Consider the following 72,089-nt stretch of genomic DNA (forward strand, 5'->3'; position numbering starts at 1 on the left):
GGCAAAATGGCATAATTTTTGCCACATCTGATGCGGATGCTCTAAAGGGTTGTTTGGCAAACCCGAAAGCTTGAGTCTTTTGATGTACTTCGCAATTGTTAATGATTGCTTGATGAGGCACTTCCAAAAGTTGAACATCTCATACTATAAAGTTGCACTACTAAAACGTGGAAATCTGTATAGAGCACACATTATTCCCAAATCATCCTTTGACAAAAACATTAACAATCTATGATATAAATTCAATCTATTTTAAGAAAAAATTAAGAATTCTCTCAACTAACAAGCAAAATGCAGATTGGTATCTCAATGCATACTAGAAGTTATCACAACTAGAGTCTAGGCTGGGTAATCTAAAAAACAGATTATTGCGTACCAGTTGGTTCTAGCAAAAATGGCCAAAACTTTAGGTGGTTGGTTTGTTTTTGTTTTTTTGTTTTCTGTTTTACTTCGTATTTGTCTTTTTTTTTTTTTTTAATAATTAAAAAAAAAAATCAAAATGGCCAAAAATGCACCAGATCCACTATCAAGGATCCATAGCCAACCTTAAAAGTTTGGAACTAAAGCTTTGTTGTTATTAATTTGTTTTTCCTTGGAGATACAAAGATGTGGTAGACAGCAAGTAATGTGCATGCCTAAACTTACGGTGGTGGCTATAGGTGATGCCGTTGATGGCTTATCGGTCATATGATTATCGAGTCAAATTGAATGATTGACAATGTAGGTAGTTTAGGTTTAGTTTACTGTTTACTATAGGTAGTGTAATTGTTTTTATTTGGAAGAGGTTTAATTTACCCAAGCTAAATTTAACCGGGTTGGGTTAAGAATCACGACTTCCTAGTTTTATTTTACACGGTTGGTTGGGGGCATTTCAGTATTTTGCTATTAATTGGGATATTATAGACTTAGCAAAAAGGAATATTCCACCAATCAAAAAATACTATTAATTTAATTGATAAAGTAACATATTGAGAATATTTGCTAATTTTTCAACATAGGATAGAAAATTTATTTTTCCTCAAAAAAATGATAGAAAATTTATTAATTTCAAAGATAAGGGGAAATTGTGAATTACCCAAAACATGAAGGGAGAAAATATTTTTTCCCCTTAAAAAACTTTATGATAAAGTTATAAAATCATGAAAAGCATTTAATAAAATTATTACGATTTTCATATTTATAGGTGTGGAGTAAGTGTGAGGAAATAAAGAAAAGCTCAATTATTTGGTCCCAACGGCAACGAGTGAACTAAGAGTCAATCAGGAAACTTCCTAGAACTTGTTTGTGTTGTAGACTTGTAGAAAAAAAAAAGAAAAAAGGAAAAAGAAAAAAAAAAGAGTAATCTAAGAAAGAAGTTTATGTGTGTCACTCACATATGAATAGATAAAAAGAAAGCAATATGAATAGAGGAAATTTATGGCCTGTTTGGAAGTTTAGAGAGGGAGGAGAGTAAATGGGAGGAGAGTAGAGGGGAATAGTTGTCCTCCACCTTGTTTGAATGTTTTTAAAATTAGTAAGGTGGAAGAGAGTAATTAGTCTTTCCTTTTATTTGGATGTTTTAAAATTTAGATGAAAACGAGAATAAATGATTTAAATAGACAAATTTACATATAATTTGAAAATGAATTTGCAACATTGGTCTATGATTAATTTGTTAGATTAAATAATTATGATTATAGCATGTAATATTTTTTTTGATAATTTTTTTTTCCTGATATGAATTAAATAATCAACATTAGTCTATGGTTAAATATATATATATATATATATATATTTTTTTTGCTTTTTATTATACTAAAAAAAGCCATCCTTAATTGATAATAATTAAAATAAGAAAAAAAAATGTTTGGATGCTAAAAAACGATTCTAATGTGGCTTGTGAGTGCCAAAATTAGCATAAAAATTATAAAAAATTTGAAAAAAAATTGATAGGTCTTTTCTTTCACATATTTTCTTTCTTGGCATCCAATCAGTTGATTGCAGAAGTAAAAATGAATTGGTTGAAACTGTTTCTTTATTGACCAACATCGCATATGTTGCTTTGGGACTCGGCGCCGCCACCACCGCTCTCAGCTCATCTCTCTACACCGTTGACGGTGGCCAGCGCACTGTCATCTTCGATCGTGTCCGTGGAATTCTCAACGAGACCGTCAACGAAGGTACTCACTTCCTCGTCCCATGGCTCCAGAAGCCTTTCATTTTCGATATCTGCACAAAGCCCTACACTTTCTCTTCGGTCTCCGGTACTAAGGATCTCCAGATGGTCAACTTAACCCTACGTGTTCTCTCGCGCCCTGAGGTCAAAACCCTAGGTCTTGAGTATGACGAGAAGGTCCTCCCTTCGATCAGAAATGAGGTGTTGAAGCCCGTGGTGGCTCAATTCAACATTGGTCTATGATTCATCGTTCTATGGATTGTCTCATATTTTCCTTTCACGAAGTTTTCTCAGCTACCAAACAGTTTCAACCAATTCGTTTTTACTTCTGCAATCAACTGATTGGATGCCAAGAAAGAAAATCTGTGAAAGAATATAATGTGAATTTATTTTATATAATCGGTCTGTAATTTTGTTAATTTAGAAATGGTAATTTTGGAGCAATTATAAATGAGAGTACAGACATGAATTTTTTTTTTAAATAACAATAAATATTAAAAAATTTAGTTAGTTGTCACGTTGCAAAAGAATTTTGAAAACTAGCATCTCGAGTGTCTAAAACTCGAGTTCCAAGATAAAAATCAAGTTTTTGAGGCCTGATTTGTAAAAAAAATCCAAGTAAAAATCGAGTTTTAAAAACTCGAGTTCAAAAAACGCCGCTATAGGGCTTAAAAACGTCACTATAGGGCTTAAAAATGGAGTTATAAAAAAATTTAGCAGAAAAACGCCACTATAGGGCTTTAAAACGTCAGTATAGGGCATAAAAACGCCACTATAGGGCTCACTGAATCTAGTATTGAACATTTATGAAAAATTTTGCAGAAAAACGCCGCTATAGGGTTTTAAAACGTCACTATAAACTTAAAAACGCCACTATAGGGGCGATAAAACTAAAAATTTTTTGCATGGAACTCGAGTTTTAGAAACTCGAGATTTATGTAAATGGATCTCGATTTTCTAAAACTCGAGATGTCTACTTTCCCTTATAGTTTCAAGCTATGCCTAACTAACTATATACAAATGATTTCACCGTTATTCTGCACATTCCCCGTACAGACATAGTTGAAACCCTTTCAAACTTTCCTCTCTTTTTCTTTTTTTTTAAATTTTACTCTTCTTTCCTTTACTCTACTCCATTTCTTTTTTTAAACATTCAAACAGGACATTATCCAAACAGGACATTATAATTTGTCATAAAAAAGCAATAAAAATAAAGTACTGTGTAGTAATAATTGTCAGAAACTTACTCTTCCTTTGGACCACGTAGATTGTGTAGGAATAATTGTCATCAAATTTTCAGTAACAATGTACTTATCCCAAAAAAATAAATGTTTCCTCTAAATCTAAAGCAGTTAATAAAGTTGATGAAAAAGAAAAATAAAGTGTGAAGTGTAAACAAAACTTGATGAGTAGTAGTTTCCAGAAACTTACTCTTTCTTTTCTTTTCTTTTCTAAACGGAGAGAAGTAAATTACTTGCATATAACACTAGTTAGGTTCAATAGTTTAAGAAGTCGGTGGTATTGGGGTAGTAGTAAGGATAAAAGAAATGACTGCAATAATTTTTTCTCACACAAAGGTGATAGCATTGCTTAAGCACAATAACAAATACTACAAAATAAGAAATTCTTCTGTTAGAACTGTATCCAGGAGCTTTGTTTCAACTTTCAAGAGGTTTTTGAGCTTTACGACAACCAATTGCTGCAATTCTCCATATCCGTAAGTTCTTACTCTTCTTGCACGCATTTATGCCTTTTGTTCTCTCATTTCGCTCCCTCCTTGAAAAAGGAAAAAAAAAATGCATATCAAATTGTTTTTTCTTCTTCCTTACTCCTATTTTCCTTCAGTTTTAATTGATACCTAATCTATTGGAGATGCTTTTATATGGTTAATTCCTTACAATTTTGGTGAGAAAAAGCATAATTTATACTCCAAATTACACTTTAAACCCTAAACTTTTAGAATGCACGGTTAATACCCTAAACTATAACACATGTTACACTTTACACTTTACCGTTGTCGGGGATGTTTTTGCCACAAGGGCCAAAAATGCGAGAACGGCCTAAATCTCCTCTTGGGTTCTTTAGAAGTGTTTGTTTATGGAGAATCAAGCCCAAAATTCACAATGTATAAAAAACAAAGGCTAATGGTGCTTTGACAAGAGAGAATCAAAATGCTAACAACAAAAGTGCAGAAAAAGTATAAAAACATAACAAGTCTGAAACTTCGACCCGCAGTCACACAGAAGAGGAAATTGAGGGAGGTCGTGAGGAAGAGAGGGAAGGTTCCCCTGTACCCATATTTCCACCCCCAAGCTTCGGAATTGTGAGATTATTGACTGGTTGACTAGGGTTTTGCTCTGAAGTTTCAGGTCTGTGGGTAGAAAATTTATATCTTTTTGGATCAATCCCACTATAAAATCAAGAGGCCAATGTTCCAATCAAGTAAGAAAAAAACAGTGGGAATATGCATAGTTGCATTATGACAAAATACCAGCCAAATTTAAAAGTTTTACATTTCTTCCCGTTGACTGTACTTTCAGCTTTATACGCGGTATAAGGACGAAGATACGACAGACACAGAAATCTTCGGGTTGTCCCACTTGACATATTTGCTAGATTGGTTACTTCCTCGAAGGTGGAATGTGAACGCAAACTTTGAAAAGCTAAAGCGAAAAAGTTTTAACGATGTCTTTCATTTGGAAGTTGAAAACCACCAACTATTGGCAAATTTGTGTAATCTATATCGAAATTTACAATGCCCCCCACCGTATGATCCAAATTAATTTCGAATCAGAATGTCTGAGTACATGATTTTATAGATTATGATAAATATTACAAATACTCTTATAGTTTGGAGTAAAAAGAGATTTTTTTTTTTTTTTTTTATATATATAAAATTCACATTGGTTTGAATGGTAGATACTAATCTAAAATTGTAGTATTTATTGTACTATAAACTAGAGTATGTGTCATAAATGCTAAGGTATTTTAAAAAAAAAAATATCATAGTGTCATATATGGCTTATTTAGGAGAACTATGATTCAAAGCCCCCACCTATTTTTTTAATTATAGAATCATAAAAAATGGGGTAAATGCCCTAAATAAAAGTGTAGAATGTGATAATAAGGTAAATTATGTAATTAATACCATGCTTGAAGAGGAGAAATAAAAAATTATATGATGTATTGGGTATACTTTTTCAAGGGCAATGAGAAGCATTTTTAAGGGATATTCATATAGGAAAAAAGTTTACCATCAGTTTGCTAGGAGGAAAATTCTTGTAACTCATTACGTGGTGATTAATAAGACTATCCAAATATATTTTTAGTCTCATGACCTATTTATGAGTCATGTAACTTGTTTAAATTATACACATAAATTGTTTTATGAGGTAATAGATTAGAGGAGATTCCACCAATCCAATTTGGAGAAAAACTTTGTTCTTTCATATATCCTCTTGTGTAATTTTTTGGGGTCCAATCATGCGTATTGCATGGTAGTTTAGCATGAAGAAATTGAGTAAATACAAAAGATCGTTCTTTCTATTCTATTCTATTCTCTTAAATGCATTCTCTCTCTAAAAATAAAAAATAAAAACATTCCTATTTCCTACCTAAAAATAAAAAATAAAAATGTTAATTTCTCTAATAAATTGATATAAAATATTGATTTTATCCCTTAAAAAATGAATTAAAAGTTATTAGTATACTATATTTCATTATATACTTTTATAGTCTGCATAAGGTGAGTTTAGCATCAGCTTATAAGCTTAGGTTCTAACTTTTTAAAATTTCACTCTTTTTTTTTCTGTATTTTTTTATTTTTTTAAAATTTTCAAGATAAAAGTATATTTTAGCACACTTTCAACAAAAAATTTTCAATAAAAAACTAAATAATTTTTTTCCAAATGTACATACATTTCTCATTTCTTTTAAACTTTTGCCAAAATTTTTATAACTTAACTAGTAACTTACTTATGCTATTTTCAATGCATGTATCTGAGGGTTTAAATATTCCCTAATCATTTAATTATCCAAATCCAAATCCAAACAAAAATAAAAATCTTTTTAACCTTCTGAATTCTGATATCAGTATTAAACAAGAGTCTTGAAAAAAAAAAAAAAAAAAAGAGCTTAAAAAATGTTTGCCTTTTTAGACTAATGTTTGCCTGCACATGAATTTCATGACCATTACTTGACTTCGTTGACTCACGGTCAGCAGACTATGCCTTTCCTCCTGATCTATATTTTAGTATAAATTTGGTCCAGGCTAGCGTTCTTTCAGGACCTCAGGGGCAAAAACTTCTCTCTTCTGATTCTGTAATATTCTTCTTTCACTTAGCTTTGTCTTGCGATCCTTTTCTGACTGACCTTTGCATCTCCCAAACTTTTAGCCAAAATGAAGGTCAGAAAAATTCAGAATCTCACTTTGCTCCTAACTTTTCTCTTTCTTTTCACTCACAAGCATATAAACCACTCTTGATTACTCTATTGGGTTTCCTATAATTTTGATTTCTTTGTCTTTTTTTTTAGAGATTTGAAGTCTAATCTTTTGATGGGTCTGGTCTTAATTTTCGTTTTAATTAAGGTTTTGACATAAATTTTAATAGTTTCTTATCATGTTTTTGTGACAGAAAGTGGTTCTGAAATTGGGATTAGAAGAAAGTAACAAATCAAAGCAGAAGGCCATGAAGGCAGTCTCTAGCCTTGCAGGTACAGAAATTTACCTTCTTGTAACTCTACTATAAGTGTAACCAGTTGTTTGGCAAACAAGTTGAGAAAGTGGACAAAAAAGAAAAGAGACTTTTTACCTTTAAAAAAAAAAAAAAAAAAAAGAGCTTAAAAAATGTTTGCCTTTTTAGACTAATGTTTGCCTGCACATGAATTTCATGACCATTACTTGACTTCGTTGACTCACGGTCAGCAGACTATGCCTTTCCTCCTGATCTATATTTTAGTATAAATTTGGTCCAGGCTAGCGTTCTTTCAGGACCTCAGGGGCAAAAACTTCTCTCTTCTGATTCTGTAATATTCTTCTTTCACTTAGCTTTGTCTTGCGATCCTTTTCTGACTGACCTTTGCATCTCCCAAACTTTTAGCCAAAATGAAGGTCAGAAAAATTCAGAATCTCACTTTGCTCCTAACTTTTCTCTTTCTTTTCACTCACAAGCATATAAACCACTCTTGATTACTCTATTGGGTTTCCTATAATTTTGATTTCTTTGTCTTTTTTTTTTAGAGATTTGAAGTCTAATCTTTTGATGGGTCTGGTCTTAATTTTCGTTTTAATTAAGGTTTTGACATAAATTTTAATAGTTTCTTATCATGTTTTTGTGACAGAAAGTGGTTCTGAAATTGGGATTAGAAGAAAGTAACAAATCAAAGCAGAAGGCCATGAAGGCAGTCTCTAGCCTTGCAGGTACAGAAATTTACCTTCTTGTAACTCTACTATAAGTGTAACCAGTTGTTTGGCAAACAAGTTGAGAAAGTGGACAAAAAAGAAAAGAGACTTTTTACCTTTTATGAAAAATAGAAGTTCAAATTTCATTTGTTTCCTACTTTACCCCATCAATTCAAAGAGACTTTTACTTGATTTAATAAAGATAACCCAGATCTTAAACCATGAAAAGCTGACAAATTTGAGTGTCTTTTTGTATTGTAATTTGATAGGGGTTGATTCAATCTCCATGGACATGAAGGACAAGAAGTTGACCGTGACCGGTGACATAGATCCAGTTGATGTAGTGAACAAGTTGAGGAAGCTCTGCTTCACAGAGATTGTCTCTGTTGGACCAGCAAAAGAAGAGAAGAAGAAAGAAGAGCCTAAGAAAGAAGAGCCAAAGAAGGATGATAAAAAGAAGGAGGAACCAAAGGCCTATGTTGTGCCATATAGTCCTTACATGACATACCACTATGTTAGAAGCGCAGAGGAGGACCCAAATGCTTGTGTGATTTGCTAGATCTTAGAAGAATTAGATTGAAACATAAATAATCAAAAGAAGAAGAAATAATTGTCGATGATGATGAATTATATCTTTTTTGACTGCATGTTTGGAAGAGAGGTCCTTATGTACAGTAGCTGAAGGTGGGTTGAGTTTATCTTTTCATGTTTTGTGGGTGTTGTTTTGGAAATTGGAATGCTATGGATCAATGGAAAATGTTTTCAATACTGTTATAGACTTACAGTTAAATTTTCTGTTTGGGAGATAAAGCAAGAAATTGGTGATCCATGGAAAAAGCATTTTCCTTTTGATGAAAGAATGTGCTCTCAACTTAAGTCTCAATTGAAGTTGATATTCCAATAATTAATTCAATCAAGAGTTGAACTCTGACGAAATCAGTTTTGCATAATGCTCCATTAACATTGTGTACGCATGCATGTTTGCTTGCTGAAGATTATGGTACTTGTTGTAACTTTAATGCTTGTCAATTTTTTCCATATGGCTTCAATGTTGTTCTACGTGCTCTCGGAATTTTCGAACAAGGATTCACATTTAAATAGATGGAAGCTAGGCTATAATTACCCAAATTCCCTGCATCCCCTAGCAGCTAACAAAGTCATTAAGATTTGGACAATCTTGTGCAGAACATGACCTAATTAATTTCGGTCATACTTTGGAAATGGTCATAAATGCATGTTTCAATACATAGGGAAACTAGGATTAATTGCACTAGTTCCTTTCACTAACTCTCTACATATTGGTGTGGACTGAGAGATCATGTCAAGTTTGGCCGGCCTACAAGGGCGTTACTACATATGTTTTTCCATTTTTTATGTACAGTTTTTTAACTTTATTTTTTATTATTATTACTATTATGTTCAACTTTAATCTTGAAATTTAGTTTCGACCATTGGGAAAAATAAATTAGAATTGTATTAGTATACAACAAATTGTTATAACATTTTCACAATAGTTGAGATGTTAGTTTTTTATGAGTTAAAATAAAATATTTAAAAATATTAAACTTGGATCCAACATAAATAAAAATAAGAATATTATAAAAATGCGGTGAGATTTTGCTACGTTCATAAATTTTTTTAATACACTGTATGCATCACTTCTTTCTTTCATGCTAATATGAAATTGGAACATAGTGAAAAGATAAAGTATGATTTGGGTGTAGAAAATCACAGTGGTCTCTTTCTTAACGATTTTGAAAGTTCTTTTAAGAAAGTGACTTCAACATTGGCTGCGTAGCAACGTGGCTTGAATGGGTTGGATAGATGGGCGTATGGATCACCACGTAGGCATGTACCAGATTCGATCTAGTATAACACTATAAACCTTATCAACAATTCTTAGGACACATCGCAACTCGCAAGGCATAAAACATTGGCATTGAGTGGCAAAAAGGCAGTCCTTGCGTCACACAAAAAAATCTGTTACAAAAAGTTTTTGAGGTTGGATTTTAGCTTAAAAGTCGAAATATGCGGCATGTTTAATAAATAAAAAGCTTAAAGTAAAAATAAAAATACTAAGGCTGTGTTTGTTTCGTGTAAAACGTTTTCCGGAAAATATATATTTTCCAGAAATGTTATTTTCCGGAAAAGGAAAATATTTTTAAGTGTTTGGGTGTATTATGAAAATTGTTGTGGAAAATATTTTTATGTGTTTGGTTATATTGGAAAAATGCTATTTTCCGGCAGCAAATTCCGGCAACAACACAACGACGACGACGACAACAACAACAGCAAATTCCAAATTCCAGCAACAACAACACCAACAATAACAATCAGTTCATCCAAAAAAAACAATAACAACAATCAAATTAAAAAAAAAAACCAACAACAACAACAATCAAATCAAAAAAAAAAAAAAAAAAAACTGGTGAGAGATCGAGGAAGAGAGAGCTCCAGGTGCGATGGCGCGATGGCGATGGCGATGGCGCGATGGCGATGGCGCGGTGCGATGGCGATGGCGCGATGGCGATGGCGATGGCGCGATGGCGATGGCGCGGTGCGATGGCGATGGCGATGGCGATGGCGCGATGGCGATGGCGAGGCGCGGTGCGATGGCGAGGTGCGAGACCGGAGCTCGAGGTGCGATGGCGAGGTGCTGCGATCGGAGCTCGAGGTGCGATGGCGCGGTTCGTGGGTTCGTCGGTTCCTGGCGCCGGCGAAGTCGAAGGCTTGTGAACGGACTGCGTGGATCGGTCCGTTTGTTCTGGGTTTCTCTTTTTCTTTGGTGGATCGATCCGTTTTTCTGGGTTTCTCTTTTTTTTTTGGTGGATCGGACTGCGTTGGTTTCTCTTTTTTTTTTTGTGTTCTTGGCTCCTGTGGTGTGTGTTGTTGTTGTTGTTGTGCTCTCCGTTTCTCAATTTTCCGGAAAATGCCATTTGAAGGTAAAATAGAAGGTGAAATGCATTTCCACCAGGGAGGGCTTATTTTCGGTCAAAGGAGAAATTCTTTTCCGTTGACCCAATTTTCCTAAGCAGCCAAACACCCACATTTTACGGAAATTGATTTCCGGAAGTAGTTTGAAGTTGAAACAAACACAGCCTAAAAGAAATTGAAGCTTTTATAATTTCCCTTGAGAGTTTTAGTAAAAAGTTTCAATGGAAATATTATTAAAAGTTATTCAGAAGTTTTTAGTAATCCAATTCCATATAGAGAAACAATTTAATAATTTTTATCAATTAGAATTAATGAATTTCAAAAAGAAAATTTTAACGCCTTTAGCATTGTGATTTATGCTCTATTTAAAAATATATATATATATTATATATATATATATATATATAAGGATAAAGTTTAATTACAAAATTGTTTGTAACTTAAAGTTATAGTCTTACTCAATATTTTTTTATTTGAGATGAATTTTGACAAATTTACCATTGAATTTTATTTTTTTCTTATATCCTCTGTGCTTGTAAAATTTTTAGAAAATTAAAGACCAATAGCTATGTTATCAATAAATGATTAAAATTGCAAGTTTTTGTAATTTAAAATTATGCATAAAATATAATTTTATAGACTATATAGTAAATAATATCTAATTAGCACAAAATTTGATAAGTGTATTAAGAGCGTAAAGAACATGCAATCCAACAAATAAATTTTTGAAATATGTAGTAATGTTTATGATAGTTGTAGTTTTAGGTTACAAGCAATTTTGTAACTAAACTATGTCCAAAATACAATTTGATTAAAAAAGAAAAAGGAAAAAAGGCAACATTTATATTTATATTATAGGCTATAGCACAAATCTGTTAAATTTTACAATGATTTGGCTATATACAAGCAAATTATATCATGAAAGCCAACTATAAATGCAATGGGTGGAACTTTCAACTAAAGGAAAATAAAGTCCTTGAAAGATTTAGGGTGTGTTTGAATATCGCTTATTTTGCTAAAACTGAAAAATTATTGCTGAAAGTTCTGTAGATAAAGGTAAAAGTTAGTTAAAATAGTACAATAGAGCCCATTAATAGTGCCAAAAAGTACAGTGAGACTTATGAATATAACAAAAATAAGCTAAATAGTGAAATAATTTTCATTTTTAATCCTAATCCAAACGCACACTTGGTTATTTATAAAAATAAAAACAATGGAAAACTTTTAGCATTTATTTATAAATATTTATTCTAAGAAGTGAGGAATGGAGATTTGAATTCCAATTTTTCTTGTAAGAGAGATGTTACGTCTACAACAATTTTATAACATTTTTACAACAAATCACAGGTGGTTAGTTGTTATTGGTTCAAATTTGAAACTAACGCTAAGATTACTTTTTTGCCCTAACAATAACAATCTGCTACTTAAGATTTGTTGTAAAAATGTTGTAGATATATCATTTCTTTTTCTTGTAAAGGAGGGTAGACAATATTAATGAATTAAAAGTTTCTTGAATTTTTTTCATTCATTCATTAATGAATTAAAAGTTTCTTGAATTTAAACGTATTTAAAGTGAAATAAAAATCAATCATAGAGCTAGCTAAGCTAGGGATAACATATGTTTCAAAGGGCATCCTCGTACTCTGACAGATCTCAAGGTTTTAAGACAAACGATCCCAATAGATTCATCAATTGCATATGATTTTTGAGATTGGCATTTGAGAATTGAGAGAGAAAGACTATCACATGCTTAAAATAATAAAATATTTAAGTTTCAGTTGTACAGAACTCCTCCACCACCATTAAAAATATGCCTCTATCGGAGTTCAAGGAAATTGGAAATTTGATCTCTCTAGCCATCTCATGAATATTCCATGTCGTCATTTTAGTATTTTACACCCTGATAGTGCAAATGGATGATAAGCATACTTTTGGAAGTTTTTTCTTGGCATGATCCATATTGATCGTGTTCATTTTGATTCATAAAGACCCAAAAAAGAAGAAGAAAAAACCAACACCAAAGAAGACAGAGAGAATCCAAATTGGTTAGAAATTTAGAAAAGAGGCCAAAAATCAATAGAGATTAAAAATCAGGTTATTTATTGGAAAAATAAATAAATAATAGCAAGCCAAATCAGGTTAGGATAAGCTCAAATTGCAGATAGGATCAACCCACACTAATACAACTACTCTATTCAAATTTTTTTATCATATATTGTAGAAGGATGTATTGATTATAACTTGCTAAATTATTACACTTAAAATAACATATAATTTAGTGTCTATTGGTTAATTTTTCAGGAAAAGTCCACTCCATCGAAAATTTGGTAAAATAGTAATTCTGTTTGTTTTGACGGAAATCACATGTGAAGAGAGTTTTTTGCATTTTTCAATGACTTAAAAAAATAATTATCTTTGATCAACATAAAAGTATAACCTATTTTTTAGAGATTTTTTTCATAAAATTTTTTGAAAAAACAAGTTTGCCCCATGACAAGCTAAATAAAGAAAGTTAAGAAATCATTTTTTAATTAACTTATGATTGTTATCAAATATGAAAAAAATAAAATAGTTTTATAGAAAATATTTTTTTATATAAAAATAACTCATTTTCTAAAAAAATATTAACGTAAAAACAAACAGAGCATAAGTGAAAAGTAAAAATAACATACACATTTTTTAAAAATTATTTATAAAGGTAGTAAACTATAATTAGACTAACTTTACTTTCATATAATAAACTTTTACGGACATTGCTATTTTTAATGTCCTAATAATAATAACTTCACTTTCATATAAGGGGAAGGATTTGTTGCAAGCTAAGTTGCAATAACTCCTGCAAAGTGCATATGTGTCGATGCATGGTAAATGTAAGTGGGTTATCTGAAGTTTCCTTTAAGCAAAAGTCTTAGACGGGTGTCTCTTTAAAGCGTTAACACGTGTACATTTTGCAAGAATTATTACAACTTAGTTTACAACAAATTTTTTCCTTCGTATAATAAACTTAATATTCACATTGATATTTATGATGTACCAATTATAAAATGTCACTTTTGAGCATGGGATTAAACTAAAACAGCGTTACTTTGTTCATCACATCAGTAAGTTCACTACAAGTTGATAGCAAAGACACAGAAAAACAGCTATACCGCTAGATAAAGAATGAATATATGTTACTGTCGTGATTGTTGCTGTTGTCGCCGCCTTTCTCTGTCATCTTCCCCTTTCTTTCGAAAAAGTTGAATTTAATGAGCAACGTAAAATATATATATATATATATATTCTGCTTTCTTTCTTTTTCTTATTTTAATTTGTGGAGGGAGGAGAGTGACGTGCGAAGCAAGTAGTCATTTGGTCAACAATGGACAGCCCAAATTCTCTCATTCGTAGCTAAAAAGTCAGTGTGAAAAAGACTCGAGTATTTCCATGACACCTATAGGCTGTAGCAATAATTTGATAGAAACTAATTTTGACATTCAAAACGAAACGTGTGTGAACTACTGCGAAGGGTAGAGAAAGTTTTGTAAAAAAATTATACTTTAGAGTCTACCGTAGCTGTGTGATAAATGATAATCATTACTCTGTGAAGAAATTATGTGAGGCTCTGAATTATTGCTTGACTAAATATCACAGTGGCATGCATGTCGTCATTGTGTGACGATCGAAGAATTGCAAACCATATGGATTTATATTTATTATTATTATTATTATTTTAGATTGGTTTCAAGTTATATTTGGTGTAATTTTAAGTAATGTTAATTATTATTTCACCATCCAATATTTTTTAATTAGATGTAAATTTTAATAAATCTATCGTTGAATTACATTAAATATCTTCGTATATTCTTTATGTTTACAAAATTTAAAGATGATCAAAGATCAATAACCATGTTATCAATCAATGGTTTAAATTCAAGTTTTTATAGTTTACAATAATACATAAAAGATGAGTTTATAATCGAATGGTAAATTACATATGATTAGCATGAAAATTAGCATGCATGTTAAGAACATATAGAATATGTAATTTAACAGTTGGATTTTCAAAATATGAATATAATAATAAGTTATTGAGTAGTGTAACATTACTTCGTATTACATTAAGTATAACTTAAACCCAACCCTATTTTTTGATAGGATCAGATGGATTTACATTGGTCCTATACTCTAGTTATAGCTTCTCTTCACCTTAGAAACTTGCCAAAGGTTTTTTTTTTTTTTTTTGAGTTGTGAATGATATAAGTATATGTGAGGTAACACTTTATTTGATTACAAAAATATTGTGAAAATGGTTGTGATAGTATAAAAATATTTGTAAAAATATGGCTCGTTTATATTTTATTAAGGATAAACTTTGATTACAAACTTGGTTGTAGTCTAAAACTTTAAATTCTACTAAAAAAATTGACATGAGTAAATAATTTAAAATTTTAAATGCTTACTTACATGTTCTTTATATTCTTAATGCATATGTTAAATTTCGTGCTAATAAAATATTATTTACTATTTGATCTATACACTTATTTTTTGTGCATAATTTTAGACTATAAACAACTTGAAATTTAAACATTTGATTGGTGACATAATTATTATGATTTTTGATCTTCTAGAAACTTTACAAGAATAAAAAATATAATCAAAAAATAAATTTGCCAAAATTTATATTCAGTAAAAAAAATAGAATTATAATTATTGCTTGCAATCAAATTTACAGACAAACTTTGCCATCTTATTAATGTATGAGTAATTGTCGAGCCTATCTATATCAATCAAAAGTATTAAAAAGAAACTTCTCTCTCTTTGAGAATTATTGTGAGAACTGTTATGTTACAGAACATTTGGAAAATATGGCTCTTTGATTGTCAAGCCTATCCATCAATCAAAAATATTAATAAGAAATTTTTCTCTTTGATGTCATTGTTAGACTCGGTCATGCTATTGATTATGCACATCATTAGGACCACTTTAAACTTGTCCACAATTAATAAACTAAGGTTTCTAACTGTGACTAAAAATAATAATATATAATTAAGCAAATAGCCATATCATAAAATATGGGAAATATATAAATGGTGAGAAATTCATACAAGTTTCATTAGTTCAAATTAATTTTTAAATGTGTTTTAATAATTCTGCATTAAAAACTAATATGAGAAAAAAAAAAAAAAGACATGTATTGATTTAACACAACACAAATTTGTATGAAAAAAAATGGAGACTAACAGCATGATTCTATGTGTTTAATTTATTATATTCCAATTTAATGTCATATTGATGTCATCTTAATATATATAATCTTAGAAAACATTATCGAAAACAAAACTAATTTATATATATTAATGTCATCTTAATTTAACTGTAATTTCAAGCAAAATTCATTAATTCTCATTATTAATTTGAGTTGAATGCATTTTTTCCCCTTAACTATGTGATAAAGTTGAATCCTCCCTAAACTTTGAAAGCAACCAAGGACCAAGGTACCTCTTGAAGTAGGGGTGTTCACTAAACCGCACAAACTGCACTATAACTGCTCGCGAAATGGCATAACCGCACTGCACCTACCACACCGCACCGCATGATGCAGTGCGGTTTGCAGTTTTATAATATGAAAACCGCACAAACTGCACCGCACCACACCCTCTATATATATTAATATATTTATTTATTTATTCATTTTATATTAGTTATATATAATAAGGACAAAATATCAATACATTAATAATTTAATACCTTAGCCATATCTCACTGTTTTGTTAGTAAAAAAAAAAATCTTATCACTCTTTCAGCCCTCAGAAGTTGAACCCTAGCCACCACACTTTCACTTGAATTGCCACTAGACTACTCATTGTCGTTGCACCAGTTGCTTCTACTATTGCAACATTTATCTCTCTATATGTGTCAATTCAAGTTTTTCTTTGTTAAAGTTAATCTATTGGTAGCTTGTATATGACAAACTTGTTAATTATATTATTTTTTTTTATTGATTGTTGCCATTGGTATATTGGCACTTGGAAGTGATGGGTTAGGACTCAGTACTCAGGAGCTATGTTAGATATTTAAGTTTAATTTTTGTGGGTTTTCTTTGTTTTTGTTTGGTACTGAATCTGGGTTTAGATATTTATTACATGTTATTGAGATTTCAAAGTACTTGACTTCAGTACATGTTTGATGTATTCCTGAGAATATGAGATAATGATATTACTGATACATGTTAACTTGTATGGTGATATATATGTAGAATTTTTATATTGCAAGTGATTTTTTATACGCCATACCACACATGTGATCACAAAAATGAGGCGCGGTGCGGTTATGATTTTGGCTAAACTATACACCGCACTGCACCACACATGTGACTACAAAAATGAGGTGTAATGTAGTTATGATTTTGCCTAAACCGCACTGCAAAATGTGGTGTTCAAAATGACTCAAAACCACACCACACCACACCGCAAACACCCCTATCTTGAAGTATTAAAAATTAGCAAGTTACACTATGTCATTACTAAATTAAATTATTTTTAAATCAAATAAATCAAAGCCGCTAAAAAAACCATAACACCTCTACAACACAACCATGCCTATCTTCAAAATCCCAATTCAAAAAGTATTCCATGATTAATTCAAACTTTCTACGGAACCCAATCATGACCATTACTCAATAATTTGACATGATCAAAAACACTAGCATCTATGTTTTTGACCTTCGTCCCTCCCTTCCATCCCCTTTCTTCGAGCTCACCTCCTTCAAAACAATTTATTACAAAATAAATTCACTACAATTATATAAAAATCTATATTGCCTCTTATGGTCCAAGTCCCACGATGCCCTTTATGGCTTTATCCCTTCTCCAAAATATTAATCATAACCCAAATTATAAAAAAAATCTTAATAGATGAAAGGAAAAAAAAAATCATGATTATTTATAAAAATATGATATAACACATATTAATAAGCAATTTTAATATCAACAAGAGTATACAAAATTAGTTAAATTAAAAGTTTTTTTTTAAAATTATTTATTTATTTGTGGGACTGGGTAATATCTGTTTACACTTAGTTATAAAGCATGCTCTAAGAAACCTATGTTAAAGTATGAACTCATTTCTTAATTCTTACTCTTTCTTGATCCTACCTTAAGAAAAAACTAAAAAGTATTTTAAGTTTTTGAGTCCAAAGTAATATTAGCTAGATTGGCCTTGTTATGTTTTGGAGAATATTGGCATTGGGCATGAATTTTATGCCGATGGGTATAGGATTTTTGTAAAATGGTGTGGAATATTAGGGCCGTGAAGTGAATATTAGGATTTTTTATTATTATTTATTTTTATGGAAGGTAGTTTGTTACTTTTTTTTTTTTTTTTTTTTTAATGTAGTTTGTTACTTATCAATGTACTTTTCATTATTTTGATGCAACAACTTTATTTAATATTGATATTTACATTTTAAAAATAAGTTATAAAAATTGAGTTAGTATGAAAACATATTGAAAGCGAACCAATATTTTAGAACATTGTCTTCTCAAAAAATAATATTTTAAAACATTGTAATTTTTTTTTACTGAAATTTATACTTGAACTAGTATTTTGAAGAGACAATTTGGATTATTCAAATGGACTGCAAGTAGTTCCAAATAGGATTTAAATAGAATTTGGGCTAAAAGTAATTTTAAATGAACTTAAAATAGCTATAAATGAACTAGAAGTATTTAAAAAAAAAAAAATTGTCACAAGTGGGGAAAGAGGGGAATTCAAACTCTAATTCTACTCATAAGGGAGATTGGGCAGTTGCATTAAGTTACAAGACTTTTGGCAAATGACTTAGAAGTATTAATTACACATTCAAGTATAACATATAAGTAGAATAAGTTATGATTGAGTATTTTTTTTTAAGTTTATATTCATGAATTTATTAGGCCGGTAGGATTAATATGAAAATAGAATAAAAAATGAATAGTCAAAATAAAAAATTGATACAATAAAGGCCAATTAAAAAAAAAAATTCAAACTTAAAAGGACCAAAAATATACTTCATTCATTCATTATAATCATGCAAGTATTATTTCAAATTGATGGTTGTTAGTAAGTGAAAATTCTTGAGTGGACCCTCAAAGTGCACGTCTAGCCTTAATGGTTAAAGGCATTGGAGTGAATAGTGAGTTTTACTACCCTTTTTGAACCAGGGTCGGTAAGAAAGGCCCGTTTGTTCAAATCGACACGACAAACATCAAAGGGCTTACGCTGAAATCTGAATAAGCACTGACCCTGCCACTTTCCAATTATTTAGTAAGTAGAGTATAAATTTTAATGTTATATTATATCATTCAATTATTAGATGAAATAATTCAAGTTCGACTATCAAATTCAACTGACATCAAGAAGAAAAGAAAAAAAAAAAAAAAAAAAAATCAACCAGTGAACGAGGATATCCATCAATTTAAATCTATAATATTCCAAATTGCCTAAACGAATTTGGATTTCAATATACATAAAAGCAAAACTATTTGTTAATATTAGTCCATTATATATAATATTATCAATCCAGATTAATTTATCGTTAAAGTTTTCCATCAATTTAAACTATAATATTCCAAACTGCTCCAACGAATTTGGATATTTATATATATAAAAGCACAACTATTTGTTAATATTAGTCCATTATTTATAATATATTCAATCCAGATTAATTTATCATTAAGTTTTTTTTTTTAATGAGGAAATTTATCACTAAGGTTTTCCACCAATTTAAACAATAATATTCCAAACTGCTCCAACGAATTTGGATTTCTAGATATATAAAAGCATAACTATTTGTTAATATTTGTCCATCATATAATATTATCAATCCAGATTAATTTATAATTAGTTGGGTAACATTTATTATCTGATCCATTAATAATTTAATATTCATATTCTTTTATTATTTTATTATATAAAACCTAAAATGGAACATTTTGTTGATGAAATAATTATTACCTCTTATTATTTTAATGGATCATTCTAAGGTAACACTTCTTTTCCCTATGTACAGTACCTATTTAATTAATTTTAAGCATTCATCTATTATATAAAATATATATTAAATAAAACAATATTCTATATTAACAATTAGATTAGGTGAACATATGGTACATGCTAAAAAATCTAACACATTATAGATTTGTCAAAAGAATCATCCAGGTATCAAGTGACATAACATCATAAAGAATTACTCAATGTATAACTCACATCCAGCTTCATTTTTTAATTAGGACAATAATATTATAGTGAAGTTGAGAACATTGAAAATTTATTATAAATTTGTCAAAATACTCATCAAAGCATCAAGTGACATAACATCATAAAGAATTAAACAAAATATGACTTACACCCACCCACATTTGTTAATTAGGACAATAATATTAGAGTGAAGTTGAGAACACTACAAATTTATTATAGATTTGTCAAAATATTTATCCAAGCATTAAGTGACATAACATCGTAAAGAATTAAACAAAATATAACTCACACCCAAACACATTTGTTCATTAGGGCAATAATATAAAAGTGAAGTTAAGAGTACGACAAATTTATTATAGATTTGTCAAAATATGTATCCAAGTATCAAGTGACCTAACATTGTAAAGAATTAAAAATAAATAAATAACTCACACCCAAACACATTTGTTAATTAGGACGACAATATTAAAGTGAATTGAGAATACGACAAATTTATTATAGATTCAAAATATTTATCCAAGTATCAAGTGACATAACATCATAATAAAGAATTAAACAAAATATAACTCATACCCAACCACATTTGTTAATTAGGACAATAATATTAAAGTGAAGTTGAGAACACTACAAATTTATTATAGATTTGTCAAAATATTTCTTCAAGCATCAATTGACATAACATCGTAATGAATTAAACAAAATATAACTCACACCCAGCCACATTTGTTAATTAGGACAATAATATTAGAGTGAAGTTGAGAACACTATCCATATTTAAGATAGTAATTAATATTTAGATTGTGGATTGTGGAGTGATTTACCCTTTTTTTTTACAGTACTTTAATTTAAAAGAATCAAGAATTAGATAATTATTTTTTTTCTTTTGTAAATTTTATATTATTAACTGGATTATAAATATTTAAGATAGTAATTAGTATTTAGAGTGTGAAATGTGAAGTGATTTATTTTTATCTTTTTTCTTTTTCTTTTCGTATAGTATTTTACTTTCAAAAAATCAAGTACTTGGCAATTTTATTTTTCACTTTATTTTTCAAATTTTAAATTATTATGTGGATTATAAATATTTGAGATAGTAATTAGTATTTAGAGTGTGAACTGCGTAGTGATTTATTTTTATCTTCTTCTTTTTTCCTTTCATTTTTTGTTTGTATAATACTTTACTTTCAAGAAATTAAGTACTAGGTATTTTTTTTTCTTTTGTAAATTTTATATTATTAAGTAGATTATAAATATTTAAAATAGTAATTAGTATTTAGAGCGTGGACTACGGAGTGATTTATTTTTTCTTTTTATTTTTCTTTTTGTACGGTGCTTTACTTTCAAGAACTTAAGTATTGGGTAATTTTTTTTAGTTCTTTTTTATTTTGTAAATTTTATATTATTAGGTGGATTATAAATATTTAATATAGTAATTTGTATTTAGATTATGAACTGTGGAGTGATTTATCTTTTTTTTTTTTTTTTTTTGTATAGGACTTTACTTTCAAGAAATCAAATACTGGGTAAAAAAAAAAAAAAAAACTTTTCTTTTTCTTTTGTAAATTTTACATTATTAAGTGGATTATAAATATTTAAAATAGTAATTAGTATTTAGATTGTGAACTGTGTGTTGTGGAGTGATTTATCTTTATCTTTTTATTTTTTTTAGATGGTACTTTACTTTTAAGAAATCAAATACTAGGTAAATTTATATATTTTATTTTTTCACTTTTTTACTTTTGTAAATTTTATAGNAAGAAATCAAGTATTGAATTTTTTAATTTCTTTTTGTAAATTTTATATTGTTAAGTAGATTATAAATATTTGAAATATTAATTAGTATTTAGGGTGTGGAATGTGGAGTAATTTATGTTTATCCTTTTCTTTTTCTTTTTGTATAGTACTTTACTTTAAACAAATCAAGTACAGTGCAATTTTTTTTCAACTTTTTTTTTCTTTTGTAAATTTTATATTATTATGTTGATTATAAATATATGAGATAGTAATTAGTATTTAGAGTGTGGATTGTGTAGTGATTTATCTTTCTTTTTTTTTCTTTTTTTTTTCTCCTGTTTGTATGGTATTTTACTTTCAAGAAATCAAGTATTGGGTAAATTTTTTTTTTTCATTTTTTTTTAATAAATTTTATGTTATTAAATGGATCATAAATATTTAAAAATAGTAATTAGTATTTAGAGCATGTACTGCGGAGTAATTTATTTTATTTTTGTAAATTTTATATTATTAAGTGGATTATAAATATTTAAGATAGTAATTAATATTTAAAGTGTGGACTGTATAGTGATTTATCTTTTTTTTTTTTTTAAATCTTTTTTTGTATGGTATTTACTTTTAAGAAATCAAATACTAGGTAAATTATTTTTTTTTCATTTGTAAATTTTATATTATTAAGTGAATTATAAATATTTAAGATAATAATTAGTATTTAGAATGTGGAATGTGGAGTGATTTATATTTATCATTTTTTTTTTGTATGGTACTTTATTTTCAAGAAATAAAGTATTGGGTAAATTTTTTTCCCTTTTTCTTTTGTAAATTTATATTATTAAGTGGATTATAAATATGTAAGATAGTAATTAGTATTTAGAGTGTGGACATTGGAGTGATTTATCTTATTCTTTTTTGTATTGTACTTTACTTTTAAGAAATTAAGTTCTGGGTAAATTATTTTTTTCATTTTTTTATTTGTAAATTTTATATTATTAAATTTATTATAAATATTTAAGATAGTAGTTAGTATTTAGAATGTGGATTGTGGAATGAATTATCGTTATCTTTTTTTTCCCTGTTTCCTTTTCTATGGTACTTTAGTTTCAAGAAATCAAGTACTAGGTAATTTTTTTTTTTTTTTTTTTTTGTACTTTTGTAAATTTTATATTATTAAATGGATTATAAATATTTAAGTAATTTTTTAGGTCCTAAGGGTATTACAGTCACTTTTTAGGTTACAAGGTCATTTTAGTTATTATTATTTTTTTTTGTTTTCAAGGTCATTTCGGTCAATTTCTAAGTTTCAAGGTCATGTGGTCATTTTTCTTTGTCCTTGGGCTATTTTGGTCATTTTTTAGGTTTTATGGTAATTTGGGTTTTTTTTTTTTTTAAAGTTTCAGAGTCATTTGGTCAATTTTTGTTTTGTTGTAAGGGTATTTCGGTCATTTTTTTAGTTTCATGGTTATTTCGGTCATTTTTCGGGTTTTATAGTAATTTTGGTAATTTTTTTTGGAGTTTTAGAGTGATTTGTCATTTTTTAGGTTCTAAGAGTATTTTGGTTATTTTTTAGGTTTTAGGGGTATTATGTTAATCGGTGAAAAAAAAGGAATCATTGAATGTGACAAAAGTACCACTGAGTGTGAGAAATGTACGATTTAATGTGATGTTGGTATTGTCTAATGTGACAATGGAACCATCAAATATGATAAAGAAATAACGGGAGCACCAAATATGACAAAAATATAGTTACATGTGATGTTAGTACTGCACAATATGAGGACAACATCGTCAAATGTGAGAAAACAAATTAAAGTACAACCAAATGTGAAAAAAGTACGGTCATATGTGATGTTGGCAGCAGAACCATCATTTGCGAGAAAAAAAAATTGAACCTCTAAACGTGACAAAAGTACAGTCACATGTGATTTTGACATTGGATAATTTGAAGATAATACCATCAAATGTTAGAAAAAAAATATGAGTACAACCGAATGTGGCAAAAGTATTGTCATATGTGACGTTAGTACCGCTTAATGTAATAATAGAACCATCAAATATGAGGAAAAAAAAGTGAACTATTGAATGTGATAAAAATACAATTACATGTAATGGTTGTACTACCCAAATCCCAATATGATGAAGGAAATGTCAAATGTGATTAAAAATTAAAGCACCATCGAATGTGAGAAAAGTACGATAAAATATGATGTTAGTACTGCCCAATGTGACATTTGAACCATTAAATGTAAGAAGAAAAAAAAAAAAGGGAACTACCAAATGTGACAAAACTACAGTCACATGTAATATTGGTATTACATAATTTGAGGATGGTATTATCAAATGTGAGACAAAAAATACGAGGACAACCGAATGTGGCAAAAGTGCAGTAAAATGTGATGTTATTACCGTTCAATGTTACAATGGAACCATCAAATGTGAGAAAAAAAAATAAGGAATCCGTCAAATGTGACAAAAGTATAGTCACATGTGATGTTGGTATTACCCAATGTGATAATAGAACTATCAAATGTGAGAAAAAAATTAAAGTATCACCGAATGTAAGAAAAGTATGATAAAATGTGATGTTAGTACTGCCTAATGTGACAATGGAACCATCAAATGTGAGAAAAAAAATAAGGGAACTACCAATGTGACAAAAATACAGTTACATGTGATGTTGGTACTGTACAAGGAACCACAGAATGTGACAAAAGTATAGTCACATATGATACTAATACTGCACAATATGAGGATGATATCATCAAATATGAGAAAAAAAATGAAGGAACTGCCGAATGTGACAAAAGTACAGTCACATATGATGTTAGTATTACACAATGTGAGGAGGGTACTATCAAATGTGATGTTTTAGTAACCTAGTATAGTAGGTTGCCTACTAGTGGATACTGTACCCAAAAAAAGAAAAGAAAAAGGGAACGGTAGAATTACCCTAAATAAAATAATATTTTATGTTAACAATTAGATAAGGTGAATATGGTACATACTTAAAATATGTAGTTCATTATAGATTTGTCAAAATACTCATCCAGGTATCAAGTGACATACTTCCTAAAAAAAAAAAAGTATGAAATGACATATCATAAAGAATTAATTACACAATGTATAATTCACACCTAACTACGTTTGTTAATTATGGCAAAATTAATATTAGAGTGAAGTTGAGAATGCTACAAATTTATTATAGATTTGTCAAAATATTCATCCAAGTATCAAGTGACATAACATCTTAAAGAATTAAACAAAATATAACTCACACTCAACCATGTCTGTTAATAAGGACAATAATATTAGAGTGAAGTTGAGAACACTACAAATTTATTATAGATATGTCAAAATATTAATCCAAATATCAAGGGACATAATATCATAAAGAATTAAATAAAATATAACTCACACCCAACTACATTTGTTAATTAGGACAATAATATTAGAGTGAAGTCAAGTATACTACAGATTTATTATAGATTTGTTAAAATATTCATCCAAGTATCAAGTGACATAACATCGTAAAGAATTAAACAAAATATAACTCACAACCACATTTGTTAATTAGGACAATAATATTAGAGTGAAGTTGAGAATATTACAAAATCAACTACTTAAAACTTAGAAATTGATGTGTCACGGATAACAAAAAGTAATTCACTTATTTATTCACTATTTTATTAAAGTAGTGACGATCACATTCATTCCATATCGATTTATAGTTTTTTTTTTAATTTAATTTTTTATTTATAAAAATGCTATGTCCACAATACTTTCACAAAAAATCTTAGGTGGCAAATTGTTATGGGCTATTACTTGTGGACTAAAAAGAAATTTCAGTGGTTAATTCAAATTATAGTTGTTAGGTGCCTATCTTTATAGTTGGTTTCTTAATTTTTGCTTGCCTCAAACTTTAGATCTTTTTCCTTTTCACATGTATGACGTAAATGATATGCAGTACTAAGCATTAGTATTGGTGGTGCTAAAAAAACCATATTGCTCTTTTTAGCACAATCAATACTAAAAAGCATATTGCAATGCTTTTTAGTATTGTGTTGTTGATGGTGGTGGTAGTTGTTGTTTATTGTAGTAAATATATTATTTTATTGTATTGTTTATATTATTTTATATTATGTTAAATGCTAAAATAAAACCACTGATGTTAGGTGTTTTGTAAAGTGAGGTAGTAAAATAGATAAAGTAGTTTTTTGTAGTGTCAAATTTCTAAATTTTTGGCACCACCAATACTAATGCTCAGATAAGTTAGCAAAATTAGCTAAATTTTCCTCTACTACTCAAATATGGTTAGAAGACATCCATAGTGATGCTACTCATCTTCTAAGGCTTGACAGAAGTTTCTATTGATTCAATAAAAGAATTATATGGTTCTCCAAAAAAAAAAAAAAAAAAATCATAACAGTCTATCACCTAATTTATTGTAATTTTATTGTAAAAATATTATAAACGTAACATTTTTTTTTTTAACAATAAAATTTATAATAACATTAACATTTTATAAATATAGCATTGCTTCAAGGTATATTTCATACAGCAGCCTAAAATAATAAAATAAAAAAAGAAAAAGAAAAGAAAAGAAAAGAGAGGCCTCAGCCCAATGAAATCTGTAATTTTGGTAAGGTGTAAGGGACCCATCATGCTCACCATTATTGGCTCTCATCGTCCTCCTTCCACACCTCAACCCAATTCTTTTGAGCTTGTTCGAACCCAAGAATCGATCCTTTCTTCTCTGGATCCCAACTTGAAGACAGTGACCCATATGCAATTCCCATAGTTGAAGCCCCGAAAGTTATCAATGTTGTCATGAAAGGTACCCATCGTGGCACATCCCACAAATTTTGCTCCTTCATCGACCCAAAAACTTTCAACAATGCCAAACCCAAGGCCATTGGCAACCCCACAAAGGCCAAAATTCTCCCTATAATTCTGTAAACCACGACTTCTGGAAGTTCTTCTTCATCATTATTGTTATTGTTTTTTTTGGACTCTTTAATAGCCTCTTTTGTGGTGACCGGTGCATTACCAGTAAAGCCTTTGGCATGTGGTCGAGTTGTGATTGTGGAATGGTTTAGTTTTTGCAAGGTTGTGGGGTTGAGGGTTGTTGGGCTTTTGGGCTTCCATGGAGGAGGATTTGAAAGGTAGAGTGGAGTTTGGGATGAAAAGATGAGGGTTTTCATGGCTTCTTTATGCTATGAATATTTTCCATTACACAATATGTTTGTATCTACTTATTATTGCTGGATATCTTATCCAAAAATAAGTGAATGGTGTTGGCTTGGCTGTGTGTGTTGAGATATTTTGTTCCTTTCTTGGAAGATTTTTCAAGTAGTCCTATTTCTATTTTCTATGTATCTCTAGCAGATAGATAAATTTGTCCCCTTGGGAAGCATAATTTGTTGGCAAAGTTTTTGATATGAAGTTGTAGAAATTGAATTTTGACAGTTCATGAGATGAGAGGCTTTACCACCACAACAATTGACTAACAATGCTTCCAAAAAATTATAATAATAATAATAATAATAATAATAATAATCTCCTTCCAAACTCAGTGAAGCAACAAATTGTGATTAATGTAACGTCACTTTTATAAGAGTTTTCTATTAAAATTGTCTGTACTGTTAACACCAATCATAGCATACTAATTGAATAGTTGTGTATCATTAGACTTATTTGTACTTGGACAGTTTTGGTAATCTATAACTTAAAAATTATGTTGATAGACATTTTCAGTTAACAGGACAGGGCGTGCTTGCTGAAAGAACCAGTGCTTGTAAGCTTGAGGAAATTGAAAACGAAGCAAGTGTAGTTCCAGACATAAAGAAGGCACAAGTGAAGATTAAATAGAACGGTGCCGTTTAGCCTTTAGTGTTGATGTATTGAGTTTGGCACGTATGCACGTGTGAGAGGCAGTTAAACTTAAGTCAATCTGTAACTAACTTTCCCTCCACTATACTGTGTATATATAATGTAAACGTCCCTGTATTTGTGAGTTGTTAAATTCATATCAATACAACTGTTTTTCATAATACAGAAATTCATTCTCTTTTCTCTCTCTGGTCTTTACTCTTCTCTTCATTATTCTCTGTAATCTTTCATGGTATCAGAGCTTCGATCTCTATCCATGGCTTCCACATCTTCAACCTCTGATTCAACCCCTGCTGTGACTAATACAGCTTTACCTGTCAATACTTCGTTGCTTCTACTATCAAACATGTCTTCGATGATGACTGTCAAGCTCGATTATAACAATTACACTGTTTGGAAGCATCAAATCGAGGTAATTCTTGAAACTTACTCTATGATTGATATTCTTGATGACTCAATCACTGTTCCAGAACGTTTTCTGAAGGATTCTTCTGGCAATCTCACTACTGAGATTAGCCCTAATTTCATTTCTTGGAAGAATCGTGAACAAGCAATGTTCACTTTTATTAATTCTACTCTATCACCTGCAATTCTTGCTCTCACTGTTGGGCAAAGATCTGCCAAGGGAGTATGGAAGGTGTTAGAAAAACGATTTGCATCTGTGTCAATATCTCATGTTATGAGTCTTCGTAATGAACTGAATGCAATCAAGAAAGGAAATGATTCAATTGATGGATATTTCCAAAGGATCAAACAGATTCGTGACAGGTTGACTGCTGTTTCTGTGATCTTGGATGATGAAGAGCTTCTTCACATAGCTCTTGATGGTTTATCTTCAGAGTATGATTCTTTCAGTTCTGCAATAAGAACTCGAAGTGATGTATTGTCTGTTGAAGAGTTAAATACTTTACTCAATGCTGAGGAGAGAGTAATTAAGAAGAGATCAAATGGTCTAGTTCCTCCTTCAATGGCTATGAATGCCAACTTTCAGTCTCAACATCAAGGTTTTTCTAATCAGAGAGGCAGAGGGGGTAGATATTCAAATCAGAGAGGAAGAGGTGGCAGAGGTAATCACAATGGTTTTAACAACAATTATGGAGGTTTTGGGAGTTTTGGTCATCACAGTGGATTCAACAACAATAACAATGGAGGCTTTGGTAATCCTAATTATCATCCTACCTCATGGCAACAATCTAAATCACAAAATACCTCTGGTCAACCTCAGTCAAATAGACCATTTTGCCAAATCTGTGGAAAGGGTGGTCACACAGCCCTTGATTGTTACCACAGAATGGACTTTGCATATCAAGGTAAGCATGCTCCAGCTAAGTTACCTTCAATGGTGGCTAACTCATCTCAAGTCCAGAACTGCAGTGGCTGGCTTACTGATATAGGCTGCTCAGATCATGTCACTCCTGATCTGTCACAGCTGAGTCTTCATCAATAACCTGTTGCAGGAACTGAAACAGTTACAGTAGGCAATGGTCAGGAGCTTCCAGTCACTCATGTTGGTCATGGTGAGCTTAAAACCTCTTTTCACAACTTTAGGCTTAATAATATACTTAGAGTTCCTGCCCTTGCTTCTAATCTTTTATCTGTCCATAAGCTGTGTCTCCAAAATAATGCATGTTGTTATTTTGATGCTCACAAGTTCTTAATTCAGGATTTACCTTCGGGGAAGATCCTCTACAAAGGGTTGAGTAAAGATGGAGTGTATCCTATTCCATCTCCTTCCACACTATCATCTTATTCAGCCTTTAGTTCCAAATCCATCAAGCCCTCCAATTCCATCAAATCTGATGTCATTCTACTGTGGCATTCCAGACTTGGACATCCTAGTTCTAGGTTGCTGTATTCTGCTTTAAAGAATTTCTGTCATTCAATCACTTTATCTCAGGTTGTAAACATTTGCTCTTCCTGTGAATATTGTATAAGTGCCAAGATGCACAAATATCCTTCAACTAAGTCTCCCATTGTATCAAAATCTGTCCTTGACATTGTTCATAGTGATGTTTGGGGTCCAGCTCCTTTATCTTCTATTCTTGGCTTTTCATATTATGTGATATTTGTGGATGACTATACTAGATTTACTTGGTTATTCTTGCTTAAACATAAGAGTGAAGTGTTGGCTGTGTTTAAACATTTCAAGACTCTTGTTGAAAATCAATTCTCTACTTCCATTAAGGTGCTTAGATCAGACAATGGTACTGAATATACCAATTCTGCCTTTCAAACATTTTGCTCTTTAAATGGTATTTTGCATCAAACCTCTTGTCCTCATTCTCCTCATCAAAATGGAGTTTCTGAGAGAAAGCACAGGCACATTGTTGAAACTGGTCTCTCTTTGATGTATAGATCCCATCTTCCTTACAATTACTGGTCATGTGCTTTCTCTACTGCTGTCTTTCTTATTAACAGATTACCCTCATCTGTTTTATGCTTCAAATCTCCTTGGGAAGTTCTATATTCTACACCACCTCCCCTTCAAGCTCTCAAGGCCTTTGGCTGTGCTTGTTACCCTTATCTTAGGCCATATACTAAACACAAACTTCAGCCAAGGTCCCAAGAGTGCATCTTTCTTGGTTATCCTCCACTGTCAAAGGGCTACATTTGCCTTGATCCTAAAACCAATAAGATTTACATTGCTTGTTTTGCCCTTTTCAATGAGTCTTTGTTTCCTTTTGCTCAGCCTTCATTCTCTACTGATCCAACCACTCCTTTCTCCATTACTTTCTCTCATTGGTTTCCTCATTCTTCTTCTACTCCTTCTGGTACTATAATTCCTATTTCTTCTACTTCTCCTTCCAACTCTGACTGTATTCCTTCATTTACCTCTTTAGACATCACTTCTTCTTTACTTCCTTCTTTAGTACATCCCACCATTCCCATTCCTATAGTTCCCCCTCCTGCTAATCCACCATCTTCCCTTACTGAATCTATTGACCATTCTACTGCTCTTCCTTTTTCTCATTCTGTGGATCCAAATCCTTCTTCATCTATCCCTGCTTCTCATAACTCTCATCCTATGGTTACTAGGTCCAAACATGGTATATATAAGCCTAAAGTTTTACATGTTAAGCTTGACTACTCTGTGACTGAACCTCCTTCCTATGTTGTTGCTGCTAAACACCCTCAATGGGTGGCTGCCATGGACTCAGAATTTCAATCCCTTCAAAAGCAGCACACTTGGTCCTTGGTTCCTTTACCTTCTGACAAGAATATAGTAACTTGTAAGTGAGTGTATAGGTTGAAGAAGCATGCTGATGGATCCATAACTCGATATAAGGCTAGACTAGTGGCAAGGGGCTATCTGCAGCAACATGGGCTTGACTATGATGAAACCTTCAGCCCTGTGGTTAAACCTACTACAGTGAGGCTTCTTCTGGCCTTAGCTGTGCATAATGGTTGGGAATTAAGGCAACTGGATGTGAGTAATGCCTTTCTTCATGGCATCTTGAAGGAGGAAGTGTACATGAGGCAGCCTCAAGGTTATGTTAATTCTCAGTTCCCATCTCATGTTTGTCTTCTTCATAAGGCCTTATATGGCCTCAAACAGGCTCCTAGGGCCTGGTTTGAGAGATTCACTACTCATCTCTTTCATATTGGCTTCTTGGCTTCTGGGGCTGATGGTAATCTGTTCACACATAGACATGGAAGTCATCTGGTGTTCCTTTTGTTGTATGTAGATGATATTATTTTAACTGGGAATGACAAGGCCTTCACTGCCTCCATTATCAAGCTTTTAAGTTCTGCATTTGATCTTAAGGATCTTGGGCTGCTTCATTATTTTCTTGGATTGCAGATTGAATACACTACTTCAGGTTTATTTGTACATCAGACAAAATATGCTACTGATTTGTTGACCAAGTTTGCCATGACAGATTGCAAGCCTTGCAAGACTCCTTGTTCTCCCAATCAACACTTGCTTCCCAATGATAGTTCTCTCTTGTCTGACCCCTTTTCTTATAGAAGTCTTGTTGGTGCCCTTCAATATTTAACATTTACTAGACCTGACTTGTCATTTGCTGTCCAACAAGCCTGCCAATACATGTGCTCTCCCACTCAGAATCACTTACAAGCTGCTAAACGTATTCTGAGATACATTAGAGGCACTCTTCATTTTGGCATTGCCTTTACCCCTGGTTTTCCTTCCTTGTCTGCCTACTGTGATGCAGACTGGGCTGGAGATCCAGTAGATCGCAAGTCTATCTCTGGCATAGTTGTGTTCTTTGGCAATTGCCCCATTACATGGTCTGCTAAGAAGCAGTCCACAGTCTCAAGATCATCCACTGAAGCTGAGTATAGAGCATTGGCCTCTACTGCAGCTGAATTATATTGGATACGTATGATTCTTAAAGACTTGGGCATATTTCTTTCTACTCCTCCTCTAATGCGGTGTGATAATGTTAGTGCCTTGGCAATTGCTTCTAACCCAGTATTCCATGCTAGAACAAAGCACATTGAGGTAGACTACCATTTTGTGCGTGAGAAAGTTCTCAGGAAAGATCTCTTGATCAAATTTATTTCTTCCACTGATCAGCTTGCTGACATTTTTACCAAAGGGTTGCCTTCTTCCCGTTTTCATTGGTTGACTTCCAAACTCATGTGGAAATTCCCATTTCGTTTGAGGGGGGATGAAAGAACTAGTGCTTGTAAGTTTGAGGAAATTGAAAACGAAGCAAGTGTAGTTCCAGACATAAAGAAGGCACAAGTGAAGATTAAATAGAACGGTGCCGTTTAGCCTTTAGTGTTGATGTATTGAGTCTGGCACGTATGCACGTGTGAGAGGCAGTTAAACTTAAGTCAATCTGTAACTAACTTTCCCTCCACTATACTGTGTATATATAATGTAAACGTCCCTGTATTTGTGAGTTGTTAAATTCATATTAATACAACTGTTTTTCATAATACAGAAATTCATTCTCTTTTCTCTCTCTGGTCTTTACTCTTCTCTTCATTATTCTCTGTAATCTTTCACTTGCCCTCTACATATTTGGGCACAAATATTCTCTCTCTCTCTCTCTCTCTCTCCTCTCCTCTCTCTCTCTCTCTCTCTCTCTCTCTCTCTCTCTCTCTCTCTCTCTCTCTCTCTCGATAACACAAATATTGCCTTACTTTGGACTAAGAAAGTCTTCTTTGAAGGTGATAAATGTTTCCCGTGTACAAGTTTGGCATATTATCTTTTATTAAACACCAAACACATTGAAACTTTTGGAACTCTATGGACCATCAGGCTGCCTCAGCTTCTCATATAATTTCCTTGAAACCTGTCCAAAGGTTAAATTAGTATTCACTGTATAGAAACTAGCAAAATATTTCTTTGAAAAGTAAAAAAAATGCTTCAATTTTCATTTTTCAGATGAAGCGACAGGTACCACGAGTCCACGACTCTGTTAGCAGCTTCACGTAATTAGTATGTTCAAGTAGTTCATAAATTTATAAACAAAGCAAGCATAACTAGATGAAATATGTCTAGCCATGATCACTAACAATTTGTGTACTATTTTCTATATTTACAAGAAAATGATAACAGTGTCGCAAAAGATAAGAAGCATATATTTATATTGAAATGCTTGGATGTACCTTATGCAAGGATGGTGAGTAGCGAGCACCGCCTGCATATATTGGTGAATAATTTGGCATGACCTTTTCAGGGGAAGCAGATAGAGTTGGTCTTATAGATGGAGAAAATTGAAGATATGGGGAAATTGGTGAATTCAGTATAGGACTATGGTTATTTGAAGATAGAGGAGTATGATAATACGAATGAAATGGGGACGCCACGGGAGTCTGCCATTGAAAATGAGAAGCCGATGCTGCTGCTGCAGGAGATCTTAATGGTGATATTCTTGAAGGTAGCATGTTGATGTTAATTCTGTTGCTGAGATAGACAGCGCGAAAACATGTTAATGAAGATCATCAGATTAATGATAGTTAGGAAAATGCTATCAATTCTACAATAAACATTAACATACTAATGTGATAATTTGTGTCTTTAGAACATCTGTTAACTTATCCCTTAATAAATTTCATAATGCTCTTTTGTTACGTGTCTTAAAAGTTGACACATCTATTTATAAAGTATATGTGATAAATTTATAGTAAGTGTATTCATGATAGCTATGCTAATAGAGTAAATGAAAGTAATCATTACTTCTTGTGATCATCCACATATTCATCTGTCTCATCTAGAATTTCCTCCTACAGAAACAAAAACTAAATATTAGCGATCAGACAGACAGTATATATAAACACATGAACATAAGTGAGAGAAAGAGTGGCTAAATTTAACTCTATTTTTTTTTTTTGGGTAAGAAAAAAAAAGGCAGCATCAGTGATGCTTAATTTAAAACCAGTAAAGGCTTCCCATTTAGGATTTTATGTGAAATTGTTATGAATATATAGTCATGTATGTATACGTATAACAGTATGAAAAGTGTTGACCGAATGGACCACAACATCAAATTGATTCTTTAATTAACACTACTAAGTTGGACTGAAGGGGTAAATTGTGTCCAATTTTAATTAACCAGTAGGAACAATTTTTCAGGAGGAGGTAGATGCATGTAATGGAAAAAAGGAAAAGAAAATTTACCATCCTGAAACTGTTAGAAAATTTTCGATCAGTACTCATAATTAGAGAGAACATGGCCTATGTACTTGCTTTTGGTTATATATATATAGTACTAATTTCCTCAACTGAAAACATTTTTAAGATTTTTATTCTACAATATTTCTAGATAGCTGATAGCTCAACTTAATAGCAGCAGTGTTTTACTTCTTGTCAGACTATATAAAAGATGAACCTGTAGCAGCTCCTCCATAACATCCTCCAATGTAATGATACCAATGGCCTCTTCATCTAAATTTGGTAGAGATCCCGAATCTTCATTTAAAAATTTTCCATCTCCTCGCTTCCATTTATTTGAATGTGGGCTTAAACTATTGCTGAGCTTCATGACATTATCTAATGTTGGCATTTGAATTTCAGGGTCACTATGCTGATCGATTCCTGAAAATAAGTAATGATAGAACTTCCATTATTTTCTTATAAAGTTCCCATTACATAAATTCCACATAAATGATATTCATAGTTAATAAATACATACACAAAAAGTTTCAATTTGATCTTACCTTTTATAACTAAATGTCTTTGACTTGAATTTAAATTCATGTTTAACTTGATCATGCTAGGATTGGCTTCCTTTTCTGGGTTCTCCATAACTTCCTTCTTACTCTTTATAACAACAGCTATGTGACTGTGACCCTTTTGGAATTCATTCAATAATTCATATAGAGGTAAACAATCATATATCCTGTCACAAATTTTAAATTATGTTAAGCAATCTGTCAGTTTGAATTATGCCATTTTTTTTATGTCATGATGGCATCAACAATCATAATTCACTACTAGATTTTAAAAATAATTATGTTACATTTAGTGTATCATGTATATTACATTTAGCACAAGTAATTCTCCTTACTTCCATTCTCTCATTCTCTCTAGATTTAGCATATTGTGATATCATTTGTTGAATTTTTAATTCACATAAGATTAATGTAGAGGGTTTCTTAAAAAAAAAAAAAAAGATTAAATGCAGAGAGAGGTTACGTTTAAGTTACGTGTTAATATTAACTTTAGTTAATTTTATATCACTAAATAATTTTTCATTTGATTTTTTTTTTTTTTTTGATATGGAATTTTTCATTAGTTGAGTTTGACAAATCTACTGTAACACTACGTTGTCTTTTCGTGCTATCTTTACATAATATCAAAATTATAAAAACATAGTAAATAATTCTCTCATTTATAAAACATTTAATTTTAGATTTTTTTTTTAGATTTTAAAATTATATATATATATATATATATAAATATAAGTTTATGGATTAGATGGCAAATGAGATTCAATAGATAAAAAATTTGATATATATTTTTAAGTATATGGAAAACGTACGGTAAATTTTTTAATATAAAACTCAATTAATATTTATAACATATATATAATGATTTGAAGCCCATTTTTTATATAAAAAAAATATACATACATACATATATATATATATATATATAATTATATACTCTATATCTAATAAATATTACAAAACTATAAGCTTCAAAGAAAAGTTTATATCTTTTTAACTTTTACTCAACAAAAAAGTTATATTATCTATAAACATGTTCATGCTTATACAGACATGAATATAAACATAGGAGCCCAAATGGTATTTTCTTAAAGCTATTTATAAATATAATTATATCACTATGGACAATTAAAAAATTTTCAGAATAATTTGGGGACTTCTACATGTGGTCCGGCCATTGCTAACTGGGAATTTTCCTGATAACAAGATCTTTAACGGGAGTTTCATCTTCTTGGAGGAGTTTGAAGCCCAAAATTTTTTGAAACAAAATTCAAATATAAAAGTTACTAACCTAGGAATTCTCCTGATAATAAGATCTTTAATGGGGGTTTCATCTTCTGAGCGGAACTTGATCAAATTTTTTACCTATAACAAAAAAGTAAGTCATTAATTGCAAATGAACTCAAATTAAGTAGAAGGTGTTATATATACAGTACTAATGATCAAAATTTAAATTCTAAATTTACACGAGTATAGAAATTAAAGTTGGTGCTCACCAAAATAAATCCAATGATATTTGTGGGGATTTTAGAGTAGATGGGGACACGACTATGTCCTTCGCTTAATATTAGTCCCATTGTTTGCCTAGGTATATAATAAAATTGAAATGAGATTTAATTTGATATAATCATCAAACGGAGAAGAGTGAGAGGAGCATTGCATACTCATCAAGTTTCGAATTTATGTCAAGCGAAAATATTTCAGATATGGGTGTCATAGCATCTTTGGCAGTTTTCTGTGTCATATCCAAAGCTCCAGTAATTATGGCAGTTTCATCATCCGTTAATTCTCCACCTTTCCCTGCCTAAAAATAAATTAAGTAACAATCAAATTTTAAATTTCCATGCTCTTAAAGATGCAATAAATTTATTTATTTTTAATTCAATAGTTAGAGGATGAAGGATTTAATCTTAAATGTCTCTATTGAAAACACTAAAAAATGTAGATTAGTTAAGCTACAAGCTCTTAGCCAATTTAGCTTAGTTGGGAATGTGAACAACTTCATGTTAAAAATCTGTTTTGTAGATTGTATTAGGGAAAAAAAAGGAAGTGGGTTTGTGTTTTGATGTTGAGAAATTTGTCCCATGTTGAAAATTTATAAAGCTTTTTGTAAGTATATAAAGTAATGCAAATGCTAACAAATAGTAAAATATTTGGGAGAACATATTTACACGTGGCTCTAGAGCAGGTGTGTGTATGATGTGTGACGCACTTTGCATATACAAATGTGATCAAGATCGTAAAGATGCACTAAATCATAAACCTTTTCTTTTGAATTATTTTGAAAATTAATAATATTCAAAAAGTGTTATGAATTATTATGTTAAAAAAATCCTGGTTAGAGACACGATTTCATTAAAAAATTATCTTAAAAAGATGTTTCTGAAACAGAAAGAGAAAGAAAAAAAAAGAAAAGAAGATATTTCTAAAAGGTAATACATTATTATGTATAAGGTGCTAATTAATTAAGATTAAATTAAGGGCCGGATGAATCATAGTCAAATATACAATTTTTAAAAAAACACATATACACATATACACACTTAGATTAAGTTAAAGTAGAAATTTTATATTGTAAAAAAAGAAAAAAAAAAAGAAAAAAAAGAAAAAAGAAAAACCCTTTAAAAAAAACTGCAGAATTGCCTTATACAATTGGTGACTTTTTTTTTTATCTCAAAGGTAAATTGATCTTAATTCAAAAACTCATTCGAATAGAGTAATTATCATCTTAAAGAAAGTGTTTTCAAGACATCTCGAAGTCATGTTATTTTCTGATCATTATCAATTTCCTTAACACTTCATGAATTGCACATAATCTGCGATTGATACAAGCTGAATGAATATCAGACACACTAACCTTATATCCATGCATATCTACCAATGTTTTAAGCTCAGCCCGTCCAAGAAGTGCGGAATGCCCTTCACCAAGAAGCCAATCCAACAGCTGCTACATGAAGAAGCCTCGAGTTATATTGTTAACAAACAATGCCCTTTTACCTTTAAAAGACATTATTTTTCTTATATTACTTAGATGAAGCATATGATCTTTGTCAATTTTCACTGAAGGAGACAATAAGAATCTTTCTCTTGGTATATATGTATATATAGAGATGAAAATTACCTTACTAATGGGATAAGATATAGGAAGGAGGACTAAGACAAGCAACCGAACTAGGAATGAGAGTTTTGCACCAACACTTAGCCCATACCTTGAACACAAAGCTTGAGGAATAATCTGCAAAGTAGCAGGTATTTGATCTAATTTAGCAATCAACAACCAATCCACTTTCCAAAATAGATAGCCTGTCTAAGAAATTACCTCGCCGAAAGCTAGTACAAGGGTGACTGATACCAAAATAGCACCCCAAGCCGGAAGAAGTCCATCGACGAAAATGGGCAGGGCCTTGTTTTACATGCATTTCAAATTAATAGGTATAAAGATGAAGAAATAGTGAATTATATCACAAGTATATAGCTACCTCCATTGCCAATGAATTGCTTATGAGTAGGGTACATAGGAGCAAGTGATGGTTCTTAACGATTGGTAAAATTTTCTCTGCAACCAAGTATAGGAGAAATGATATTAGCAGTATTAAAATTGAGTTTAATTGCTTTAGAAAAAGAATCAATTAAGGGAAATTTGCGAGGACCAATGGAGTTGTGAAAAATGTTTGACCTGCATTCTTCCTATCTTGGGGCTGACCAGCCTTGGCAAGGACCTCAAGATCAACAAGGCTAATAGACAGGAGTCCCAAGGTAAGGCCTGACATGAGTCCAGCAAAACACACGAGAACCACACATATGACTAGATACACCCAGAACATTGGCTCACAACATTGAACATCATTTGCAGCCATTTAGTTTTAGCAAGGTGTACTATGATAGGAATCGTTTAGATACAACTTTAACAAGGAAAGTTTTAGTGAAGCATATAAATAGAATATAGTTGGGTTTGGATGAAGAGTAGGAGCTCTATCTTTGGATATAAATATAATGAAAGAGTGATGATAGTTATACACTGTGTGACACACAGTAAAATTATATTTTCAAAACATGATTTCATAATTATAACATAAATCATGTTTATTTTTGCTGAAGTGTGTATAGCAGTATATAACACAGCATATGTAACAAGAATTAGTGATAATTAAATAGGGGTGTTTATAGGGACGGAGCTAGAACTTTGAGTTGAAGGGGGCGGCTTTACTGTTGACTGTGTGCAGCGGTTTCAACATTTGACTTTACTACTATTTAGCTACTGATTTTTTTTTTTTTGGGTGATGGTAAGAACAAAATTATTTTTGTTTAGAATTTTTTAAAGGGCAAGGTTGTTTATTTTAAATAAAATTGGTTAATTGAGCTTTTTTTTTTTAGTTTTACTATAGGTAATTTTTATTGTTGAGCTATTATTTTTGGGCTTGTATATTTTGTTTTAGATTTATAAATTTTTTTTATAGTCACTAAAATGAGGAAAATACTAGCACTACAAACTTTTTTTTATAAATTATTAATGTAATAAGTGATTACTAGTAAGTAAAAAAATGATGTGAGTGGTAGACTAATGTGCGAACTAATAAGAATTTGTTACCAAAATAATTTGTAAAAATGTTGTAAAAAAGTTTGTAAGTATATATAGCATTACTCTTAAAAGAATTAAAGATATTTTTTAAGGGAAAAAAAGTAATTTTATAGGACAAAATTGTTAAAATTAGTACATAATAATAATAATAATAATAATAATAATAATAATAATAATATTTTTTATAAAAAATTTGGGGCCAAAGGTAGCAGCGTCCCTGGGTGTTTAGAAATTTGACAAACAAAAGCGTCACCAGGCACACCAGACCAAATAACTAAGATCCAACTGCCACGCGTATTATGTCTCTAGCAAAAAGTACTGCTAGCTGACTGCATGCTGATTAATTGAATATTTCTTTTGGCAACTGGTGAACTTAATTTTCATTTACAAATGACTACATTTATAAAATAAGAAATCTCATCAAAGTGGCAAACAATTGAATAGTATTAGCTAGGTATTTGACTTCCTTTCTTGTTTTTCTTAGTAAATTAGTAGAATATTTCAAGAAACTGTAAATCATTACATCTGTATAAAAACACGAAAAAAAAAAAAAAATGGAGGTGCGTCATCATCCCATACATCATGGATCACAAGCATGAAGGTGAAGCATCACACTTGGCTTATGTTAAAAGCCTTAGCTTTATAAACAAATCCCACCGCTGCCGACTTTCAACTTAGACATTTCTTGTTGATATAACTAATAATAAACCTCTTTTATATGTTAAAATTGAGGCTTTAAAAAAACTCTACATTAAATAGAGATAAAAAAAAAAAAAAGGAATATTAAGTTAAAATAAATATAACTATAGAATAGCTTTACCAAAATAACAATTAATTATAAAAGTTGTACTTTATATATATCTATCTAACAAATAGAAATTTACATAAGTTACACCTTTTTTCCACCTTCAATTACATAATACAAATTTAAATAGTTCTACTTGATATTTTTCTAAGAGCATTACCATCAGCTCTTCTATAAAAAATGCAATTTTGATACACCAAAAACTTACTTTATTATTTTACCACATCATTTAACAATATCTCATTCATCACATGTTTTATTCTTCAATTCTATACATTAAAATAATATTTACAACACATTCATATAATATATTAACTCCTCCCCCTTCATCATCATCATCAACAACGGCATAACCACCACTGCCGCAATAACGGCCACCAACAACCACTGCCGCAACAACATTGACAGCCACCACTGACACAAACCCACATCCACCAACGCCACCTTAAAAAAAAAAAAAAAAAATCCACAACAACCCACCACATTCACAAACCTCAAAAAAAAATTGAATTATTCAAAAAAAAAAAAAAAAAGAAGGATATTCTGCAACGTACGTTTATGCTTGCTTTCTCAAAATCACCAAGTTTTTATGTTGTGTTTGGCCTCCTATCAGCATTGCATTTCAATTTGGTGAGGTATGAATTTGTACCTGGATTTGGCTTACATCCAATACTTTTTTTAAAATGAATCTCCTTTTGTTTTAATAAGAGACTATCACATCGTCCACTAACTAAATAAAAAGTGAAAATTAAAAAACTTCTTCTTAGAAATTTGAACCCCGGCCCTTACCTCCTATACCCTACAAGCACTTATACTTGTTAAGTGACCATCACACTAAAAATGCGCGGTGATGCATGCTGTAAATTTAAATAGTGATATAAGGCGACATAAGGTGACATACTGTTGTTTTCTATATATTATAAGTGCATTAATTTCATTACTTTTATGTAGTATATATTAAAATGGAAAATGGTTTCCAGACAACAATAACAGACGTTTACCAAATTAGGTTTGCTCATGTCTTGAGTTACCAAATATGAATTCCAACCCTGACAACAGAATTTTTTAATCTTGGATACGATGCCTCCCGTTTATTTTGACTTTTGAGTTACAATTAAGTATGAATTGTACATTGCTCCTGGTTTTGTGGCTTTTAAATTCATTTTCTTTCCATCTCTATAGCATGCTTTTTGTTGAAGTATTGGATGGTATAGTTATAAATAATGAGTGGTTAATAGAATATTATTAGACCCAAACCTATAGTAAGTAGGCCTTTGATTATCAATGAACTTCTTTTCACTCAGAAGCTTTATTTGCCACTTCACTAGCTGCAAGGATCCAGGAAGAAAACACTAGCGGTGTCAGGTGCTTATGCATGCATGCATGGTCCAGTTTTAACTGCTCCACCGGACTCCCATTTTTTATATGATGGATATTATGAAGCATATCCATCACAGCATCCTTTCAACAATGTACTACAATTAGGTACTAGAAACATATTCTTGAAGGGTGGAACTAATTAAAATGGCAAATCAGAATATGAGCCATATACATAAGAAAACTGGAAATGCAAAAATACATAAGAAAACTGGAAATACAAAAATGGTAATTCCGTCACCATTGTCCTTCTTTGAGAAGCATCATAAGATTAATGAAGAGAAGCGGTTTCGTTGAAATTATGATGTTAATTTCGTGTTCATTTCCTACCCTTATGGCTCTAAAATCTAAATGCTAGTCTTCGCTTGGGTAATTAATTGCCTCAAATTTATAATGTTACATGGTTAGTTATGCGGTTTTTCTTGATGATGGAAAATTAACTTTATTAGTTTCGAGTTTCCTTACCATGTTTTTGGGACAAAATGGACTTTTGCCCTTTTCAAGCAAATTAATTAGCTTTTTACCCCTTTTTCCAAACTATGTAAAGAAATGCTCCTCTTTTTATAACTCGATTTATGATAAATCGAGTTAGAAAAAAAAAAATTTGAAACCCTATAGTGGCGTTTTAATGAGCCTATAGTGACGTTTTTAAAACCTATAATGACATTTTTTAACTCAACTTCAATGAAATCAAATTATAGGCAATTTTTTATACCTATAACTGGATTTCATTGAGGTCGAGTTAAAAAACCTCACTATAGGCTTATTAAAACGCCATTATAGGGCTTAACTCAATTTATTATAAATCGAGTTTTAAAAGAGGGTCATTTTCCTACTTAGTTTGAAAATTTGGGTATAAAGCTAATTAATTTGCCTAAAAAGGGCAAAAGCCCATTTTGTCCCGTGTTCTTGGATAGAGGGGAGAAGAAGGGGATGGAAAGAGTTTAATGAATTTTATTTGGATGTTTTTTTAGAGGTGAGAGGAAAAAAAGTTTGAGGGGAATTTGAGGGGTAACATACAACAAAATTCATGCTAATGTTCTAATACCAAAATGATGCAAATGGTAAAGCACATATATCAACAAGGTTTTAGTTTTCTCAACAAAAAAATATATATATATATATATTTGGAAGACAACAAATATATTGTTAAAGTACATGTATCAAGGAAAATTTGTGAGGTTTGGACTTATGTATCATAGTGAGAATGCAGCATGTGTTTGTGTGAGAGCAAAGAAAACAATGAGAACTTCTTGTTGGGTATGTTTTAAAATTAATTGGGTACGTTCAAAACTTAAGCCCATAATATTTTGTTGTAAAGCCTAAGCCCATGCTCTAGAATTTTCCTTGGCTAGCGTGGGAATTTTTGGCAGCAAACAAAACCTTCAATCATCTCACATTTCCTTACTTTGATACTTTAGCTACTCTGTTTTTGCTGAAAATTTTCTCTTAGGCATTTGTGATGAGTTCGAAACTCTATTTGTGAGTGCACATTAACAGAGTTGCCATTGTTTCCTGAAGAGCGACCGCTTGAGCCATTTGCACCAATGGATTCATTCCAGTGGAGGTGAAATCGCTTCTTAAGGACAGCAGATTTAGTTCTGTGCCTCAGCGATAAGTTTACTTAATCCTTAATTTTGTACGCTTTTGCACTTGTCTATTTTGCTTATAAGTTAATTTGAGCATATCTTGTTTTATTGATATATTATTGATATTGCTTTGTAACTTTGTTAATCGATTTGGACAATTTTCAAAACTATACTTCCAACACTTCTTTAGCCATAAGACACATATAAGGAATGAAAAAATATTTGGATTTTCTCTAAGGAATGTTTTTGAGTGTTGAGACTTAAGATTAAAAAAAATCTAAAGTTAGGGTCTCAAGTGAGGGAGAAAATGGGCATTTGCCCCTTTTGCCAAAACTTTTCAGCAAAATGTCCCATATCTAAAACTATTTAGGGAAAAGCCCCTGTTTTGAAACTCGATTTTCTAAAAATCGAGTTTCAATTTAAAACTCAATTTTAGGACAATCGAGTTATAGCAAACTAAAAATTAAAAAAAAAAAAATTCTAGAACTCAAGTTCATGGAACTCGAGTACTTTCCATGGAACTCGAGTTCTAGAAAATAATAATAATAATAATAAAATCTATGTCCACGTTCGCTATAACAAAATGTTCCAAAAATCGAGTTTTACATTTGAAACTCGATTTTTAGAAAATCGAGTTTCAAAACAGAGCATTTTTCTAATTAGTTTTAGACATGGAGCATTTTGCTGGAAAGTTTGTAAGAAATAGGTAAAAGCCCATTTTGGCCCTCAAGTGAGTTTGTATTAATTCCTAAGAAAGCGATATAATTTGTAGTGTACTAAAGTTTTAGGCATAAACTCAAGAATATATTGTAACTTATTTTATTATAGGAAATTCATTCAAAGCTAATCTTGTGGATTTTCCATTGAAGGAGACAATGGCAAAATAATTTTTGTTGAAACTGAAAATTGAAAACATTATAGCAAAATAATTTTTAAATGTGTAAATAGTGCCGTGGGACCCATTTTTAATATATTTTTTTAATAAAGTGGTTGTGGGTCCCATGAATAGTGCATGAACAGTAACTTTGTCTCCCGAACAGTGTAATCATATGCATGAACAGTGCCGGTTACTGTTCATAAGCACTAAAAAAAAAAAAAAAAAAAAAGAGAGAGAAAACGCAAAACGTGCAAACACACAAACGCAAATGCGAATCCAAACAGCACCATAATCTCCCTTTTTTTTCAAAGTCATAATTACTTACTAATGGAAAGGTTTTTGGTTGTTAAAGCATTCTCATCAGGTGTGATTCTTGGATTGCCATTTATAAATGCTTTGTATCCCTTTCTTGTTGAACATGATGGAATTACTACTGATCCTTTTGGTCAAAAAGTAAAATTTGAATTTGCTTCAAAACTTGAAATTGACATCAATAATGCTTTAGATTTGTCTTGTGATTTTCCTATTAATAATCCTGTTCATGAATCACAGAGTAGTACCAAATTATCAACTATTGCCAATCACTCTAATATTTTTAATGATTCTTTGCAGGAATCAGACACTGATGCGAGGATAAGTACCACTAATAAGTGGGATAATAATAATATTTATATTTATACCACTAGTAAGTGGATTATTATGGTTCCCTCTTCATCCGAAAGGAAAAACAAGGGAAAAGCTCCTGTACAGGACTATTCTCAAAATGAAAGGCTCCTAACGGGAAGGCGTTTTAAAATGCATGAAGGCGCATCTTCTGGGATAAAACCCAGTAGATCAACATCCCTTCAGGACTCTGTCCCGGCAATGGTGACTTATTCCAGTGGTGATATGATGATTGCTTTACAGGAAGTCTTATCCAGGTCCTTACAGTTTCATAATGGTGTCTATAGTGAATTACCAGATTCCATTAAATTCATTCTTGACAATCTCTATGCTGCCTTTACTAAAGACCTTATGTTAAATATTTTGATGAGAAAAACATTCCCACTAAGGCTCGTCCAATTCAAATGAATGTTGAAACTGTTGAGTTTTGCAAAAAAGAAATCCATGATTTGTTAGAGAAAAAACTTATTAGGAATAGCAAGTCCCCTTGGTCTTGCTCTGCTTTCTATGTTCAAAAGAATGCTGAAATTGAGAGAGGAACTCCTCGTCTGGTTATTAACTATAAACCTTTGAACAAGGTTTTGGAATGGATTCGGTATCCTATTCCCAACAAGAATGACTTGGTCCATAGATTGTGTGAGGCTGTAGTATTCTCCAAATTTGATATGAAATCAGGATTCTGGCAAATCCAGATTAGTGAGAATGATAGGTACAAAACTGCTTTTACCACTCCTTTTGGACATTATGAGTGGAATGTTATGCCTTTCGGTCTGAAGAATGCCCCCAGTGAATTCCAAAACATTATGAATGATATTTTCAACTCCTTTAGCCACTTCACTATTGTTTATATTGATGATGTTCTTGTTTACTCCAATTCCATTGATGAACACTGGAAACATTTGTATTCATTTCTAGATACTATTAAAAGAAATGGTCTCGTTGTCTCTGCTAAGAAAATCAAACTGTTTCAAACAAAAGTGCGTTTCCTTGGCTATGACATCTCTGAAGGACAAATTATGTTTTTCTCACAACCGTTGCATTTCGTAACACATACCCTAAGCAACCCTATACCACACACATGCCCTACACGCCCTCTCTTGGCTCAAACGGGCCTTACAGTCAGGTTCTGGGAATTCACTTTACACCTAGGGTGGTGCCAACGACGGTAAGAAGGGGACACAACAACGGAGCACCAAAGGGTCAGACAAGCACAGACAAGGTACAAAGACACAACAACACTACCACCGGCCAGAAAAGAGTGGCTAAGAAGGGGACACAACAACGGAGCACCAAAGGGTCGGACAAGCACAGACAAGGTACAAAGACACAACAACACTACCACCGGCCAGAAAAGAGTGGCTCTGATACCATAAAGGGGAAGGGGACGCACAGCTGAAGGGAAGAGACAGAGATGGAGATGGAAGCACAGTAATATATAACTTGAAAGTAGTGTTAAGCAAAATAGATGAACAATAATAAGGCGGTAGAACCAGCCAAGCAGTATATAACAAAATAATTTAAAGTAAATAATTCAAAGTAAACAAAAGCAATTTAGAACCGTCCAGTATGGCGGTAATCCGTCCAAGGTGGCGGTAGCAATAAGTAGTATAATGAACATAATGAACATAGAGTTAACTGAAAATGCTTCTTTATTGAAAGTAGAGTTAAACACTTACAGTAGTAGTAGTGAATACAAGATCTCAGAACAGATCAACAGTTACAAAACTTGAACTAGTCCTAGTTACAAGGTTTGTAGGAACAAGGTAGTAGGAGAACAAGGTTATAGTGAACAAAGAACTCTCTCAAAGAAGGCTTCTAGGAAAGAAAGCTCTCTCTAGGAAGAATTCTCTCTGAAAAAACTCCTTTTTCTAACTTAAGGGACAGCCCCCTTAAATAGGCAAAATTCAGAGTGAACAGTGTTATGAACAGTAAAAAGTGAACAGTAATCCGTGAACAGTAATCCATGAACAGTAATCCGTGAACAGTAATCCGTGAACAGTAATCCGTGAACAGTAATTTTTCTTACTTTTTGACTTGAAGTCTTCAGCAAATTTGGAATATTTGATGCTTCTGACTTGGAGGTGACAAAAAGCAAGAAGAATCATTAATGTTGCTTGTAGGAGCATAGACAAGGAATATGGTATGGTACCAATCATCATATTTTTGTCAGACGCATGGCCTTGTACAGGAGTATCATAGTAAAAGGATGAGAAAACACAGTGAATTGCTGCAGACGCATGAGAATATATAGGGGCACGTGAATAGTGTAACATTTTTAGCCATTGTGCAGGCCAGACAAATAGAGAAACAACCATTAATAAACTGCAAGGAGTTAGCAGAATCTTGACTAAAACAGTTCTTGATAATGGGAGTATCAAGAAAATAACTTTATCAGTGAGAGCAATAATATTATAAAATTAATCAGTAGAAGGAGCATCAGATGGGTATCCATCAAATGGATCAAAAGGCCTTGTGGAGAGTTGCATGGATGGTCATGGTAAATAGAGTATCTATTGCAGAATCCGCAATATAATATTGGTTCAAACACTGGTCTTTTTCCCGGGATGAGCAGGCTCCTTGGATTACAGTGATTAGTTATCCGCATCCGAGCAATAGTATCAACATATGGCCTGGGACCAAAAATAGAAATTCGATCAGTACTGCCAATGAAATGATAATTTTTCCATAAACTTTGAGCCACCTCAATAATCTGGTTATTGAAATAATTACTCCAACATTCGGCTAGAGCATTAGGATCATTAAAGGACAAATGGGAATTTCCTTCAAACCATGGTCCTTGGTGAGTATGTCCATTTATGAGAACAAGATGCTTTGAAGGCTGGACACTCATCCAATTATCTCTTTCCCATTTTGGCAAAGTACTCCAGCATCTGATAGAAACAAGAGGACTAGGAAATCTTTTAATAGCATCTTGAATTATTTGTGGAAGCTGGCTGGCTTGATGATGGCTTGTTAATTTTAAGAACCTGATAAAGCCATATTCAAACATATGAGAAAGCCAGTTAGGATCAGGATCAGTATTATCATCATCTTCAGGAGTATCAGTAAATGGACCATCAATAATAAATGGGTTGTCATCATAATTAATCAAAAGACCAGGAAATGGGTGTTTCTTTTCATACACCCTAAGAGTACTTCCAAAGTGTTCTTCCCATTCTAACTGGATGAACACATTATCATCTTCGTCCAATTCATCCGGATCAGGAATAGTTTCTCAATAACATATTTAGCACTTTTGCAATCAATACGTAGCAAAAATCTTTGGTTTAACAAATCACTTTGAAATTTTGAAATACATAGTACTATAGATAAAATTTCCTTTTTAATAGTACTATAATTTAACTGTGCATTATTCCATATTCCAGAATAGAAACAGACAATTTGTTCAGGTGACTCTGGAGAAACTCTTTGTTTTAGAATACCACCATAACCAATATCAGAAGCATCGGTTTCAACAATTTTGAAAGCATCAACAGTTGGAATACCAAGACATGGGAGTGTCTTAACATGGGACTTGATTTGTTTAACAATAGAGGTATGAACATCAGACCAAGGTGAAAGATTGCTCTTTAACCGATCAAAGAGAGGTTTACATTGTTTTCTCATATCTTTGTAGAAATCAGCAACATAATTTAATGACCCAAGAAATCTTTGGAGTTGAGTTTTATCAGTGATAACATCAGGAAATTTATCAGCAAATTGAATGGCTCTATCAATAGGACGAATTTGTCCTTCAGAGATGTCATAGCCAAGGAAACGCACTTTTGTTTGAAACAGTTTGATTTTCTTAGCAGAGACAACGAGACCATTTCTTTTAATAGTATCTAGAAATGAATACAAATGTTTCCAGTGTTCATCAATGGAATTGGAGTAAACAAGAACATCATCAATATAAACAATAGTGAAGTGGCTAAAGGAGTTGAAAATATCATTCATAATGTTTTGGAATTCACTGGGGGCATTCTTCAGACCGAAAGGCATAACATTCCACTCATAATGTCCAAAAGGAGTGGTAAAAGCAGTTTTGTACCTATCATTCTCACTAATCTGGATTTGCCAGAATCCTGATTTCATATCAAATTTGGAGAATACTACAGCCTCACACAATCTATGGACCAAGTCATTCTTGTTGGGAATAGGATACCGAATCCATTCCAAAACCTTGTTCAAAGGTTTATAGTTAATAACCAGACGAGGAGTTCCTCTCTCAATTTCAGCATTCTTTTGAACATAGAAAGCAGAGCAAGACCAAGGGGACTTGCTATTCCTAATAAGTTTTTTCTCTAACAAATCATGGATTTCTTTTTTGCAAAACTCAACAGTTTCAACATTCATTTGAATTGGACGAGCCTTAGTGGGAATGTTTTTCTCATCAAAATATTTAACATAAGGTCTTTAGTAAAGGCAGCATAGAGATTGTCAAGAATGAATTTAATGGAATCTGGTAATTCACTATAGACACCATTATGAAACTGTAAGGACCTGGATAAGACTTCCTGTAAAGCAATCATCATATCACCACTGGAATAAGTCACCATTGCCGGGACAGAGTCCTGAAGGGATGTTGATCTACTGGGTTTTATCCCAGAAGATGCGCCTTCATGCATTTTAAAACGCCTTCCCGTTAGGAGCCTTTCATTTTGAGAATAGTCCTGTACAGGAGCTTTTCCCTTGTTTTTCCTTTCGGATGAAGAGGGAACCATAATAATCCACTTACTAGTGGTATAAATATAAATATTATTATTATCCCACTTATTAGTGGTACTTATCCTCGCATCAGTGTCTGATTCCTGCAAAGAATCATTAAAAATATTAGAGTGATTGGCAATAGTTGATAATTTGGTACTACTCTGTGATTCATGAACAGGATTATTAATAGGAAAATCACAAGACAAATCTAAAGCATTATTGATGTCAATTTCAAGTTTTGAAGCAAATTCAAATTTTACTTTTTGACCAAAAGGATCAGTAGTAATTCCATCATGTTCAACAAGAAAGGGATACAAAGCATTTATAAATGGCAATCCAAGAATCACACCTGATGAGAATGCTTTAACAACCAAAAACCTTTCCATTAGTAAGTAATTATGACTTTGAAAAAAAAGGGAGATTATGGTGCTGTTTGGATTCGCATTTGCGTTTGTGTGTTTGCACGTTTTGCGTTTTCTCTCTCTTTTTTTTTTTTTTTTTTTTTAGTGCTTATGAACAGTAACCGGCACTGTTCATGCATATGATTACACTGTTCGGGAGACAAAGTTACTGTTCATGCACTATTCATGGGACCCACAACCACTTTATTAAAAAAATATATTAAAAATGGGTCCCACGGCACTATTTACACATTTAAAAATTATTTTGCTATAATGTTTTCAATTTTCAGTTTCAACAAAAATTATTTTGCCATTGTCTCCTTCAATGGAAAATCCACAAGATTAGCTTTGAATGAATTTCCTATAATAAAATAAGTTACAATATATTCTTGAGTTTATGCCTAAAACTTTAGTACACTACAAATTATATCGCTTTCTTAGGAATTAATACAAACTCACTTGAGGGCCAAAATGGGCTTTTACCTATTTCTTACAAACTTTCCAGCAAAATGCTCCATGTCTAAAACTAATTAGAAAAATGCTCTGTTTTGAAACTCGATTTTCTAAAAATCGAGTTTCAAATGTAAAACTCGATTTTTGGAACATTTTGTTATAGCGAACGTGGACATAGATTTTATTATTATTATTATTATTTTCTAGAACTCGAGTTCCATGGAAAGTACTCGAGTTCCATGAACTTGAGTTCTAGAATTTTTTTTTTTTTAATTTTTAGTTTGCTATAACTCGATTGTCCTAAAATTGAGTTTTAAATTGAAACTCGATTTTTAGAAAATCGAGTTTCAAAACAGGGGCTTTTCCCTAAATAGTTTTAGATATGGGACATTTTGCTGAAAAGTTTTGGCGAAAGGGGCAAATGCCCATTTTCTCCCTCACTTGAGACCCTAACTTTAGATTTTTTTTAATCTTAAGTCTCAACACTCAAAAACATTCCTTAGAGAAAATCCAAATATTTTTTCACCTCCACTGGAATGAATCCATTGGTGCAAATGGCTCAAGCGGTCGCTCTTCAGGAAACAATGGCAACTCTGTTAATGTGCACTCACAAACAGAGTTTCGAACTCATCACAAATGCCTAAGAGAAAATTTTCAGCAAAAACAGAGTAGCTAAAGTATCAAAGTAAGGAAATGTGAGATGATTGAAGGTTTTGTTTGCTGCCAAAAATTCCCACGCTAGCCAAGGAAAATTCTAGAGCATGGGCTTAGGCTTTACAACAAAATATTATGGGCTTAAGTTTTGAACGTACCCAATTAATTTTAAAACATACCCAACAAGAAGTTCTCATTGTTTTCTTTGCTCTCACACAAACACATGCTGCATTCTCACTATGATACATAAGTCCAAACCTCACAAATTTTCCTTGATACATGTACTTTAACAATATATTTGTTGTCTTCCAAATATATATATATATATATTTTTTTGTTGAGAAAACTAAAACCTTGTTGATATATGTGCTTTACCATTTGCATCATTTTGGTATTAGAACATTAGCATGAATTTTGTTGTATGTTACCCCTCAAATTCCCCTCAAACTTTTTTTCCTCTCACCTCTAAAAAAACATCCAAATAAAATTCATTAAACTCTTTCCATCCCCTTCTTCTCCCCTCTATCCAAGAACACGGGACAAAATGGGCTTTTGCCCTTTTTAGGCAAATTAATTAGCTTTATACCCAAATTTTCAAACTAAGTAGGAAAATGACCCTCTTTTAAAACTCGATTTATAATAAATTGAGTTAAGCCCTATAATGGCGTTTTAATAAGCCTATAGTGAGGTTTTTTAACTCGACCTCAATGAAATCCAGTTATAGGTATAAAAAATTGCCTATAATTTGATTTCATTGAAGTTGAGTTAAAAAATGTCATTATAGGTTTTAAAAACGTCACTATAGGCTCATTAAAACGCCACTATAGGGTTTCAAAATTTTTTTTTTCTAACTCGATTTATCATAAATCGAGTTATAAAAAGAGGAGCATTTCTTTACATAGTTTGGAAAAAGGGGTAAAAAGCTAATTAATTTGCTTGAAAAGGGCAAAAGTCCATTTTGTCCCAAAAACATGGTAAGGAAACTCGAAACTAATAAAGTTAATTTTCCATCATCAAGAAAAACCGCATAACTAACCATGTAACATTATAAATTTGAGGCAATTAATTACCCAAGCGAAGACTAGCATTTAGATTTTAGAGCCATAAGGGTAGGAAATGAACACGAAATTAACATCATAATTTCAACGAAACCGCTTCTCTTCATTAATCTTATGATGCTTCTCAAAGAAGGACAATGGTGACGGAATTACCATTTTTGTATTTCCAGTTTTCTTATGTATTTTTGCATTTCCAGTTTTCTTATGTATATGGCTCATATTCTGATTTGCCATTTTAATTAGTTCCACCCTTCAAGAATATGTTTCTAGTACCTAATTGTAGTACATTGTTGAAAGGATGCTGTGATGGATATGCTTCATAATATCCATCATATAAAAAATGGGAGTCCGGTGGAGCAGTTAAAACTGGACCATGCATGCATGCATAAGCACCTGACACCGCTAGTGTTTTCTTCCTGGATCCTTGCAGCTAGTGAAGTGGCAAATAAAGCTTCTGAGTGAAAAGAAGTTCATTGATAATCAAAGGCCTACTTACTATAGGTTTGGGTCTAATAATATTCTATTAACCACTCATTATTTATAACTATACCATCCAATACTTCAACAAAAAGCATGCTATAGAGATGGAAAGAAAATGAATTTAAAAGCCACAAAACCAGGAGCAATGTACAATTCATACTTAATTGTAACTCAAAAGTCAAAATAAACGGGAGGCATCGTATCCAAGATTAAAAAATTCTGTTGTCAGGGTTGGAATTCATATTTGGTAACTCAAGACATGAGCAAACCTAATTTGGTAAACGTCTGTTATTGTTGTCTGGAAACCATTTTCCATTTTAATATATACTACATAAAAGTAATGAAATTAATGCACTTATAATATATAGAAAACAACAGTATGTCACCTTATGTCGCCTTATATCACTATTTAAATTTACAGCATGCATCACCGCGCATTTTTAGTGTGATGGTCACTTAACAAGTATAAGTGCTTGTAGGGTATAGGAGGTAAGGGCCGGGGTTCAAATTTCTAAGAAGAAGTTTTTTAATTTTCACTTTTTATTTAGTTAGTGGACGATGTGATAGTCTCTTATTAAAACAAAAGGAGATTCATTTTAAAAAAAGTATTGGATGTAAGCCAAATCCAGGTACAAATTCATACCTCACCAAATTGAAATGCAATGCTGATAGGAGGCCAAACACAACATAAAAACTTGGTGATTTTGAGAAAGCAAGCATAAACGTACGTTGCAGAATATCCTTCTTTTTTTTTTTTTTTTTGAATAATTCAATTTTTACAAGCAGGTAAGCATAGGTGAATTGAGATATGCATGGTGACACGGCATTTTTTGAAAAACTAAGACAAAAAATGATAAAAATACAACAATTATTTAATTAATAAGTATTTATTTTTAGGTATATTTTATATGTTTTTGAGCATTATTTTAGGTTCTAAAATTAAGTAACAACCATCAAAATTATTGAAAATGTAGTTGAGACTTTGGTATAGATTGGCAAACCGTGAAATCAAGTGTGTATTGTAATTTGTAAGTGTAATGGAAGTGCACTTTGAGGTCAAGATAAATGCCCAGGTTTTGCATATTAGTTTCGAGGTTCAATAAGTTTGATAGCTCTCGTTAGCTAATTATTCATCAAGACCTTAAGTTTTCGATCGATCGAGAATTAATTCAATTGATTGAATTGCATATATCAAATATGGGAATTCATCCCATCCAAACCATTCAAGTGTCTAGTGATGGGGAAAAATCCTAATCTCCTCTATGTCTATGTGTGAATTAAAATATATAACTACCAAGCAATAGCAATATTATGGGGGGAAAAAATTCCAGCAAGCACCACATAAACACAATCACACAAGAACACCAAATCTTATGTGGAAAACCCTCTAGTGTAGAGGGAAAAACCACAGGGCAGTTTTGAAAAATATCCACTATGAAATAGAGATTACAACTATCATGTTTATGCTAAACTTGAGTCCATAATAAATTGGATATACAACAAATAAATCTCAAGGAGTAAATACAATCTCATCACAAAGCTAGTAGCAAAATCTTCCTTTGAATACTTCAACTCTCTATGGTTGTAGTACTCAAAAACTCCATGAGAATTCCACCAATTTATTTTCCTTGTGTGTAACTTAAGCAAAGAAAAATGTATCATTTTTCTTTTTCACTCTCTCACACTCTCACTGTGTTTCTCTCTATCTCTTCACATGGACTGCACCTCAAATGGCTGAAGCTCTCTCCTTTTGTGTTTCTTGCTCACTCTGGAACTCACACACAATAGCCAAAAAATGACTCTCTGTTTTAGCTCTCCTCACAAGACCGAATGGCCTCTGCTTCTTTCTTTTCTTTTTCTTCAATGTGTCCCACATGCCTAGCATCACTTCTTATTAAGAGAAGTCAGACCTCTCCCATGCTTTGGTCATTTCTCAATAAATGACAGAGCAAGCCTTTGAAGACTTTTGGAACAAGCTCATAAATGAGCTTTGACAAAGGTGTGCTAGAATCCAAAGGGTGTCATATGCACCCAACATCTAGAGGTTTGTGCAACAAAGGCTATGTATAAAAGAACCTCCTAGAGAACGTGAGAAGACTTTTGGAGAGCCGAGAGCCTTTTATTGTACATCTAGGGTTCTTGTGGCTCTAAGAACTTACTTTTTCTATTTTACACTACCACTTTTTCAAAGCACCCACATCAATTCATCAATTTTTATAATCTTTTTTATTTAAATAATATTTATTATTATTATGTTATTAATATCTATCTTTTTAATATCTTTTTCCTCTTAACCTCATCTCAAGTCTTAACTGTGTTTCTCCCTCTCTCTCTCAATTCTTCTTTGCCTCTGGGACTTCCTTAACTCTCTTCCTCTCTCATGTCTCAAACCAAAAGGTCTAGTACTCTCTGAACTCTCTTCCTCTCTCATATCTCAAACCCAAAACTCACACATGGCAGAAAATCCGACGACAGAGCAAGTAGATCCGGGCAGCAACAAGGTAGATCCATGGCGGTAGCATCAAGGCAGATCCGACGACAGATCTGGTGGGTTTGGCTTGATTTTGTGTTGGGTTTTCTGATGGTTTGGTTTGATTTTCTATTGATTTTGGGTCAATTTTGTGGTGGATTATCAACTGTTGAAATGGGTTGCAGTGGTGGTGGTTGGGTGGTGCTAGGTTGGTGGTTGGGTGTTTCTCCTCCTCTTCTGTTATTCTTCTTTTGCTGGATTGTTGTGTCCGTTAGGATGCTGTGTTTCTTTCGCTGGGTTGGTGAATGGTGAAAGAGAGAATATGAATGGTGAGAGAGAAATATATATATATATATATTATTATACATAGCTACAATAATCGTGTATATTTACACGGTTACTGTAGCAATTGTGTAAATATACACATTTTTACACCCATTGATGTGGATGCTCTTAGCATTCATTCGCTAAGAAAGGCCATAATGCCAATGTTAAAATTTGATATGAGTTTGAGGCTTTTGGGGAAGTTGAAGGTTTTTTTTTTTTTTTTTTTTAACAAGATAGAAATTTTACTCTAGGCTAATCTAAGTGCATATGTGTGTGAAACTCATTCTAGGAAACTTGAACCCTGGCCCTTAACCCCCCCCTCACACTCCATAAGTACTTATACTTGTGGAGTGACCATCACACCAAGGGTGTGTGGTTCAAAAAATTCTGCATTTTTAAATGTTTAGAACAAATAGGTCTTCAAAATTTAGCTTAATGCTTGAGTTACATGCTTGTACCAAAACATTTTAGGTTTTTTTTTTTTTTTTCTTATTGGGTTAAGACTGAAATTTTCCTTTTCTGGTTCTATCTTCTATGAGCCGAGTTTAGGCTTTACTATTAAAAGAGTCAAGCTCAAACATTATAACGTGTTTGTGAACAAACTCATGAGTATTATGAGGCTTGATTTGAGTACAGGTAAGATTATGTTTTATATGCATAAAGGTATAGAAATGTATTTCTATAGACTTGAGATTTGATTGTGTATGTTTGTAAAGTATTCATAAGATATATATATATATATATATTTGATAACATAGGGAAAATTTCTAAAGAATAACCCCTAGCCACTAAAAGACATCTAACCCCACCTACTTGAACTAGTTGCTAGGTAATCTAGGATCATTCACCATTGATTGCTAAGCAATAGTTAATAAAATATCAAATTATTACCTTGTAATTACTTGATAATATAAATAGTCCATTTGGTAACATATGTTACGTTAGGATTAGTGCCCTTAAATCCTATTGTTTGCTATGTATGACTTTAGATTATATGTAATAAAGTTGTTTTATTATTATCTAAAATAATGGTAATATGAATATTTGGACATTATCATATAGTCTTTGAGATGCATAGTATGTGATTTACGTGATTTAGTCACAGAAGATATAAATTACAAGTTTTTTATAAACTCAAAATCTTAGTTTGTAGTCTTGATGAAATTAGGCATTTTATCTGCGAAGACTATAATATGTCAATTAAGATGATTTATCTTGATCATGGAAATGAAGACTACTAATTGATATGTTAATATGTTTTAAGTGTATAAAACATATTAAACAGAACCGCTGTGAGATTTATTATTCTATTAACGATTATCAAATGAATAATAAATCTTAAGACTTTCATTTGTAGAAACTCTAAATCCTAAGGGAACAGTGATCCCGATCATGAAATGTAAGTTGTTTTAATATATTAGGAGTGAGATCTAAACAAACGGTCGAAACCTCAGTATGTTGGGCAACCACACGTAATATTGAAGGAATACATATTCTCAAAATGGAATTCATAATCTCTTTATGGAGATATAAAATATTCCTTTGAGATAAGTTTAATGAGTTTGGTTATTCAGAGTGTTAGGCCTAACCACTATAGTAAAGAGTTACTAAAGTTTATATTTTATGAAATTAGATTTCATAAAAAATATATGAATAACTTAAAGGACTAAACTGGGTACTTAAGGATAAATATGTAGTAATCTTCAAAGTGACAGTTATATATTATAACTTTGTATTACTATGAATATTTTCATGAAGGGGGCTAAATGTTTAATAAAGTCTTGGGATATAATTTATAAATAAGGCCTAGAGTGAAATTATATTTATATAGTGATATTAAATATAATTAATGGTAAATTTGGGCTTATCAAGAGTTGATAGATAAGTTCAAAGCTCATTGGAGCTAGAGCTTTATTTGTCCCTTTTGGTCCCATTCCAAGCCGCACACTAAAGCCAAATTGGGCTGGCCCAAAAGGCTAACCCAATTAGATAATTAGTCATTTATTTAATACGAGTTATTAAAAAAAAAACTGCTAAAATGCAGAAAAAGATGTATGGTTAAAAAGAGAAAGATTCAGAATTTTCTCAAGACACTTGATTATTCTCTTAAGCAAATACACATGGATTGAGAGACCACACATCTTGGGCACATTATGGAATTGGAGTGAGGATTGAAAGTCTTCCCAAGTTCAATCTTCATTTTGTTTTGAATTTCACTACATCAAGGTACACTTTCTTGTTCCTTTTAAAAAATAAAAAAAAAAACACTCAATGTTGCATGTATCACATGAACGAAGTAAATCCGTTTATATTCCACTGCGTGTTTTTGTATGAGATACAAAATTGTATTTTTTTCCTGTGTTTTCCCAACATGTTATTGTTGCCTGGAGACCTTTTTAATATAGGTGAAAACACTATTTTCGTCCTTATATTTTGAGGACACAGTCAATTTGGTCTCTACATTTTAAGAGCAATCAATTTTGTTCCTGTTATTTTTAACTTTCAACAAATTTAGTCATGTTAATTACTAATAAAAAATGCTTATGTGGCAAACGATTTGCATAGTTGGCACACATGTGGCTAATAAAATAATAAAAATTATATTTAATTGCTATTAAAAGAAAGCCATATCAGAAATTAAAAAAAAGAAAAAAAAGAAATCCACTTCAGAACAATAAAATAAAAAATTTGAAAGGATGAATTTAAAAAAATTCCCAACTTTTATTGCAGTTTCTTAGTGACCAAACACAACATAAAACACAAAAATCAAACTAAACAATCACCCATCACAAACTAAAAGATCCTAATAAGGATCACAATAGCTCCAAATCAAAATTAACTCCACCGGATTGAGATCTGGTGCAATAGCCCTAGCTATTGCACCATGCAATAAGATTTGTTGTTATAGCAAAAAGCTATTGTACCATGCAATTAACCATGGTGTGTGAGACAGGTGAAAAAATAAATTGTAAAAGCAAAATGGTAAGTTGAGGATTAAAAAAAATTATTTAAGTTTGAATGTTCTTAAATGTTCTTATGTATTCTTCAAATGTTCTTGGTTCTTCATCACATGTTCATGCATAACACTAGTTTTAATCTTAAATCCACATAAAAAAATAAAAATAAAAAACATGTTTGTTTCATAATTCTTTCAAATCATTGAATATAGGATATCACCATCCACACATATTCACTAGAATTTATTTTTTAATCCAAATGTAATATTTAATAAATTGAATTATGGTTTATCACATGCACACACATTAAATTCAATATGAAAATTGATTGACATATTGGATGATATGATATGAATGTTGGCCATCATAGTCTAGAAGACCGGTTTCACCGGGTAAGGTGTGTGCCTAGCTAACATCTTCCCACCTTGTAACATAGCCCCTGAGCTTAGATTAAGGGTTGATAGATCAATACTTATTCTTGTAATTTTTAATTTTTAGATTGTAACTAGGACCAAAGCCATGTAATTTTCCTATGATCAATGTAAATTCAATTGCAAATTAATAAAATGAGGAATTTTTCAATTTTGATTTTCTTATTTATTCCAATAATTAAATAAGTGGCGACTCTATTATAAAACCCTTAATCTAAAGGGGAAAATATAATCAGTTGAACTTCCATTCTGAGAGGCAATAACATGACTTCACCCATTCACATGGATTTGGCTCAACATCCAAAAAAAGGGGCCGGGGGCGCAATCTCTTACACACAGATTGGGTTTTTGCTTGAAATCAAATTTATCACCTTGGTTGAAACAGGTTTCTAGTGTGAGACTTTCGATGGGCTCTGAGTTTAGTATGAACTGTGTTGTGGGTTCATGATTTGGTGAACAATGTAGTGGGTCAAAATTGACTTATTCTTCTCTTGTTATTTTTTGAGATTTGATTTATGTGTTTGGTTGCCAAGAAAGTGCAAAAACAACGGGAAAAAAATTCAACCTCATTTTTTTTATTTGTTTGATGTGAATTTTTTTTTTTAATTTATGACATGGAATTTTTAATAGCAATTAAATATTTTTATTATTATTTTATCCGCCACATGTGTGCCAATTGTGCACACCGTTTGCCATATAAACATTTTCCATTAGTAGTTAACGGTAGAGACTAAATTGGTTGCAAGTTGAAAATAACAAGGACCAAATTGACTACCCCTAAAACGTAGGACCAAATTGATTGTGACTCCAAAATGTAGGGACTAAAATATTGTTTTATGTTGGGAATAATAGACAAAGTAACAAAGGAAGAACAAAGATAACACAAAAGACAAACAGAAATAAATAACTTGTAGGCATAAAATTGTTATCCTTAGACAATATTTGCCCCCCCACTTTTGTTGCTAAAGGGTTATCGCAAATTTATCTCCAGGATTTAACCAAGTTGTTGGGTTCTACAGATAGCAATTCTAGAGAATAACCACAAGATTTCTTGTGTTTCTCTCTAACTAACTATTTTTCAAGTGAATATAAGCCTCTATTTATACCTATAGGCTTATATTTCATTGAAAGACATGTATGGAGAATTAAAACGTTCCATAAAACCGTTCACAAGGCTTGAAACCTCTTCAAACTTTCTGAACAGTCACCAAAAAATTCTAAAGAAAATTCAGTTTTTCAAGTTTCGATCAGTTGAGAGTTCCTTTTGATCGATCGAATGCTCTTTTCGATCGATCTATCAAACAAGAATCGAATAGCGATTGAATCATCTAGAACTTCAGGATTATTTTCTCCCTCATTTCGATCGATTGAGCAAAAAATTCAACCGATCAAAAATACTGAATTTTGAATTTCACTTAGAAAATTCTAGAACTTGAATTTTCACTTTATAAAACTATATTCTCCAAACTCAAACATCATTATTACAACCTATCCACGTGTATACCTATATATACAACATTTTCACCTTTAATATATATAAAGTAATGAAATCAGTGCACTTATAATAATAACCATTTATATATAGAAAGCAACAGTATGTCACTTTATATCACTATTTAAATCTATTGCATAGTTAGGTACAAATTCATACCTCACCAAATTGAATGCATTTGCATGCAATGCTGATAGGAGGCCAAACACAAAATAAAAACTTGGTGATTTTGAGAAAGCAAGTATAAACGTACGTTGAAGAATAACTTCCCGTACATTATCTGTGTGCAACAATATATTCTTCTTTTTTGAATAACTCAATTTTTACAAGCAGGTAAGCACAGATGAATTGAGATATGGCGACACAGCATTTTTTGAAAAACTAAGACATGGCATGATAGAGATACAACAATTGTTTAATTAATATATTTTTAATGTATATTTTATATGTTTTTGGGCATTATTTCAGGTTCTAAAATTAAGTAACAACCATCAAAATTATTGAAAATGTTGAGACTTTGCTATAGATTAGCAAATCATGAACTAAAGTGTGTATTGTAAGTGTGATTGAAGTGTGCTTTAAGGTCAAGATAACTGCCCAGGTTTTTGTAGATAAGTTTCGAGGTTCAATGAGTTTGATAGCTCTTGATAGCTAATCGATCAATAAAGACTTTAAGTTTTCGGTCGATCGAGAATTAATTCAATTGATTAAGTTGCATATATCAAATGTGAGAATTCATCCCATCCAACCATTCAAGTGTCTAGAGGTTTGTGCAACCAAGGCTAAGTATAAAAGAACCTCCTACAAAACGTGAGAAAGACTTTTGGAGAGCCAAGAACCTCTTATTGTACATCTAGGGTTCTTGTTCCTCAAGCTCTCAAAACGCATTTATAGGAGATCAAGCTTCAAGGATTTGGGGGTGTAGAAGCTGTTGCCTCATACATAGTATCAAGTTGCTAGAACAAGATCTTCAAGTGGGACTTAAAGTTGTAAATAAGAGGTTCATATACAATATAGTCTATTATTGAAAAGTCTGTTAAGTAATATTAGTAAGTACCACTGGGTTGTAGCAAACTAGAATATGGTTATTCTATTTGTAAAAATATTGTTAGAACATATGTGAATCATGTTAGGAACATATGTCAATATAGAATTGGCTAATCCTTTGACAAACCGAACTTTACTTATAATTGGGTAAATCTAGGATGTGTTTAATACTTCAAGAAAAAAGGTTTCAAGTTCAAGTGTTAAACCCATGCAAGTCTATCCAAGAATTAAGTGAAGAAGTGCTGGATTTTAAATCTCGGCAGCTAGTATCTATCGAGATTTAAAAGGTTGTTTAAGCCTGCTGCTCGACAGCTGCTCAATAGATAGGGTATCTATTGAGATTTAAGAAAATTAGTTTTTCAGATATGATTTCACTCCAATCCATGTATAGATGTTTGGGTTTTCTTTTCTCACAACCCTAAACATATATAAATATTGTTTTAAGGGCCGTCACAGCTAATGCAACTCAATGCAAAAGTTTTTCACAAGCATATTGTAAACTGGAGACATATACCCTAATTCATCTTTCTACTCAAGAAGTTGTTGTGTTTGTACACCGTAGAGTTTTGTAACCAAGGAGCTTTGTGATCTTTATCATGTTGATGAACTGAAAAACTTTACAGCTAACATCTTTCTCAAGTTGGTGAGTAAGTCGCGTACTGAGATCTGCGCATCGAATTGGTTAGTCACGTGCATTGAAAGGAGAGATTGTCACTACAGAACAAGTCCAATTGGGTATTAGGGTAAAGGTTCAATTGCAGGTTAGTATAAGGTACTGTGATTCCTTTACTTGTAATCGCTTGTTGTGATAATAGTGAATTTTTGGGAGTAGTGACCTTAAAATCACCATGTGGGGTTTTTGCTGTGTAGGTTTTCCCCATTCGTAAACAAATTACTATGTCAATTTATTTTCTGCTACATTTTAATTTAGTTGGTGATTTGTTTGTACTACCACACTTATTGCATGCTAATTGAATTAATTAATTAACTTGACTAATTAATTGGTTAATTCATCACAATGGGTCAATATATTCTTGGCTTATCAAACTTTAATTCATTAATGGACATATTTTTGCCTCTGAGGGCGGGGGTGAAGCCCACATAGTGGGTTTTTTTATTTGGATAGTTTTCCACTGGTTTTTCTCTGCATCATTATATTGTGTGTTGTTTATTTCTACTGTCATTTATTATTTGCCCAATATTGGTGTTGTTCACATTTACCAAAGTCTCCACCATAATTTGACTAATTGATCACAAGACTTTAAATTTGTTAACTTGCATATTCGGGGTCTAAACTAACTAATAGAACACAAGTCTAAGAGCATCCACATTGGAAATTCTAATTCTACTCTATTTTACCATCTTAAAAAACTACTTTATCACTCATAACATACCATTTTACAATACCTCCAGCATCCCAAAACTCTATTATTTTACCATTTTATTAAAATATTATTTTTTAAGTCCAGAAGGCAAACATAAAAAACATTTTTTTTATTCCTCCTCTCTCATTTTTTTCATTCCTTCCTCTCTCTCTCTCTCTCTCTCCTATCTCACTTCTCTGTTACTTATCTGGGTTTGATTGTGCTCCGATTTGTGTTTCGGTTGTGGATCGTGGGTTTGTGCTCCGGCGGTGGGTTTTTGTTGGTTATGGGGGTCGGATTTGTGGGTTTGGCCATGCTCAATGGCATCGTCGTCGGTTTGGCCGTGGGTTGTGGGTGTCACTATCGACTTGGCCATGGGTTGTGGGTCGTGGTTGTGGTGCTGGGTTTGATCGTGGGTCGTGGGTTTGGTCGTGGGGTTGGCCGTGGGTTTGGCTGTGGGTTATAGGTTGTGGTTGTGGTGCTGGGTTTGGTCAGTGTCTGATCTGTGGTGTTGGGTTGGTTATGCTGTGGGTTGCTTTTAGTAAAGCTCGATGGAGAGACAGAGATGAGAGAGACAGAGATAAAATATTAATATTTTCTTTTGCAATTGCTGGCTTTTACAATTCCAACTGTTGAGGTTTTTGGGCTTGAAATGCCATATTTTCTTTGCATTTGGCATTTGGCCTTCCTAATGCGGATGCTCTAACCAATCATTATTACATGAAAAGTTGGCATTAATTTGATGATTAGGATTGAAAAAATCGAAGACAATAATAGCTTGAGCAACTCACTAATTTAAGTACATGAAAATCACATTGTTGATGAAATGGAACTACAATGCCTTATAAGAGCATTAGCATTGGGGAATGCTAATGCCAAATCTAAGGGAAATTTGAAATTTTAAGCCCTAAAACCATCTGCATTGGGGGATGCTAAACAGCAGTATTGCAAATTTTTTTGCAATACTGCTACAGTGCAATTCTAAACATAGAATTGTACTATAGCAAGTATCGTAAAAAAATAATAATATTTTATTTGGAAGAAAGCTGAAAATGAGAGAGAGGAGAGAGATGGGAGAGAAGATATAATTTTGAGATATATTATTTTAATGAGTAAAAGAGGGAAATTGAAGTTTGGGATGTGGAGCCATTGTAAAATGATATGGTATAATGATAAAGTGACTTTTTAGAATTGTAAAATAGAGTAGCATTGGAATTTTCCAAAGCTAATACTCTAATAGCTTGTATGAATGAACATGTAGTTGAGATCCAGGATCGCTACGTAGAAATCTCGTAACACTCGCTCTGACAAGATTTTTTTTCGAATTCCAAGAAAAAGGAGAGGAGAAAAAGAATACAACAAAAGTTTTGGTCATCTTGCCAAAACTTGATAATATGACAAGCTGATGTAGTCATAATTTTAAAAATCGGAACAAACAATGAATCGGAGTTCCTAGTTCTTTGGTAAAATTAAAGTCAAAAGATCAAAATGATGATATTATAAATAAATGATTAATGACTTTATAATTACTAGTTAGGGTTGCACGTGCAAGGCACGTGCTACCCTTTGAGTTAGAAAATTTAAGATAGATTTTTTTTTTTTTTTTTTTTTTGGAAGTAGTATGAAATCATGTATTTAAATTTAGAATAGTTATTTAACATATGACTATCTATTTACTATGATAATTTCTAAGAACCTATTTACTAAAGGCAGTATCTACTCACGAAAAAATTCTACTAAGAATGATAACGAATGTCGTTATCTTCAATAATAAACAACTAAGTTTTGATAGAATATTATCACAACATTTAAATTTTTGCAACAAATGATGACATATTCTATAATTGAAACTCTTCATCAAATTAAATAGTTACAACCATTTGCAATGAATATTTTGTTATTCATACTTTCTTCTTTATCATCTTATTTTATGAGCCTAACTACAATGTTTAGCTTACTTAATTTTTAATGAACATCATTTTAAGAAAGAAAACAAATAAAAAAAAAGGAACAAGATAACAAGAGACATATGTCATTGAAGTTTCTATTGGATAAAATTATAAATCTAAAAGATTTAAATCTCTAATAAATTAGTGTTCTCTAGGTAACAATTAGAATACCATACATCATTATTTTTACTTTCTAAGCATGACTAACACATAAAAATCAAAATGCACAAAGAAAATTTTTGGGACATTAAAATAGTGAGGTATTTTAGATATTGCACGATGAAATATTCTAGGAATCATAAGATTTTGTTAGGGTTTAATTAAAAGAGTAACAACAAGGACTATGTGCTTGTTTACAAAATATAAGGGAGAAAATTATTCAACTTTAAAGTTTAGGAGGGGGGGGGGGGAATGAAACTACCCCAAACAAAAAGGGGGAAAATACTTTTTCCAATTTTTTTTGTTGTTCGTAAAACTGTGTTTTTTTCTTTAAACAATGTGTTAAAAAAAGGATAGCCCAAGAAAATTGTCTATAAAACTAGGAATTTTTGCTTAACAAATGACTAAACCAAAAAAAAAAAGTAAGGAATACAATCAAGATTGTCAAAATCAGGATCCTATGTAGGATCATGGAAGGTAGGTGAGATCATGAATCGTAGAATTGGATCATGGATCGTAAGATTCTACAATATTTGAGAAAAAAAACACATTGGTATGTTAAATAATCACATAAGTTATACATTCATTCATAATTTGCATCCATTTGATGTAATTATTATTCATCACTACATTCATTTGTAAGCATCATTTAAAGATGCCAAAAACCTCAAAACGTGACACTCTATTGGAATGTTATAATTATTTTTATTTGGGTCCAACTGATAGTTTACCTCTCTACATCAAAATAGCAAAACTTGGTCTATTAAGATGTTATTTTTCATTTGGATCCAACTAAGCCTTTTGTCAAGTTAAAGAAGATTACAAGAAATCATGATCATTTAGGATCGTTAGAATCGTACAATTTTATCGATTCTGAACGATTGCAAAGATCCTTGAAAGATCTGAATTGTTTTGGGCAAGTCGGATTCTAAAGTCGTAGGATCATAGGATCTAAATCGGGAATTTGACAACCTTGAACACAATAAATGTCACGATATTTTTATAATACCTTTATTTTAGCTATGATGGGCCCTGTTATGATATTTTATTATTAGGTCATATTAACAAATGCCCTTAGGGAAATTGTTAACAAACCATATTAGGAAAACTTTGACACCACTTTTATGGGAAATATAAAAAACTGTCAACAAAATTAATTGCTTTATCATTTTCCCATAAAAATATTTCTAAAAATAATTTCTAAACCAATGTTCTTAGGGCATTCGTTAACATTTCCTTTTATTATTTTATTTTAGAGTAATGCTATATCCACAACATTTTTACAACAAATTCTAGGTGGCAAATTGTTATTGGTTTTTAATTGGAACAACCACTTTAAACTATGCATTTAAAATAAAATTAAAAAAAAAAAAAAAAAAAAAACAACAACAACAACAAAAAAAAACAAAAAAACCAACAGAAGAAAATTATGATCAAATTTGACCAAACCAAAAAAGAAATCTAAGAACACAGCAAAATGTCACAATATTTTCACAATATCTTTATTTTCAGCCATGGTAAGTTTCAGTTTGATATTGTATTATTTATTTTATAAAAATGTTATCTCCATAATATTTTCATAACAAATTCTAGATGGCAAGTTGTTAATGGTTTTAAAATGGACCCACGACTGATATCACTTTTTTATTCATTCATAGTAGCTTATCACCTATGATTTGCTTTGAATTTAATGTGGAAATGTAGTGGACTTCGCATTTTTTTATTTGATCTATAAGAAACTGAGATCACAACAATTGTGAAAATATTGTGATAGCAACAAGTATTACAAAATTTTCACAAAAACTTATTTTCAGTTGTGGTTGGTCATTGCCTCATATTTTATTATTTTATTTTGACCTATCAAAATTTGACACTATAATAATACCATACCAACTCATATAAATATTTAAAAGAAAAAAAGAGCACAAACCGAAATGGAGTGACCAAAAAAAAAAAAGAAAAAAAGAAAGGCAAAATACAAAACAGTGAGTTTTGCTCACCAATTGACTAAACCAAATTTTTACTGTAGAAGTAGATTAATCTGCTAGGTTGGTTTTTAAGGGTACGTATGGTAGATAAAGTAATCAATTTCATATTATTAACATTTATACAATACATTTACAACAAATTTTTGATGATAAGTTATTAACGATTCTAATTTGAGTCCACTATTGAAATTATTTTTTTTTCACTAATATTAGTAATAATAACTTGCCACTTAAAATTTATTATGAAAATGTTGTAGACGTAATATTTTTTAATATTAAAAAAATTTCTTTCTCACCCAAACTCAATTTTCGCTTGTTACAAAATACAAAAGTTTGAATAAACCAAAAGCATTATAGTTAGAGCCATTGGCTCTTTTTATATAGTTAGTAGATTAAGACAAGTAAAACAATTTTATAACTAGTAATATCTATTACAATTATCTAAATAACTTAATAATAAATCTTGTAATATATTCTAAAAATTATTGAATCTTTTGCTAATGTCATAGATAGTGTATAAAATTAAAATTTATTATTATTTTTTTAAAATTTTAGTTATTTAATTATATCTATCGCTAGTTGTTATTCTTCTCCCTTGGAATTATCTCTGTATTCAATTTTTTGTACTTTTTTTTTTTTATTAATCATGCCATCCATTTGGTTGGTTATTTTTTTTTTGGGTAAAATAGAAATATATGTTCATTTACTAGGAAAAAAATTTTGAAAAAAATAAAATAAAATTTGATGATTTTTGTTTTGTTTTGCGAAATCTCTAAAGTCATGTGTGAATTTTCTTTTAAAGTTACAATCTTGTAGTTTGATTTATAAAACTAGTTGGCCAAATACTTAAACAAAAAATATATGTATTTTGGCTTTAAAAACAAAATAGAATAGTCATGAAAATATAAACATGAGCATAACTATAAACATAAATATAAACCTATATAATAATAATAATAACAACAACAACAACAACAACAACAACAACAACATTAAACATCACTTCTTGATTTTAAATATATAATACATATAAAATATAAAGGACAAACTAAATCAAAATATTGATGTCATTGTAATTTTATTGATCATCTTGATCACAAATAAGTTACTTTTATTTCTTGCTATTTCTGTAAAGACCAAGTTTGAATTCTAAGCCCACTGTGTGAATGAACTTAGGCCTAAAAAGGCCCAAAACAATAAATTTGTAGAGAACGAGTTTGAATACTAGATATAGTTGATCAAACAACCGCTGAATGGATCCAACTGATAAGAGAGTAAAAAGAAGAAGACACGTATTGAAGAAAAATTATCCTCGGAAAAGTTCGAGGAGGTTTGATCTTCTGTATTAATCTCAAGTTTAGTTACAAGTTTGTTTATTAGATGCTACAGTGTTTCCTCTCATCCATCCTCCCCTTTCTTTTTCATCTCCAACTTCCATGTGTACATAGGATGGTCGGTGTTGATACTTGTCCCATCAACCCCTCCTATAAGTCTCCATATAGTATCTGTAAGGCTGAAATACATTGTTCAGGTATCATTTCTACATTAACATGGTCAGGGAGTTAGCTGCAGAGCATTTAATGCGGAGGTAGCAGTTTTTTTAGATATTTGTTGTTTCTTCCTCTCCTCTCCTATCCAATATCTGACTTCTAACCGTGATGCAACCTGATAGGATGTTCAGGACAGTAGGACATCCTTACTGATATCGAATCCACACTTCCGATATAACTTCTCTCCTCGGACATCTTTTGGACTATCATGTACAATCCCTATCTCTTCCTCTTCTACCATTCCCATCATGACATTGTTTGACTATCTTTGGACAAGTAAATATCCTCGGACTAGGCCATAGGCCCAACATATACAGTTTTAACAGTACATTCTGGCTATCTAGCCCCCACAATTTCTTTTATTAAGAGTTATATTTTGATAACTATTATAACAATAATTTAATAAATCAAGTGTAATGAGTTAATTTTGTTAATATATTAATCATTGAAAACATAAATTAATTAAAATTTTTCTTTGCAGAAGCAATCCTTGGATTCTCAACATGGAGATGTATGCAATAGCATATTGTGGATTTGGGGGCAATTTTATTGTTATATCAAATTTGGGTGCTTGATGATCTTCTTTTTAGTGTAATTTTTTTTTTCGGTGAATGAAGTTTTTAGTATATGTGGTATATTCCTTGCCACCGATGGATTTTTTATTTATAGTTTATAAGCGGTTTCTATTGAATTCCTAAAACACCCTTCTAACCAGTTAAGGAACTCAACACTTAAATGATTCAGAAGAATTTTTTTTCTAAATAACAATAAATATTAAAAAATTTAGTTAGTTGTCACGTTGCAAAATAATTTTGAAAACTAGCATCTCGAGTGTCTAAAACTCGAGTTCCAAGATAAAAATCAAGTTTTTGAGGGTTGATTTGTAAAAAAAATCCAAGTGAAAATCGAGTTTTAAAAACTCAAGTTCCAAAAATGCCGCTATAGGGCTTAAAAACGTCACCATAGGGCTTAAAAATGGAGTTATAAAAAAATTTAACAGAAAAACGCCACTATAGGGCTTTAAAACGTCAGTATAGGGCATAAAAACGCCACTATAGGGCTCACTGAACCTGGTATTGAACACTTATGAAAAAAATTTGCAGGAAAACGCCGCTATAGGGCTTTAAAACGTCACTATAAGACTTAAAAACGCCACTATAGGGGCGATAAAACTAAAATTTTTTTTGCATGGAACTCGAGTTTTTAAAACTCGAGATTTATGTAAATGGATCTCGATTTTTTAAAACTCGAGATGCCTAGTTTCCTTTATAGTTTCACGATTTGTCTAACTAACCAAATACTCCTCTTACCCATGATTATTCTGCACATTCCCCCTGATTCAGAATGTTATAATGATTGAGAAAATGCACTATTTGCTGATAAAGCAAGTCATTTTGATTAATCAACTTCACATTTGCAAGCTCTTCACTTCTTTATCAAAACGTCATACAATCATATATTTAATTTGACTTTTTGTGTTCATAAAATTAAAAAAAAAAAAAAGAAAAAAAGAAAAAAAAAAAAAGACTTTTTGTGTGTCCAATTAATAGTTATGATTGTTCCTCACCCCACAAGGGGCTTCTCAGGTCCAAAATGTCAATCCAAGTCAAAACAACTCTGCCAGAGACAACTTGATTTACCGCTACGTAGGCCACTTTAGCTTCACCCCACAAGGGGCTTCTCAGGTCCAAAATGTCAGTTCAAGTCAAAACAACTCTGCCATGATTGTCTCTGCCCACCAGTGCAACTGATGTTTTATTCTCTCTTATGGCAGCATCAAAATTTAATTTCTCAGCCTCCTTGTATAATTTAGCTGAGAAATAATATTCCACTTGTCTTGTAACCTTCATATTGAATAAAATTTTTCAATTTGAAAACGAAGACCAACATAAAACTTCAGATTTGATACGATCCCGTGTAAATATTACGTTTCATGCCCCTGTTATGGGAGTAGTATTTTTTTTTTAATAATAATAATAAAAATTTTCTTACCTATAAAAAGAAGAAGGTTTTCATGCAATGATTGTTTCTCCTAATGTATATGGCCATGCTGTACTGTCTGAATTTTCTGCTGCTAATAAGCCTTTTGTTTTGTTGTAATAGGCATTCTTATTCTCCTGTTGTTTTAGAGGAGATGAGGAGGGATGTTTGTTTTCTTTTTATTTAATGAAATCGTGACTTATTATAAATAAAAAAAAATAATAATAATAATAAAAAAAAAAAAAAAAAGGACATGTGGTACCAAGAAGTTTGAAGTTTAACCTTTTATAGTTCATAGTTCATACTGGTATTTTTGGCGCTAAAGCTAAAGGTTTATTATCATATGGCCTAAGCCTGTGACCTTACACTTGAAGACATAGATAGCAGCTAACTCCCACGGTTGGACATATACCGAAGGGTTGCTGACAAAACACAGCACAGACCTTTCCATCTCTGCAACTGCAAGTAGCAGGTCCTTGATGGGAAAATGGTGTTATTGGTTCAAACAAAACACAGCACAGACCTTTCAAGGCTTAACAAGAAGTTAGCCTTGGTTTGCATCAAAGAAACAATGTGAAAACTGGCACTTCTGTGGCCAAAAGACAATCACTAACAAAGAAAGGTCCCTGCTAACTAAATAACAACACATTTGCACAGCCACTAATGGAACCATATATTAACATGCCAGATACTTGGTTATAACCAAACACATGCAAAGGGAGTATCACTAACACTGAGAAATTGGCCCAAGATAATCGCCCTCCAAACTGACCAATGCTTGAAATTCTCTCTCTACCTCCAGCCACTTCGTTCCAATCACAATGAAACGGATCACAACTTCTTTTTCAATCTTCGACAGCTTGTCACTTAAGAAGACTGGATTCTCCCCAGGCACATACCGGTAATCTGGCATTTTCAGATATGAGAGATAAATGTTTTCTACAGGCCCACATCTCAAGAAGACCCCGTGCTTCAGCACCTTGTGGACAACACCCTCTAAAATCTCTCCTCTGAACAGCTTGAAGGTGATGCAGCTAAAAACAACTGGAAACAGTACATCTCCAGTGTGCTGTCTGACTCTACCCTCTCCTATGCTCTCCAGAGTAGTCACAGCAAGAAAATATCCAAGGTCCTTGGTGGCCTTTCTGGTAGCAAAGTTCTCCATCAGGCGTACAATAATTGACCGTTGGAGCATCAATCCTTTTGCATCCAGGTTTTCAGCAGGGATTATAACATTCCAAGGCAACTGTACTTTCAGATACATTTTGTTTTCCTTACGCCTGTCATAAATCAAAAGAATAATACAGTAGCTATGAGTATGCTAAATCAATATAAATTTAATGGTGTCCTCATATTCTGAGAAGTCAGTTATGTAAATGAAATTAATGGTTGAGAGGATTACCAATACACTCAACTGAAAGAAAACAATGTATTCAAAATTCTGAAGATTTTATTGTACACATCAAGATTTGAAGCAAACAAACAAGATTAAAAACAAAATTCTGCAAGTATTTGTGAATCTCATGTATCATAAAACATGTTATAAACCATTTTAAAAAATCATATACCATGTTATCAATTACAGCTTTGTATAAACAGAACCACAAACAGTAGTATTTTACAACAGTTTAAACAGGGCAACATGGTATTAGTGATGATGTTAAAAAGTGGTACAACAGAATTGGTAAGTAATAACATCTATGGTCATAATTGTAGTGTGGATCAGGAGCCTCCTCGAGTCATTCAGCAGTTGGAAGGTTAGTCATCTGAAAGGGGAATACAACAGGGTAGCACATGAACTAGCTAAGTTTGCTAAATGTAAAGGTATTTCTCAGGTTTGGAAAGGCGTTGCCCCTCCTTTTGTGCAACACCTTCTCCAAAGTGACTATACCTAGTTTTCTGGTATTGTATTTAAATCTTGTTGTACTTCAATATCAGTTGAATGAATCAAGATTTCCCATCAAAAATATATATGTGTGTGTGTGTGTGTGTGTGTGTGTGTGTGTATTGTAGTGTGGTGTTGTCACAGAGTGGCACTGCCATGCGGGTGATGCCAGTGATTTACTATGACAATGGTGATGTTTTTCTCATGAATTTTGGCCCCAATGGGAGGGTGGATGTGAGATTCTAACTAGTGAATTCTTCTCCATGAGAAGTGATTTCCATCCTATGAAAAGGGTCATGGCCTCATAGGATAATAGTTATGATATAACTCTGCAATGCAGTAGAAGAGCCAACCAGGTGGTGTAGGTGG

General features: G+C 31.7%; 4 protein-coding genes across 5 annotated transcripts in view; 1 reads left to right on the plus strand and 3 right to left on the minus strand.

The window, feature by feature from the left end:
- The first annotated feature begins 7,123 nt into the window (after positions 1–7,123).
- Positions 7,124–8,324, plus strand: LOC112032867 (heavy metal-associated isoprenylated plant protein 39). The gene is made up of 3 exons (XM_065759886.1): positions 7,124–7,265; positions 7,496–7,574; positions 7,826–8,324. The coding sequence occupies exons 1-3, from the start codon at positions 7,260–7,262 to the stop codon at positions 8,113–8,115; spliced, it is 375 nt and encodes a 124-aa protein (XP_065615958.1). The 5' UTR covers positions 7,124–7,259; the 3' UTR covers positions 8,116–8,324.
- A 17,615-nt stretch (positions 8,325–25,939) lies between these two features.
- On the minus strand, positions 25,940–26,882 carry LOC112032869 (uncharacterized protein PAM68-like). Its single transcript, XM_024065636.2, has one exon. It carries the CDS (start codon positions 26,639–26,641, stop codon positions 26,111–26,113), a length of 531 nt encoding a protein of 176 aa, XP_023921404.1. The 5' UTR covers positions 26,642–26,882; the 3' UTR covers positions 25,940–26,110.
- Positions 26,883–32,264: 5,382 nt separating this feature from the next.
- Positions 32,265–38,363, minus strand: LOC112032868 (DUF21 domain-containing protein At5g52790). The gene is made up of 13 exons (XM_065759899.1): positions 38,152–38,363; positions 37,955–38,031; positions 37,795–37,878; positions 37,597–37,710; positions 37,333–37,419; positions 36,140–36,279; positions 35,972–36,059; positions 35,767–35,840; positions 34,464–34,645; positions 34,136–34,341; positions 33,484–33,530; positions 32,913–33,204; positions 32,265–32,596 (listed from the first exon to the last, which is right to left on the minus strand). Exons 1-13 carry the CDS (start codon positions 38,330–38,332, stop codon positions 32,549–32,551), a joined length of 1,620 nt encoding a protein of 539 aa, XP_065615971.1. The 5' UTR covers positions 38,333–38,363; the 3' UTR covers positions 32,265–32,548.
- Positions 38,364–69,422: 31,059 nt separating this feature from the next.
- Positions 69,423–72,089, minus strand: part of LOC111994499 (DNA-directed RNA polymerase V subunit 7) — a 3,803-nt gene continuing 1,136 nt past the window's right edge. Inside the window, exons 2-3 of one of the 2 annotated variants that reach the window (XM_065759888.1) lie at positions 70,568–71,115; positions 69,423–69,668 (exon numbers count right to left, since the gene is read on the minus strand). In XM_065759888.1, the coding sequence (XP_065615960.1) occupies positions 69,556–69,668; positions 70,568–71,099 (645 nt within the window). In that variant the 5' untranslated portion in view covers positions 71,100–71,115 and the 3' untranslated portion in view covers positions 69,423–69,555. Of the gene's footprint in view, positions 69,700–70,567; positions 71,116–72,089 lie in introns of both variants that reach the window. The other variant, XM_024026389.2, reaches the window with a different exon arrangement.

This window comes from Quercus suber, unplaced genomic scaffold (genome assembly GCF_002906115.3).
Source record: "Quercus suber isolate HL8 unplaced genomic scaffold, Cork oak 2.0 scaffold_345, whole genome shotgun sequence".
NCBI lineage: Eukaryota > Viridiplantae > Streptophyta > Magnoliopsida > Fagales > Fagaceae > Quercus > Quercus suber.

Coding starts and splice junctions, on each gene's coding strand:
- LOC112032867 (XM_065759886.1), top strand. Junction 7,575..7,825: donor GGCAGTCTCTAGCCTTGCAG/GTACAGAAATTT, acceptor GTAATTTGATAG/GGGTTGATTCAATCTCCATG.
- LOC112032868 (XM_065759899.1), bottom strand. CDS start 38,332: ATGGCTGCAAATGATGTTCAATGTTGTGAGCCAATGTTCTGGGTGTAT. Junction 33,205..33,483: donor TATGTGGATGATCACAAGAA/GTAATGATTACT, acceptor TCTCAGCAACAG/AATTAACATCAACATGCTAC. Junction 32,597..32,912: donor ACTCACCATCCTTGCATAAG/GTACATCCAAGC, acceptor ACCTTTGGACAG/GTTTCAAGGAAATTATATGA.
- LOC112032869 (XM_024065636.2), bottom strand. CDS start 26,641: ATGAAAACCCTCATCTTTTCATCCCAAACTCCACTCTACCTTTCAAAT.